The sequence below is a fragment of the Clupea harengus genome, chromosome 10 (assembly GCF_900700415.2).
Source record: "Clupea harengus chromosome 10, Ch_v2.0.2, whole genome shotgun sequence".
NCBI lineage: Eukaryota > Metazoa > Chordata > Actinopteri > Clupeiformes > Clupeidae > Clupea > Clupea harengus.
The window spans coordinates 5531583-5603671 of record NC_045161.1 but is presented as its reverse complement, the minus strand read 5'-3'; the positions used below and the strand labels follow the sequence as shown (position 1 = coordinate 5603671).

The window sequence follows — 72089 nt, the reverse complement described above, 5'->3', positions numbered from 1 at the left end:
CTTCTCTCCAACACAGATCATTGCTTGGAATGAGAGTAGCCTTGATTTAAGTCTAGGGTGAAAGTAGGATGTTGGCATTAAGGTACATACATAGCAATTAGTCTTATCAAGTCTGTTCGCTTGCAAAGATGCATATCTATACCATGAATTAGTAAAATACAGATGAGTAACGTTCCCCATGGTCTAATTTTCCCCATATGAAATCCACCTCTTATGGATTCTCTCAATTACACTTGTAGAGGACCATAGACCCAACATTACCCCTGAAGTAATCATTAATAGTAACAGTTTAAACATTGTTTTACCCAAGTTATATAATGTATACAGAAAAACAATAAACACAAATAAACAAGAAAAACAATAAACACAGATACACCTCTACTATGTTGACCAGAATCTCTAACCCTCAGGGCGCTCCCTGGAGGTTAGGTGACGTTAAGACGGAAAAGAGCTATATTTCTCAACCCCCTCAAGTAGGCACGAAACCCTACTCAACGCTAGTGGTGCATCCTAAAAAAAATGAACGAAGTTTACAGTGTGACAGATGAATCCAGGTGGAGCGTTCTGCAATTTTAACGGCAGTGGGGGTAGACAGTAGCACTTGATATGTTTCCTCCCCCCTGTCGTCAGACCAGCTCTTTCATTTGATGATTTTGATGAACACCCAGTCACCTTCACCTTCACCTGGCCTTGTATCTGTGGAGACACAAAAAAAACTCGAACAGTATTTGGTTCTTTACATTTCCTAGTTTGTAGTATAATTTGTGACACACCAAAAGTTGGTCTTATTGTTTTGCACAGTGCTTTTGCTACTGTGAAATTTAATTGAGTTATGCCGAATACATATCTCACATTTCATACAAAAAAAATTTTTTTAATAGGTTTTTAATCCATATGTTGTATAGTGCTCATGTACTATGCTAACCATTCCCCCAGTTGATACATAAGTATCACCATGACTCTTAATCGCTGCCCATTTATATAAAATCACACTAATATGTGTAAGTTGACAATTCTTCTCATCTCCTCTCCTTTTAAAATACAGCGTGTGTGTGTGTGTGAGTATGCCAGAGCCCTCTGTTCCCCCTGACAGCCCCCACCCGTGTGCTTCTCTGTCCGTCTGAACAGCCAACCACACAGGCTTGTTTAAAAAGTCGAAGTTGCCGTAAGCGATTTTACGTCTTAAAAAACAATCTACAATAATTCCGGGCTATCTTAGTCACTCAGTACTTTGGCACATACAATAGCTCACAACACATCACAATCTCGTATTTCCATTTTTCTCTTGTTATGCCCTCTGACGGCGCACTACTAAGGTAACGAGAGAAAGTTTAATATGATCTTTTTCGTTTTATGTGCGTCGCGCTCTCAGCAATTTTAAATGCTCTCTCTTCACAGATGTTACACAAAATACCTTCAAGTAAACTATGCCAACAACTGGTCACTTGCTTATTTTAGTTTTAAATATCAATTTAAAACGTTAGGTTCCGATCAATAATCTTGCTCCAATGACTGAATGCCCACATCAACGCAACTAAGTTCGTCATTTCATCTATCAGGTTCACACCCTGAATAAAAATACACGGACATTTGCGATTTACCCCACAGGACTTGACCTATCATCAAACCGTCAAATCTTCGTTTAGTCTCGCTTCGGAGCACCAAACAATCTCTTAATGAAACAAATGAACTCGTTTTTGCAAATACAATTCCTGCAACACTGGAATTATTTCCATTCATTACTATAATATCTATATATTTATAGCACTCTGAGATTCTTCTGAATCCCACTCCTTTATTCTTCATTATAGATGCTACACTGCATTTCGTTGTCTCAGTACTTGTACTCTGTGCAATGACTATACAGTTGAATCTAATCTAATCTTAACTCCGGGCCTCTACCCCTGCGGCTATTCATGCAATTCGATTATTTGGATAGAGATTTTTTAGTTGATCAGACCAAAATTCCTCATCCTCAAATCGATCTGCACTTGTATTATTTTATTTAAGCAGTATCGCCATCATTATCATATAATGATACAATGATAATTAGATGATACACAATGATGATCACAATTCCAATGTGTCCCTTCCCCACCTGTGCTGTTAAATCAAATTAGTACAATGTAAGGTCTTTTATATCCAATAAGACCTCTTCCCTCTGTTTTGATTATTGCCTTGTGTTGCTTGTCACGTGCTTAATTAATTAATTCAAACCACCGGTTATCTTGGGTTGTTGGAAAAACCACACCCCTGCCTTTTTGAGGGCCCGTAGGATTCAACCAATTGAAACAAGCACGTTCTGACTCACAAACAAGGTTAATGAAACACAATGAGTAAGTTCTGAATGAGCCACTTATCCGTTGAAACAAAGGGTCATAATCCTTCCGGAAGTATTAGCATTCAACCTCTTACAGTTGTGTTTATTTTCAGCCACAGTCACTGGTGGCTATTTCAATGAGACACATGGATTGCGCGCGTGCGCAGTGTCTGTCTATGCCAGTATCTCAATTTCTCATTCACAAATGCTCACTCTATTTATGTCTTTACATAATTTCTAGTAACTCCCCCTTCACGCACTTAAGACTAAAAAGTGCGTGCAAATGAACAAAGCAGATAAAATGTATAGAGTCTTCACGTGGCCACAGTAAAATCTCTATACAGTTTATCAAGCCTGCAGTTTTACCCCTCTTTCTCTTTATGTCTACTTTTATTACTGCTGGATTCTGGCTAGTCTTGAATTTTCGCTATTGGGACATTCTCTAGCCCAGTGTCCTCTTTCTCCGCAAGAATAACACTTATCCTTACTTTTTCCTTCTTTATTTCCTTCTTTATTTCCCCTACTTTGACTTTGTCCTCTGTTTTGTCTGCGCCCATTGCCTTGCCCTCTGTTTTTACCTCTTCTTCCCCTTCCTCTCTGTCCATCTCCCATTACCGTCTGTACTACTTGAACAAAAACTTCAGCTGTCCTTTGTTCCTCACGAATCTCTGTCTTTGCCTGCGTCACTTTCTCTACATGTCTTGCCTGAGTCTTAAAAGCTGGAAGGGCAGATGTAGGTAAATCAACAAAGTTCCTGTTCAGCAATTCTCTAACCTCCATTCTATTCATTAATTATGGTGAGTTTTTTTTTGAATTAAGCAAAATACTTCTCTTGAGTCTATGAAAAATATCCGGAGGCCGAGCTTCTAGATTGATAAATCAATCCGGACCTCCCCGGGAGTTTGTGCTCTCAGATAGTTTCCAAAGTTTTAATTTTGCTTAATTTCTTACTCCAGGCACTCTCTCATTCACTCAGGTGTACACCTATTCACACTCCCCAATCCCAGATTAGGGTAGAAATATTTCTGTGAGGTCCCAGACCTCAAGAGATCCCAGATCTCTGTATAGCTATTTGTCTGAATATTAAGTAACCCCCGGCTACTCACTTATTATTCTTGTTGTGCGTCTCATCTGGATCTGGATCTCGAGAAGGCAGATGTTCCCGGGGGCAGAAGTCCTTCAGCCGGCCCAACGACGAATTCAACGCGAAGGGACTTTACCTATCCAACTATTGGGCAGGGCGATGCATCGACGTACGGCTTCCGTGTTTCTGCTCCCGGTCGATCTTGTCCTTTCTTGAGATCCGGCTCGATGGACCAAACTGTCAGGGAATTATTTCACCCTTTGTATAAGGACTGTATTTAAACCTCAGTTATTAAGACACACACAACCAAGAATAAAATCAAGTAACAGACATTTACTCTGGCCCAGAGGAGAGTAGTGGTTTCAGAACGCTGTCCCCACATACACTGCCCCTTGAGTAACTTGCCTGACCATTTATTAAGAAAATCTCACAGAACAAAGACAATGACACACCCATGGCTCTGTCTTCCCATGCCTGGTTCCAAAACACAAGAATGTTTACCTAAGACCCCCAAAAACCCTGACTATGGGTCCTAGACCAATAAATCAGTCTTAACCTAAACATTTCATGACAGTCTGAATTCCAAGCTTCTCTTCCCACAGTTTCAAACTTCCTTTCACAGAACAATGGAAAGAGCTTAGTCCTCCATTTAACTAACTAACTAATATCAACTAAAACACATCATGATAATAATTAAAAAGAAACATTTCTTTCACAATTGTTGTGAGTGAGCACGACGTCCCATCTTAGCGTGCGGCATGTACGGCGTGTGCATAGGTAAAAACCTGCTGAATCATGAAGTCAGGACAATGTGGAAAAAAAGTTGGTGCTCAATCTCTATTTCTTTTTTCTTAGCCTGAAGTTTTCGTCAAAGGTCAAGTAAACAAAATAGAAAGACGCGACATGCAGGATGGTAAATATACCCCTGTCTGCATCACAAGATTGCAAGGTTGATATGCTAGTTATCGACAAGAGGGACGTGAGAGGAGTCCCATTGCTTTCATTTGGGACAGAGACTAGGAATGGTCATAAATGGAGCAAACAGATACGGTGGTAAGGAGGCCATTGATTTAGCAGATCAGTGTGTGAATCTATTACACTAAAGTGTTTTTTGAAGAGCTGTTCCTCATCTAATAAGTAACTAATTCTTCCTGTTTAGTGTTCCTGTCTCTGTCTCTGATTTGATGATTAGACTGCTAGTGTATTGCATGTCTATAGTCTAAACATGCTGCATGAATATTTGTGCTTGTCCATTTGTCACAGCCTCGTGAGAGATGTAACTCTCAGATGATAATGGCTACACCTCACACATTCCAGGAAGGACAATGGCAAGGCTTAAAATATGTGGATAAAAAATGTGTTTGCACAATCGCTCGTGAAAGCCCATTTGTGAAAACATAAAGTCACTTGAAAATACACCAGTCAAACCGAATCTCTTTGGAGGATTTTCAAGGCAACGCCAGCCTCAAGGTGACACCTTGACATCACCAAGTGAGGCAGGTAACCACAGGCAGCTCCCGTAAACTTTCATGGATGAATGCAATTAATCTTCTTGCTCAACTTGTCAGTGGATTTCACACAAACAGCTGCCTTGTCTGTGCCAAGTGGTCGCTGAACTCTCTTCACATTTGGATTCTCCCAGATGCTTTCACCCAGATGGTTGGTGTAGTTTTCTTTGAGAGTATTCTGCCAAAATATATCTTCAAAATCAATAAGCCAACAGGAAATGTATATTCAAACATGGTATTAATTGTGGAAAAATAACACAGCAGTCACAGTATCGTGTTGAGATATGCAAAACTGCCCTGCAAGATGCTTTGGACTAAACCATGAAATGTAAATTCCAACAGCATGTTCTCCATTAGGGAATCTAATTATTTCTCTGTTTAGCTGTTATTTGCTTTTGGTTAATGGAACTGCACTTGAAGGCAGCGCTGATTTAGAGGGCCATCTGATCCTGCCCCCCCCCCCCCTCCAGTCCCAGTAACATGGGGGGGGGGGGGGGGGCAAGCAATTAAACTTCATGTGAGAGCGAGGTTATCACACAGTCTATGACACAAGTGGAGAGCCGTAAGCCCTCTCAGTGGCACAGCCAGTATCAGTGGAATCATCAGTGGTTAGCACTGGCTAGCCTTCCGGGCCGCAAGGAGGAAATAAGAAGAGAGAAGGAATGAGGGGAAGAATGCAGGAACACAGATTAACCTCGGTGCTTATCAGCAACTTGATTAGTCGATTCCCAACACGATGCGACAAGTGTTAGGGTTTTTTTTTTATTGATGTCATGTGTTAGGGGGCAACGTTTTAAAGACTGCACTATGAAAGCTGAACCCCCTACGCCCTCTCATCACCGGCGGTGATCGCAGAGGCGCCGAAGCAGCCGGGCAGCATGTTGACGCTGTGTGTTTTCTGCTATCTAATGTTGAGATTTGAACAATTTAGATCCAATCTGTCCCAGAGAAGTCCGGCTCCTCTCCGAGATGAGATGGAAGATGCTCCCAGGACCCTGTGCTCTGCCTCCAGCGATGGACTCCTTCTATTTAAGATATCTTCACGGTTCTTCCCTGTTTATACCTCAGCCCCTAACACTTTCTCACAGGTTATGAAGAACAACTGAGGACACGTTGCTTAAAAACACATTTTATTGTAGGCCAATGTATCATACAAAACTATAATCAATTCTAAAGACTTCTGGACAAACTTGATCAAGGAATATAGACAAACTAAATACATTGTTTATTCACTAATATTGTATGTAATAGATTAAATGCATCCCACAATCAAAACCAGTTTTAGAATTTATGTGACTTTTATGGCTGGGCACACTTTTTATTTCATCATTAGTAAAGTTCAGCTTGCAGGTGTGCCAGACCGTGACTGTTACGGACTTAACAGATTCAATGTCAGAATGCTAGAGGCCTATATAGTCTTTTCAGAAGATCAATGATTTAAACTCAGCAGCCTGGTGTGAGAACCTGTGCCAAGATGCTTTTGGAGTAATTTCTGCTCAAAAGTTCATCTTGGTAGAAGTCGGACGTTTCCTTACCACTGTCCCCTTAGATTTAATATTGGGCTAGGCTTAGGGAATGCCCAGCGTTAATGGTGGTGTAATAACCACATTGAAATATATCAGTAATGATTCATATGCTATATATTTCTTTCTTTTTAAGGATTAGAAATGTTGAATATGGATATGCAGACACTCTAAATGTTTAGACTCACAACTAAATGTTTTGCATGAAATTGCACCTAAGGGATTCCATCTTTTTTTGACACGTGATGTATATTCCTGGCTTTGATATTGTTCAGCAGTCTGACATTTTTGGCCTCATTTACTGTTTGTGCTTCACTGCAACATACATGCGAGTCACTCTCAACACAGCCAAACTTTGCGCTGTTGTCGTAGGAAACCTCTCTGCACCCATCATGCATTGTAAGCAAGCAATAGTTAAGATGTGACAAATTAATGTACAAAAAAGTAATTTCAGTCTGCAATTATCTTTGAATAGTAGTCGCTTCATATCCACGCTCTAATTAGGTAATTCTGTGACTTTAATTACAGCTCTGCACCTGGTTCCTGTCGGATATTTTTCTCTCTTGCCGAGACTTAACAGTGTGGTTATTGGCATTATGCATATATGCGGCACTTCAGAATGGATCTCACAAACCTTCAGCCTCAGAAACCTTCAAGTCTTCAGCGTTGGTGCCACCATTGTAGCTAATGAGTGGTAATGGATTGACAATGATAGAGCCACAGAGAGAATCTATTGATGCAAAAGTACAACAGAAAAAGTTAGCAACAGAGTCGTTAGCTGTGGCACTTATAAGAATCAAGAGGTTTCTCCTTATTTGTGTTTAAAACTGCTCTACATAATTTCCCCTTCTCCAGACTTGCATTCAAGTCTTGCCATTGTGCCTTCCTTATAAAAACACTACAAATCCATGGCTGAGAGAGGATGTATACCCTGCATGTCACACAATATATTTATTTGAGTGAACATACATACTGTGAAATGTGTGTTGCCAAACAGGTTCCAAAGGAATATTGCATTAGGATGATTTATGAGTGCTATGGCATACATCACAGTGATATATACATTCTCTCCACCGTGTGCAGGGGCCACAACTTTGCCACAGTCTCAAATATATCTCCCTCTAGGATTTTGACATTTTGCTTAAGACATTGTCATCTCCAGCCGATGCGTAATTGTTTGAAAACTGAGGTTAGATGCTTACCCTGTCAACACAGAGCGTGTGCTATGCTCAAATGGTATCATTACACCAAAATCAACTCGGCAGGCCTGAGGGAATGTCTGCCTTTCCACTTTGCTGCATCGCATTCACATTTGTCTGTCGTGGAATGTCCAGGAGATCTTTTGCTTTTCGCAGGGCTCAATGTTAGACATCTTAACTCTGCGACTTTGCTATCAATTTGAGGTTAAAGAGGAGGCAGTGACATACCTAAGCTATGGCTCGTGCCACTTGAAGGGGGCACAACTGAGCAGTTTCTATTAAAGTCAATCCTCAAATAATGAAAAAACATATTCCTTAACACACTCATACTAAAAGGACTGAGGTCATATCCTTGAGAGCAAAGCCTTCATGTTTTGTAATTTCACTTATTGCTTGGCTGATGGGCATCATTAGACCTCGGCTGCTTGAATGCTTTATGAAAAGCCCTGGATCTCAATTTGTTTTTAATACAAAAATATTAATCATAAAAAAATCTGTCATTCCGATCATACATTAAAGCCCTCGACAATAATATGATATCATTGATCAAAAATACAGGGTACATTTTGGGTCACCTGTGTGGCATTCACACATGCATTTTGTGTGAGCACAAGAGAGAGTGAGCACACCGGTTGCAAGGCATGTAATTGTTGGCATCTGGTGGTGGCTAGCTAGCTAATTCTTGAAGGCAAGTCTTGAAGGCTGGATATAAAAAGCTTTTTCAAAAAGGAAAAGGATGACATTTGGGCAAGAGCAGGGTGGAAGGAAATGAAATGATGAAAACTTTAATATCTCTCAGTTTAAAGTATTCGACAGCACTCTTTATAGGCTTCAACCTTTAAACCTCAGTTTACCAAACAAAGGCTTACATTGTTTTCTGATATTCAAACAGTATGGTGTCCACATGAAATGTAATTTTTGTCCATAAAAACCTTGTAAATGCTTTCTAAGGGTAACCTATGGCGATGACCATATCCCATGTCAGTGTGACCTAGCATGAAAGTCTACAGGCCTAATGGATGGGGTAGTGTTCATATGAGTCACATATGAGATAGCTGGCCCTCATTGGTTGTCTTAAGGCTTTCTGTTTTTGTCTCAAACTGCGTGAAAATGGTGCATTTAGCTGCCAGAATAAAAAGAAATCCTGGGCACCCTCAGGCACCCCTACATGTCTGGGCTAATTTAATTCAATTTCAATTCAATTCATATTTATATAGGGCCAAAACAATACAATTGTCTCAAGGCACTTTACAGAGCCCAGGGCCTGGACCCTCTGGAGCAAGCACAAAGACGACAGGGGCGAGGAAAAACTCCCAGCTAACAGGAGGAAACCTTGAGCAGAACCTCAGCTCATAAGGGAGGGGCCCTTCTGCTTGGAGCCGGACAGGTAGAGAGGTAGAGATAGAATGGGGGGGGGAGGAGAAAGGGAGGGAAGAGAAACAGAAACATGGCAGATTAATTCATACATGTATCAGGACAAGCATGATAAGAATACATGTGGTAAATGTACATGATAAATATGATCCATACCAAATTGATAGTGGATGAGATGGGGAGAGAGCATTCAAGTATTGTAAAACAGCTTAATTGGTATACAGTGTGCTCGTAAGGTTACAATTACAAAGGTAAGTAGAGCAGGGTATTAAGCTTGCAAGCTGCTTGTAAGCAAGCTGCTAAGTCCCGAATGTTTTCAACTCCTAGCAACGCCCCTGCCAAAGATGCTCATCTATAGGGAGCATGAGCTCTTGCCAGCACTCGCTATTTGGGTCCTGTGTTTTTTAGCTGACATTATGGTAAAGTTATCTAAAAGATGTTCGGACAGGGGTGCAATTTCAGATCTTGCTAAGGCGCTTTTTTCCATAGATATGCCTGTGGGAGGAGACGCAGTAGACACACTACTCCACAGTATTGCCTCAGCTATTTTTGCAGTACATACTTTCTGCCTTACCAACAACAAGGTTGTAATTAGGTGACCAGGTACTAATGACCAACAGAACACTGAATTTTGAAGGTTGACTAATAAGCTGTTAAAAAAAACCATGTGGGAGTTACCATCCTGAGCCCAAAGTAGTCAGATGATATGAGAACCATTTAGAATCACTGTTCATTTCTCCTGGTTAAAAAGGCAGTCTTTGCACAGCACTAATCTTTACAGAGGCATACCTACGCCTCTGTAAATAAGAAAAAGACTGGTGGTGTGATTTTCTGACATCCAGACACTTTGATGTTCAAATGAAATCTAGGTTACTGTTAACCTCAGTTTTTTTTGTCGTACCTATTTGCCTACCATAAACTGGCTTTTTAGCCTAACATTAGTTCAGGATTTGTTCTACTAACTTAGCTCTACTAGTTCTACTAAGTCATCTTGTATCTGGCTTGGATTCAACATTGACAGAGACAACGCTTTAAGTCTACTGGAATCCAAGTGTTTTTCCCTTTGTACAACATGAAAGCACAGGAGAGAACCAAGGGCGTAATCGAACGTTTGAAATCCGACCAGTCATGAGTTGGCTTCTCATCGTAAGATCGTGTTCATTTTTATTTATTTTTTTACATCAAATAACTTCTAAAGCGTTCTTTGCCTTTATATGAAACACAGCATAACTGGTTCCATTACCTCGTAACTACATGTTTTTCTCCAACTGTGCTGAAAAGGATGTCACAAACCTGTGACATCCAGTCACACAGGAGAAAAGTAGCCCTACTGTTTGGATAAGAAGCTCTTGTGAGCCTTGTAGGTGGGCTAATTAAATAGAGATAGACTACCGTTTATGTAAGATCACACTTAGCCACAAACACAACTATTTCGAAAAAGAATGTTAGATTATTGTCAGGGAAGCAACGAGAATGGACTATTTTGTGATTTTTATCTTAAAGGTTTCTCCCTGGGAACAAACCACCAAATGATTGCACTCTCTCCACTGAATTACCAGTCATTTGGTGTCCCCTTGCTATAAGCCTCGTGCCGCCCCTGAATATTTGTTCAAGCGCCAACTCTGGTGTGAGGGTCCAATTTAGGGTGTAAGCTCTATACAATAGTCTTATGGGGGCTGGAGTACATGCGTAGACTGGAGGTTTAAGACTACACATTATTTGTGCCCATTTAAGCAGGTAGCCTACCCCATGATGTATCATAAGGCATTCCATATGGAGATCAGTTAATAGCTTAAACCTTTGTCGTGGATGCTAGCAGTCATGAGTGGTATGGTATAGTCTACGGATATCTTCATGTACTTGTCCCATTTAGATGAAAAGTAGACTAGTTGATTTCGTATAAACCAGCTGTTGCTTGTGTAGTTATGCTGCCCTTAACAAGTTCATCCCAAAAACCCCAAAGATGTCACATTTTACAGGAACAAGAACATTTGGTGCCTCTTATAAATAAACAGGAATATGTAATGTTACATAATGTTCAGTAATGTTAGGCAGATGGTTTCATAGGTTAGCTGAGTTCAGTGTGCAGTATATCAAATATTGAACATGTTGTTTTGCTTATTTACTGAATCTGGGTGAACACTCTTTCACACAATTTCTACATCCAGGCAAATATATGCACAAAATGTGATTCATTTCTCATAGATGTAGCTTTCTAAGTGTTCACTGTCGGCATAGTCTTAACCCTTCCTCTTTTGAATAAGTGTCTAAAACTTTGTCATGAAGGTTATCTTGTTCTTCTTAACCTTTAAAAGCAAGTTCACTTTTAAGCACTGAATCACCAAAATAAGAAAAGTAACAAGGCAGCATTTTCAATAGGATTTCTGAGAGCAAGAGATGCAAGGGCACAAAGATATATAAATAAGCCACGGGTGTCTAGGTTCACCGTTAATTAAAGGGAAATGATCCAAACGCTTAGTCAGAGGACTGTCAGTGTCAAATGATTTTTGCTCAGTGTCACCACCTGTGAGCGGCGGCCATGATTACTGTGCCTTCCAAACAAACACAAATACATTACTGGTGCTTGGCATGTCAGTCCCATTCTGTTACATCAGGCAAGCAATTTGAATACAAATTAGATTGTTTCGACTCATGTTGGAGTGTTAACACGAATGAGTTGCTGCTCAAACATCCGAAGTGAAATGACAAGAATGAGTGCTAAAAGTGCATTACAAATGTGTTTGGCCATGTTTATGGGTGCGCAAATGAAATGGGTTGAAATGTCAGCCGGTCGCGATCTTCGTGTTTACAACCTGTTCACTTCACGTAAACAAATGAAATGGAGGAACACTATAAACAAATCAATCAGGTAGACGTCAATTATTTGCTTCACTAGGGTCATAGAAAAGAGAAATGGAAAATATGGAAATATTTAAATGTTAGGTAGGATATTTATACATACTTATTCACTACAATTTATATGCTTATATTTACTTTTTATACCTATTATGCTTTAAATGTGTGCATGTAACGTTCTGCAAAGTTGTAAAAAGCCCAAAGTACGTGCCAGTACATGCCACACTGGGCTTACAAGAGTTTCAGACAGAGGGTGTTCAGTCTGAGTAACAATAATGTTTTTTTGGATCACTGAAGCATGTAAATCTATTCTAGTAGACCTCCAAAATAATACTATGAATATTGAAAATGAGCATAAGAGGCATAAGAGGTCCGTTTAAGCAGTATACTATGCACAACATCCAAGCTTTAAGTGATGTACATCGTATAATATTGAGGTGAAAGATCAAGAGCAGTAGATGTCCTCCCACATAGAGACCTGGATGATGAAGAGAGCTAGTGGCACTGCATGTGAACTTCCCCTTCTTGTTTTAAAAGATCTGAAAGGTTTGGAAGTAAGTTTGAATATACTTCACCCCACCCCCATCAAAAATCCTATTAAATACATTGCATTGCTTCCATGAATGTATAATATTTCCCACAGATTCATAATATTTGTTTACGTATTTATGCTTAATTATGCTGTCATCATGGCTTATCCATGAATATCTAATGTGAAAATCCAACATCGTACTACGGGTCGAAATAAGAGCTTAATTTTGAAAGAATATTATAAATGTACAAAGTGATTGTGATAAAGCTATTAAAGTTTGTGATAGAATCATTCTTTTAAATGAGATCCATAAAATAAATCATCTATTTCATTGAGTTTGACCTGTCAGTGTCAGTATGAAGTCTATGATATGAAGGGAGGCAAGGCATTTCTTGTTGAAATACTGTGGTTGTCAATTTGTCACTTTATTAGGAACTGATAAATATTTATTTGTACATAAATTGGTGTTATTGAAATGATTCAGATGCCAGTCATTCCATATACACGGATATTGAAAATCGAGCTCTTTGGATTTGATCTTAGTTTCCACAGGAAATTGAAAGTTGCTAAAAAGGTCTAAAGATCAGTCATGCGAGATATCTGGGCCAGATTTTCTGCACCAAAGCATAGTGCAGTGTTCATAGCTGTTTGTAGGTATATTAATGTGCAAGAACACATTTGTAGTGCATTACATATTCTCATTTATTCCATAAATTTTCCACTGAATTGAATGGAGACATTGAGCTCTTTTGTCAGTGGAATGTAGATTCAGCAACAGAGGAACTTGTATTGAGAGATTTTCAAAATAACCTCTATCTACAAACTATTATTTAGGTGATCGTCTGTGCACAATAGCGTGAATATAAGTAGTGGACAGGCATCTCATAGAAAATGTTTTTTCTATGTATTTTCATAAATGCATAATAATTCAAAGGTTTTCATATCAGCGTATCACATTAATAGTTGCAACTCCTGTGAATCATCCTGTAAGCTGATGGTCTAGTGTAGTGATCAAATATCCATTGTCCACACTCCTTCCTCCACAAGAATGTCACACATTTACATTCAATGATCTGAAGCCAGCATCCTCTGACTATTTCTGTTCTTCCTGCCGGAGAAGGAAGCTTATCGTTTTATTTCACACCCTGTATCCCCTAAACTGAATCCTGGATGGACTCCTGTGGATAATCTTTTATTTCATTAAATGTGTTTGTTATTACTTGAACTAGTTACAGAGTGCTGTTAGCTAGTGCTGTGTGTAGTAGAATTCCGTGAGCATTGTGTTGAGACATTGCTTCGGTTGAATGGAGTAGCCTACTGATACTTTGCTAAAGTTGTCATTTTGGAATAAACGGATTTTCTTCATCACATGGAGTGCAAGAAATACAGCGTGGGTATTTCCATCCGGAATTCAACACAAAAATACAAGAATCTTTTAAACAATCTTTCAAGCTGAAGTGAGGTACAGAATTAATATGGAACCGAAAGTGGCAAAGAGAGGATTAGCAGCTGCATCCAGGTAGATTATTATATGGATTTCTGCATTCATTTCCATTTATTTGAAAGTTTTCCAATGAAAAAAATGAAGGATGATAGTTTCTTAATCTAGGAATCAACCTGATAATAATCTAATAAACAGCCAGTGTTGTTCAGTATGGCAAAAGTAAACATCAACCATTAGAATCGGAATCTCTCAGAATCAAAACAGAAAATCTGGCAAGACCACCCTACCCCTCAGTGTGCAATGAATGTCTGTATATTTGCATTGAGTTGGTTTTGCAATAGGAGATCCAGAGATGGAGCCACTCTTGATCTATTAGTGGTTTGTTATCGACACTTCAGAATACTGTTACCTAGAGATAGTTAATCATGTTTCACTTCGGAAAGGATTGGAAATATTTTTACCATGTTGTATGATCTCACGGGCACCGATTTGAGAGAGGATCTTCGTGCCAGACACTGTGCAACCGAATTAAAATGGTTGTGTTAAAGGAGCATGAAATTGCATCTGTTTGGGACCAATTTTCCTGGGACACACATTTCTCTAGTCAATTCTCTTGTCATTGCACAAATGATTTCCTTGGAATGGAAAACAAAGTGCCGTTTTCTCAATTAGAATATGCAGCCAGGAAAATCAGCAGATCATTTGCAAACAGTGACTAGAACTCCAAAATCCCCTGCAAATATCTTCCATGTGTGATCAACACATTTGAAGACATATTGAGTGGAAGACTTTACCAATGACTACATTTGTGTTTGGGCATGACAAAACACAGACAACACATGCCTCCTGTGTAATGCCTCCAACTAACGTTTTGAAGAAGCTGTTCCAAATTAACACTGACCATCTGCCTTAAAAAAAAAAAAAAAAAAAACGAAACCCTTATGCATCTCGATGCTCTATTCTTCTCTTCATATTTCACTGCATCACTTCTTCTCCCCTTTAAAGGCTACTCCTCGTCCTCCGCACTCCTCTCTCTCTCCATAAGAGGTGTGGCGGTGGCTCAAGCACACATGCTCTGCAGAGCGAGCGAGTGCTGCCAGGACCAGACCCCAGACCAGAGACTGTGCCAAGTCAGCGAGCAGGTACACGGCGAGGCCAGCATTACTGAGAGAGGGGTGTGTATCTGATGTGCTACATGTACTGACTGCTTTGGCAGAGTGCCTCCCAGCACGATGGCAACTTAGCTGTGTTTGATTAAGTACTGCGGCACATATGCACAAGCTGATTATAACATTGTCATTTGGCCCGTATAGTCTAATTCCCACAAGTGATGTCTCACTTTTAAAGATATCATTTCTTTGAGGCGGATATTGAAAAGGATAATATTCATGATTGATGGTTCAAAACAAACAAACGAATAAACAAACAAACTACATTTTCTCTCCATGGTACAAAAAGTTTATAAAAAAAAAAACCATTTATATTAGTGGCTGCCACTCATCACTGACCCCAGTTATTTTAAAAACATTCTAGGCATGTGAAAAATAGGAGAGCCCAGAAGAACTCAGAATAGGAGAACTCAGTTCCTCAGTTTTGTCAAGCAAGTGTGTTGTGATAAAAGAACAGAAATGTGGCTTGTGTGCATGTTAAGTGTTTATGCTGCTAGGACTCTCACATCTAAGCAGCGGCATCTTCACCATTGTAAATGGCCCTAGCACGTCTCACACATAAAAGGTGGAGATTTCCGAGGAACTAGATTTCCCCCCTACAAAAACAACGGCCACTGCAGAGCCGAGCAGAGCAGCAGCAGCCGCTCAGCCTGGACTGCTCATTAGGGTGGCATAAAACAGCTTGACATACACAGGATGCCAATCCATCACAGACAAGCCACTTGCTACGGGGGTGAACCGCTGGGGAAACATGCGGCAGGGGCTGAGGAGAGAGAGCGAGAGAGAGAGAGAAATAAATAACTAAATAAAGTCCACAGCGCACTGAGCTGTCGTCTGGCGAGTGGAGATGCCAACACCCCTGAGGTAACGACGCCGGAAACCAGATCCAGTGGCTCGCTAACACTTCTCAGATAATCACGTGCAAGGCAATTAGCAGCAACTCACTAGGATAGCAGTCTGTTCTCCCACCTTCAACATCTCGCTTCTCCTCCTCCTCCTCCTCCTCCTCCTCCTCCTCCTCTCTCTCTCTGCCTCTGCCTCTGCTCTCCCTTTCCCCTCGTGCTGTCTTGTGTTCTCTTTCATTTAGTGCTCTTTATCCTAATCCATTCTCTCTCTCTCTCTCCCCTCTCATCCCACAGGTTAAGCAATCTTAATGTGCCCATTATTGTGTGCCTTGTTTATGCTGAATGGTGTGGCCCTAACTGTCCAGTGAGTTTTTCATTACTTGAATTACATCTCCAAAGATTGAAATATAATGTAATTAAAACAGCTAATTATCAAATTCTCAACTGGGGAAATTGTTATCACATTAATTAAACTGTCAAGAGAAGAGAAAATGATTTAGCCCATAGAAACATGGAGACATATGGACCATGGGCTTCTTATATACAATAATCTGAAGGATGCAATTAAGCATTGCACAAACATTGCATTTTCGAATATGCTTTAAAAACTGTACAAGCAACTATTTAGAAAGTGTGTGTGCGATGACTCACCAGTATAGGAGGCTCGAGGGCATTTTCCTATTCAGCACATCAAAGTGTAAACAAGAAAATAAAACGGAAGCCTCATATACAGTGATAGGTGGATTGCCTGCGGGTATGGATATGTGACTGATGACATTTGAAACATGCAGTATATGTTGATGGCTACCTGACATTTTGTTCTCACACAATCAATGAAGATTGAATTATAGTCAATGATAGAATAGCCTATCGTCAATATCCCAAATAAACTGATGCAGTGAGCATGCTATTGCATCGAGGTTTCAACAATCAGCCTTGAGGCAAATTCAAAAGCCAGGACATTTCCGACAGTTAAGCTACAAAATGATTTTATGTTTGCACTTTGTCAAGGTTCATGTCCATTTAGAGGAGTGGGGTAAGATGAGCCAGTGGGCATGTTGACGCACCACCTGTATCTGGGCAACCATACACAATTTTTGTCATGTGACCCTAAATTGAGTTTGCACTCTCAATTTTCTACATGCTGCGAAAGAAAGAAGCAACCATGTGGATAAAGTGGTAAGCATATGTTTTGCCAGTCAAAGGCATATCAGGTATAATCAGTCTCACAGCAAAAGTAATGTATTTCAGTTTGAAAAGGTATCTAAGATATGTTGATTAACTGGCAGTGTGTAAAACATATTTGAATGAATTAACAAAAGTGTTCCTAGACTAAGCACTTTTCCTAAAATGGTGACTGTGGGGAATTATGCCTTGGAGGTAAGGTCAATCAGTGGTATATCTTACCTCCTAATGTTTGCATGAAGTTAAGTCAAATATTTGATTAAATACGTGTTGCATCCTAACAATGAATAAGATTTAGATTTAGATTTAGATTTACAGCTGTCATACCACAGCTTTCATGTATTTACAGAAGGGCCTCCATAGCCATGTGCTTGTAGCCCTAGTTTTTGTTAACCTCCTTGTGGATGACGTAGAAGCAACACTCATGTTTTGCCATTTTGAAAATCATTTTACACTGTACATTTGACAACTGACAAGTCAGTCTTTATGTCATTGGATACAAAGTTTAGGTCTACTTAAGTTATATTTTATGTATATAAGTAATTATATATGTACAGTATATATTACTTATATATATATTTACAAATAAAGACTAATTCTTCCACTACTCTGACGGTCCTCCATTATCCACCATTGCAGAAACAAAACCAATTGCAGCATTCGCTTGCAGATTCTATACAATGGAGTAATACATCATACGAGTTCACACTGTAAGGCTCTGTACGAGTAGCTAACCAAAGGCAAAACCCCCGTCTGCAGCTTTTCAAGCAGACAGCAGTTTGGGTCCCTGGGCAAAGACGCCTTTACCAGAATCACAAGGGCTACTCTAGCTAACTTGTACCTTCCTCACATTCGTCTGAACTCTTGATTTGAAATGTGTCCATGTTAGAGGCTTCAGACAGTCACAAGGAGAGAAGCCAGACTGTGTCAAACACTTCCCCCTCTAATTTCACTGTCTGGAGTATATCCCACAAAAAAATAAAAAATAAAGAACATATCTTCTCACCCATGGCTGGCCATATTGCCATTGTTATAACATTCTTTCATTGCATTCCCCAGTGGTATCTTGTTAACCACTGACCAAAATAATGACTGCAATAGGAAGATAAACAGTGTCAGGAAAAGACATAATGTTTGTAGTGCACATATCACCATGAGCACAAACACAACCGTAGCCTTACATGTAGAGTGTATAACTGTAATTGACAAATGCTATGATGAGGTCATTTTATTCCAGACATGTATGCTTTGTGTTGAAGAGGTAATAATCCCAGGGAAATTCAGCCACAGCTACAACCAAGCAGTACACATCTGCCAAGGGTTTATCTTTAAAGAGGAGCACGTTTGATTCTTGCACTTTCAAGAAAAGCTGGAGGGTAATGAATCCAAAGTGATCCTTGTTTATTATCATGAAAGCCATGAATAAATTGTTCACTTACACTCCGCTATGAACCAGTGAGATCTCTTTTGGCTTGTCCTTTCATGAAAAAAATAGAAAACCATGCTTCAATCGACATCCCCTGTGTTGTTATTAAAATATTGTTTATGTTTTCAGTAATTTGTTACAGAGATTTTATTTTTGGTAACCCCTGATATTACATAACCACTGTTAAACTGTAACTAAACAGTTGATGCAGTGTTGCACAGTGACTGTCAATATGTCACAGCTCACTGACACTCCACTCCTGTCATGTTATAATTGTCAGTAATTGTCATGACAATTGATAATGGTAACATTATGGCAGGTGGGACTATGCTAGTTTTATGGTGTAATGCTGGACTTTATTAGTATTGATATATGCACCCCATCACGTAACTGTTGACAACAATCTGCTTCATCACAAGTGTACTTGAGTACACTTTGGATTGCATACTACTTAACATTCTGTACTGTACTGATTTAATCTCAGCTGTATTTAGTAATCAGTTCTGCAGTTCTAGCCTTATCATTGGTTCAGTTCCAATGGACTGAATACATGAATACACAAGCTTTAATGTTCAAGCAATCACAGCACTTCTTCATACTTATTCATGTCTGAAGAGTGGTGTTTGTTCAGAAACAGTATAGCGAGTGTTATTTGGAACTCCTTTTCGATTAAAGAATTGCAACACAAAAACGTAAACATGAGTGTGTTTATTGATCAAGCTAAAACTGTCACAGTTTGGTCAAACATTTATTGTTAAGAAACAGCTGAAAGAATCCATGCAATGTTACTGCTCACAATTTAAATAGACCATGTCACTTCATAGTCCATGTCCAGAAAATCCAGGGCAAGACCTTCGGCAAAAAAGGAATTATAAATGAATCAGTGCACTTGAAGTATAAAGTTCTGACATTGAAATCATCATATTACTCTGTTTCATAAGAGGCCCTTGTTAACGACTGTTAAGGACGACACAGAGTCCTTGTCCCAATAGAATCAGTCAAAGGAATATTGATCACTGCTTGATGGCAAAAAGAGAATCAGGCCCTTGGATTTGAGATAGGATTGCTCTGTGGAAGATGGTCTTTTGATATTTAAAAATAATGAACGTTTGATCCCTTTATGTCTATTCTCACCTCTGATTTCTGTATTATCAGACTCCTAGGAGCAGCGGAGGAGTTCAGGAGATAGTAGCACAGGATGTTCACTCCAAACCACCATTGATTGATGTACTCCATTGCCAGCTAATTAACACGAGCTAATGACTCAAAAATATCTTCAGACTTCCCTTCTGAGGGGGCAGCTTCCCCCGGCGAACGTGGAGCCTTGGGCAAGGATTCAGGTCTCTGTGGAGGATGAAAGCAAAAGGACAAATTGAAATTCAGAATTAGAAATTGGCGCTCGTGAGAAGTGCCCCCGTCTTCCCCCTCTCTTTCTCCCTCTCTCCCTCTCTCTCTTGTCTCAACCTCCACTGACTCTCTCACAGATGGAGGGTGATGACTGACGTGATCATTTCTGTAAGGACGGCAGAACCTAGAGGCTCCATGCAGGATGGGGGTCCTAAAGTGATGTTACCTCCTGTGGATATGGAAAAGGGTTTAAAAAAAAGGAAAGGTTCTCCTGTGTTACACTCACAGCACCTTGGCTTTTGTATACAGAGGAGACGTGGTTTTACCTGGGAGAGGACGGTACCTTCGCTGAGAGAAATGGAAATATTTGTGGCCAAACGTTTTAATGGCTTACAAAGCACAATCATGGCAACATTTCAATGGTCCATTAACCAGCTAAAAGAAAATTGGTTGCAAACCACTGTTGCTGCTCTGTGACATACACGTATTCCCTAAATGCAGTTATAACTTCAAATTGGCTGTTGCCTGGCTACTGAACATATTCTGGAAGGATTCACTAGAGTAGTAATCAGGATTACCATTAAAAACTCAACTATGCATTTAACAAAATGTACATTTTGTGGAAATCATACTGCTTTTCAAAACGGAGTGGGTGAAATCAACCATTTCATTCTGAAAGATTACACTTTGCTGTGGAATAATTTCGGATTTCAGCACTTTGCAGCACACCGCTCCATCTTGCTAGTTAAGGATGATATGACAAAGAATTGTTGCACCACACTGTCATACAAAATGAATAAAAAAAAAGTTGGACTCAAACTTTTGTTATAATGCACTTTTTATGACAGATCGGCGTCAATGCTGTCGGTCTTTATAGCTGCTGCCAAATGAATCTTGCCAATTCTGCAGACCACACATCACCATCTCCCACTCAAATGATGACTGTTCCGGCAGCTACTTGACACTTAAAGCATGGGGGAAAAAACCCTGACGGAGCCAATGCCGATATATAAAGTTGCACTGGTAATTATTTATTTTCTGCCTGGAAATCAAGGTCAACATCTGCTCATTACGACAATTAATTCCAATTTCCATTAATTAAAAACTCAATCAGATTTTTTTTCTCTCTTCCTGTTTTGATGAGTGCAATCTTTTAACACTGTGAGCGGGTTGTTTGGATGAGAGCGAAAGGGCACACGGCAAGTGAAATGGCTTAAATGAGACTTAGTGTAAGTCAACTGTTCACCGTTATTGATTTAGCCAAATGAATGCCAAATGTCCACATCGATAAACAATGTGTTCACAGTTAAATAGAGAGGGTGCATTAAGCCCCATCTCCCCGAAGGCAAACAAACACAGGCAGCACTCACGCTCATGTAGAATGCACACACGGGTGTAAAAGGTTAAGCTTGGGCTTTGCCACTCCAAGGTGGCACTACACAATTAAGTTTTTTATCGGCCTGTGAATCTGTCAGCAGTGGACATTACAGCCTGGGAGAGTGGATCAGCGGGGTGAGACATCTGCCCCGGGTGTTTAGCACTGGATGCACGAGCCACGCCACTGAGCTAAACGGGAGCGTAGGCAAGGAAGAGTCATGACCCTGCTGTTGCTGTTGTTATTTATTAATCTGGGGGACTGTGGTGGCTGCAGAGCCGGAGTGTCGGAGTGCCGGAGGAGGCAGAGACTCTCTCTCTCTGAGCGGTGCGGACGGCTCAGCCAGCCCTCTTTTGTAAGGCTGACTTCTGATGCAGTTGCAAACATTCCCCCATGAATATTTCATGCCACTCCGGTGGGAATATTTTAGTGACATTAATACACACAGGAACACCTTTCTGTTAATGGATGCTTGTTTTCCCTTTTTGGGTCCCCAAGTGGGATCAGGGTTGTACAGTGTGTGTGTGTGTGTGTGCGTGTGTGTGTGTGTGTGTGTGTGTGTGTGTGTGTGTGTGTGTGTGTGTGTGTGTGTGTGTGTGTGTGCGTGTGTGTGTGTGCGTGTGTGTGTGTGTTTATGTGTGTGTTTGTTGAGGAGAAGGGGGGGAGTAGCAGCAACCTTTTTTTGGATACTATATGAACTATTTTTGGCATCGCTTTTGTCTAGTCTGTCTGAATGTGACCCGTTGTTACTTTTGCCCCTTTTGGTAAACAAATTATTCACTGCTGGTGTTTTGATGTGGAGAGGTAGCGTGTTGTTGATCCCACCCAAGGTCACATGGTCCCTTGGAGCTCTCTCCTATAAACCCCTTTACTTTAAGAGCCTCAGCATGCACAACACAGTTCTGTGTTGCTGCGCAAAGGGCTTGATCATTTCTTTTCCACTGCAAAAGCAAACACCATCCTTACACAATTTCGACAAATAAAACATAGTAGTGAAAGTCCCAGTCATCATAAAAATGCAGTTCTTCCCGTCATCTTTATGGTGCTATCAGTTTCTTTTTTTCCCCAAGCCTCCGAATAAACCAAAAATTCATCCATTCTCTTTAATGGGACTGTGTGTGTTTCAGCTTGCAAATTAGTGATGGCTGTGGCCGGTTGATGGAGAGGTAAAAGGGAGATGTGGATTATTGGTATGCATAGCAACACTGAGTTGACTGATCACTGGTCTTTGCACAAGACTGTGGGACAGAGTCACTTTAAACAATTAAGTGAAGATAATGTGCAGAAGATGCATCTCCTCCAGTCGCATTCCAGACCTAGCATTAGTCCGGCAAGCCAAACCTGTGAGCAAACTCTTAAAAGGGGCCATCATTTCCACCCTCCCCTTCTCTCTCTCCTCCCTCTCTGTGGCCGCTGGCTGGGAGATGGTCACCCCGTAAGTTATGTGATATTGGAGTTACCGGTGTGATTGATCATGCCCCAGAGAAATCAATATCATGCATCCTACGGAACAGGAAAATGTCTACATATTTCACTTTCATTAGGCTCTTCGGGTGACGGGCATAGAAAGGGACACCTACCGTGCAGGAGTTGAGGGTGTTTCTCAATCTAGACTGCCACCTCCTCTGTGGCAATAAAAGACATGCATTCTTTAAAGATATCAAATATAGATGTGAAGGAGAGAACTGAGAAGGGTTGAAAGAGAGTACCACCTGACTGCCTGGACTCTGAAAGAGGTCATAGGCGACCATCCTCTCCCTAAAAAAGAGATATGCGTCCTATAATTGCTAGTGTTTACTGGATTGTAAATGATTGATGACCTTTTTCTCTCTGTGCTCCCTGTTCTCCATTGTAATTTGGAAGATATGGCATGCAAAGCAAAGTCAATTAAATGATTGGGTGACAGGAGCGGTTATCAGAGGCCGAGATTCCCAAAATGTCCCCGCTGTTTTGGTCACTCATTTGCCCTTTAATTATCTTTCTTAAAACAAGCCCTGATAAAGCCTAGAAACCAATGAACACATGCTGCTATCTATCATTTCAATTATCCCAATCACTTGATGAAGGAAAGGGAGAGTCAAGATATGGCAAAGCTCACTAATTACCAGCATTTTCCAAGGATATGTGTTGGTCAGGCAATGTGGGGTAAACAGTCACATCACAATCTTGCTTTGCTTTCATTAATCATTTGCTTTGTACAGCAAAGCATGTCCCCTACCTTGCCATTAAAAGGGAAATAAATAATGAACATCTATTAGTTTTGCTAAATGACAGTTCATACATTTTTCCTATGATGCAGTAGGGAGGGAAGATGCCCTCACAACAGGAACTGAATGATGCCCAAGAGAGCACACCCAAGGAATGATTAGGGATCATCTAAACAACATCTGAATGGGCTAATGACTAAATGTGTCAAGGTTAGCTGGGAACATCTAATGATGGCAAGCATGAATCATTTATTACTTACAAAGGTAGACCATTTCAGTCTGTTGTTGGTGGCTTACAGTTACTGGCTTGCGATTTACATAAATGGTAGGATTTCATAGGTATTTTGATACTGATGTTTTTTAGCTATTAATTAATATTCATATCTCATTAGAGGAAATGGAAATATTGAATGTGAATGGAGATGTTGTGGCTTTTTCACACATAAGAGCATGCTTACACCTCTCCATTGGTTTGCAGTTTTCATCACTCTTCGCTTTTCCAACGCCCACCAGCTCTCATAGAAATTTAATTGGGATTTGCACCTCCAAATGCCAGGATGTCAGAATTAATCACTGCATTTAGTGGAGACAATCGAGTAAACAGACAAAAAAAAAAAACAGCTGAAAACACCGGAGGAAACCTAACACTGCTTGTCCCAGTGACACAGAGGCATTAACGTCAACCCAAACATATCTGGAGCGCAATATTCCCTCTCTGAGTTCCATATAGTTTGGGATGCAGGAGCATCTGGAGCAGAGTTAATTAAATTGGCATTAGCCACATTTTGAATTGTTCAGCGCTGCGCTCCCTGGGATGGTTTAGAACTGTTAATTTAGGCGGTGGGAACATGGGAATGCTCCTGTTGGATTGGAGGAGAATTACAGATGATCCTCGGGAGGAAATGCAGGCTCTCCTGGAGTTTCCCCGTAATTTAGCACGGCTGTCAATCACCGTTTTTAACAATGTTCATCACTGCTTGAGCTGTAGCTCTTAAACAATGCTTTTGCAGATGGTAGGAGCTTTTTTTTATTATTATTATTAATTTCCCTCCATAAAATGTGGTAGTAAAACCCACTCAGTTTCTATCAGTAAAACACAATTTCTTTCCACATCGCACATAACATGCAGTATTATGAAGGGCTACACTGCTATTCAAATAAAGGTATATTGGTATAGGTATGTTTCCTCTTTTAGCTTCATGTGAGTCATTGACATGACAAACATTTGCTAAGCTCCTGAAAAGTGGGCTCAGGAGTTCTTGAAGAGGGGGTTGTGCATGTCTATTCACCACCGACTGAGCTCTGTTTCAACTGAGTGCTAATTATCAGCGTGGCTGGACAACACAGGAAATCAGTGTCTTTGCCAACAATAAATGGGATGAATAAATATAGAGGAAATGATTGTCACCCTCTGATCAGTTTCATTCGGAATGATCCAGGAAAATCAAACGGTGCTCTGCAGAATGTGTTTTTCTGCCACAGTAATCTCAATAACAAAATCAGACACCACCACCGCCATGGCTGTGATCACCCTCATCATGTCGTCATTGTCATCAGAGCTTGGGCTATTCAAGTGAAGATTAGCTTGTCACACTGTTGCATACTAGATCCATTTTAAAGATATGTATAATAATAATAATAACCCTAAATCTAAGATATTAATAATAATACAATAACAGAAACATGTATGAAGCCTATATCTAGGCGTATATCTATCTATAACTGTTTTGACACATTGGGCTAACTTATTTGTATTATTATTATTATATTTTGTTTGTTTGTTTTTAATGAAAAGGCATCACTATGTATGACCAAAGTTGTGGTTTGTTTGTGTTTATAAGGAACAACTTCATTATGTTGCATTGTTTTTGATAATAACATTGGCTTTATTAATTATCTTATTTGTATATTTACTTACAAAAACATTCCAAATTACAGCTAATTGCTAAATCCATTTCAAATCCTAAAAAAGGCGTAACATAATGAGCTTCGGGTTGGATCGTTGTCTTTCTACAGCTGATGTGTTTTCTTGGAGAATGTTAATTGTTTTGTCTTTATGGATGTGTCGTCTGCATATTCTCTCAATGGTATTTGTCTTGTGAAGTTGCCTTGTAGAATATGAATGAGATGGGTTATAACAAATCCTATTGAGGAAAACCTGAATAGGTTCATGAACTCTGATTGATTTTTGTCAACTTCTTTCGAAGTGGAGTTAAATACCAAAGAGAAAGAGCTACAGTAACTTTTTGGAGAGATGATAGCAGAGATTGTTTTCTGCTGCTGGTATGAGGAAAGATAGGGGAGGCCGAGGTTCTTTGTTCGCGGCATAGATAAGCCTTCAATTTCATCTGAGGTAGTAAAGGTGCTGTTAACAGACTTGGAGGCGAGGAAACAGGAATTGCAGGTGGAAGCTATGCATGGGCAAACATCTACAGAGATAACACATCCTAATACATCTGCATTCTCGGGTGTCCTTCTTAAGAACACGTTGATATGAATCAGCATAATGCACTGCTCACATAATCTGGGAAGTCTGGGGCGTAGACCCCTGTCATCACAGGTCATAGGTCATAGGTCATGCCCGTCATCATAGGTCCTGTACTCTGACCGTATGGGCATTTGCTGCGGTGCAAATGAGTGGAAAAGGGCGAAGTTGGAGGTTACCAAGGCATAAAATATCACTTACAGCAGCTTTAAAAACCAGCCACGAGAGCCTCATCCAGCACTCATTAAAGATGCAGTCCGCAATTCGATTTGAGCTCAACCGCCAATCAAAATGCACCCCTCCCTTCCGTGCACCTGAAGCACCATATTGATTGGTTGGAATTGTTCAAGGCTCGGTCCGAGCCACTATGTTCGTTTCCCATTTAACGTTTTTTTTTTTAACGGACAGCAAGAGGGCCGTGAGGAGCAAGTTGCTGAAGACAGGAAGCCACAGTGTACATTGTTACTGACCTTAAAGTTGATTGAGACATTCCAGCAATAGTAGTAAGATATTGTTGGAGTGACTCAGTCGTGAACCTTGACATAACTCTGGAGGGAAAGTGGACCTGTAGTATCCCATCCAGCCTGAGACAAACCACCTGCGATTCATCCTCTGTCATGGCAGGTTTAAGGTGTTGCGTAGCAATGCATTACTTGCTGACTTCAAGTTACAATGAATCACCATTACGAAAAGTGAACGGACTACTTGCAGAATTATATGAAAGTTATGAATTACAAGCACAAAACCCGCTGCCAATGGCAGCGAGTTTTTAGCAGCGGCCTACTCAAATACACTTTTTGCAACATTCTGAGGAGCCGTAATAATAACAGCAAGTTTTGGTCTGATATTTACGCCGTGTGGAGTTTTTAGCCAGGCAGACATTCACATTCAGACACACGCAGACATTCATACAGACCTTATTTCCCCTTTAACCTGTTTGTACATAAATTGACATTTACAACTGAACGTGACAATGTAATAACTAATAACAACAGTCAGTGATATAGAGCAAGTGTCATTCACGTACACATTCACAGGGACATTGAAAAGTAGAGGAAGTAATGCCCTATCATATTCTATCCAGTCTACAAGCAGGATGAAACAAATACAATGAACAAGAAACCCAATAGAATCTGATTCTTCGCCTTCCCTTGACTAGATTTTAAGTCCAGTGAGAATTGAATTTACAACCAGTTGATGCACCAGTATTAAATTTACACCCAGACAGCAACAACCAATTTTGGCTTATGATCAGCCATAGGCCCTATTGAAGGAGCTGGCACCTCTTGTCCAGCCTGAGGATTTATTCAATTTAATCTTAATCTTTACTATGTGAGATTTCATCATTTAAAAAAAGTCGTCTTCTTCTTTTTCAAAAAAACGTTTGGCATGCACCTGTCGCCTTCTTCTGATATGGTCTGAATGCAAATACAAATAATGTTGCCATCCCTGCAGATGCAGATACTGACACAAGTAGTTGCCTCGCTGCACACCCCTTCTATGCCCTCATGGTTTATCTCCCACCTGTGTCGGCGGCGGAGTGAAGTGGGCTTTTCAGGGGGAGCTTTGGCATGCAGCCCCACGCCGACCTGGGAGGAGCCGCAAAAGGACAGCTCAGGGAGTGATAAGGTTAATAAATGGCTCCACTGCACTGAAATGCCATGTCAATTTGCAATGTCCGCCACATCCTCCAATCCAGAGAACCTCGCAAGCCCTTAGATTGCTTCGAACTAAAGACATGTCTGAAGCGGGCTGTAAATTGAATTTTAATGGCGCAATATAATTTGCTGAGTCATGCGCTTTTTTCCGCCTGGCTCTTCCCAATGCTGTCACAAAGCAGTCAGTCTTGTGACCCTGAATTATTCTTGTCATCTTGCGCTCATGGATTTATCCAACGTGAGCTTGGTGAAATACAGAGAGCAGCAGGTCAAGACACAGCACTGTCTGCTACTTTGCCATACGTCTGTCTGAGTTCAGCTGTGCCTGTGTTTGAGTCTGCTCACACATGTATGACTGTGTGTGTGTGTGTGTGTGTGTGTTTATGTTTCAGCCCAGCTGTAGCTAAATGTTTGTGGAAATGCCAGCCTAATGCTACAAGAAGTTAGCCAGCTTGTCTCCCAGGAGAAAAGTACCTTTGTAAAACTCTAGAGAAGCAACTGTTTCTTCTGTTGTCAGGATGCCACAGGACGATCGATTACGTGGGACGCCTGGAGGGAGAGTGAGACTGAATGAGTGGGTCCTGTCCAAAAGCAGGACAGGTGGCCACCAACATGTTTTTCTCCCAACAAAATGTTGTTGAGCTGTTCAACAATGCCTGCAACAAAGGGGGCCATTTTGGAATCTATCCATCTCTCTACATGTCCATTATCTCCATATGTCCCCTCAACCGTCTTTTTGTCTGTTTGTGTGTCTTTGTGTGTCTTTTTGTGTCTGTTTGTGTCTTTTTGTGTCTGTTTGTGTGTCTTTTTGTGTCTGTTTGTGTTTTCTGGTGCCCCAGTGAAAAGACCTCAAGTATTTTCGCAATTGTTAGCAGGCAGTCCAAACATGTTTCACAAGAGGAAAATTATGCACTGTATGTGTGATGTGCTATTAAGGACGCCAGCAGCCCAGTGACACATTTAAGAACTATTTGATCTGTCAGTGTATTTTTTTGACCACCCACTGTGCATAGTTTCTTGTTTCCATTAAAATGACACAATAGAATAAATTGCATGTAAAAGCCTTTGATGGGGATTTACATGTAAAGAGAAAAGTGACATAGTAATTTAAATCTGGAGATGAAGGAAGATGAAACCAGACATGGTATGCTCACCATTGTTTGTTTGTTTGTTTGTTTGTTTTTCATATGAAGTTTGTTTGTTTGTTTTTCATATGATATGCACTGAAATACTTTCATTCAGTCCTCTGTGTAACATATACACAGACCATAACAATACTTTCAGCTACAAGACATACTCTGTGTTGACAGTCCATTTTATTCCTCCTATCTTTAACAAACGTCTCATGCAAATAATTAAAAAAAATCATACTGTTTTCACTTGAAAATTGTAGACCTATTTTTTCCAATTCTGGTTTTCATCTATGTGCCTTATTTGGTCAACATAAATGGGAAATTGTCAACTACAGCACACATATGTTCAGACATCTATTATCTTAATCATCTTTGATAACTTAACTGTACCGCACGGTGAAATCGTATTTTAGGGAGGGAAGCAGTTACTCCTATATGTTGTCTTGTGCTTCAAGCCATTCCTTACACTTCTCTCCTCCATGAGGGCATTCATCATGTATGCTCTCCGTCCCCATCCTACAGTGCTTTCTGTTTCTCTTGGTTGTCATGGCAAAAGATAAATGGTCTCTCTGCTGACTTAGCGGGTGTCACACCAACATCATTTCAGTGTAAGTCATAATGCATGGCTCTCTGTCAGATACATTGCTATGGTTGCATGGAGGTATGGTATTGTTTCGAGACTCACACACAGTACCCTCTCTTTCTAGACATGATGTTATTGCGTATCAATGCAGCTAAGCAGTCATGCTAGTTTCCACAGCGTTCTCAATCGATTATGTTCCAACAAATCAAATCACTGAAAAAAAGAGAAAAATTATAAATCAATTATATCTATATGTGATCATTCAGTGTTACAATTCTGAAATGAATGTAACTATATAATAACAGGTTAATGGCTGGATGGAACCCATTACTGTCCCAGATGTTCTATTTCTTTTACAAGAGCAGTGTCATATGGCACTGGTATGTGTCTTTCACAAGACTGCAACATCTAACAACAGTTTCATACTGATGACTCATTTAAAAAGGAACAGTTTCACAACCACTTGTCTATGTTCATGTTTTACCCCTACCCAGTCACCCCCCCCCCCCCCCACACACACACACACACACACACACAATAATCTCTCTCTCTCTGTCACACACACACACATTTAGCTCTTAAAAGGGACATAAAATGAATGAACAGTGAAGCATGAAAGCATTTGCTTCCACTTATAAATTGCTAATTCAACTCACAATATGCCATCGCATAATGGCCTCACCTGAACAGCCTCTTTTTCTCTCCGTGGCCAGTGGAAGGGAAAGAGCAGTAGCCAACCAAGAGATGAGATTTGCTACCTCCCATACTATGCAGCAGGGAAAGAGACCTACATCACATATTGATCTGTAGTGTTTTACACAAACCTATATAATCATTGACTGCATTGTTTAAGCTATGTAGATATTTGGGGTAAGGGTTTACCAGTGATAAATTACAAGTGTTGTAAATGTATAAAAAAAGTTCAGCATTGTTATGATAGGTTTGTGTGTTTGTGAGGGTGTGTGTGTGTTTGTAAAAGTGTGTGTGTGTGTGCGTGTGTGTGTGTGCGTGCGTGTGTGTGTGTGTGTGTGCGTGCATGTGTGTGGGTGTGTCTGCGTGTGTGCAGGTGCTTGTGTGTGTGTGTGTGTGTGTGTGTGTGTGTGTGCGTGCGTGCGTGCGTGCGTGCGTGCGTGCGTGTGTGTGTGTGTGTGTGCGTGCATGTGTGTGCGTGCATGTGTGTGCGTGTGTGTGGGTGCGTGTGTGTGTGTGCGTGCGTGCGTGTGTGTGTGTGTGTGTGTGCTAAACCACAAAAATTCACCTGAGTATCTATGGATTGTCTCAGAAGCCGGGACTTGATGTCAAAATCAATGAACGCATCTACCATCCACAGTAATGAAAGATGGGTGAGTGCATAAAACCCATCCCAGCAAACGGATCTGCTTCTTTCTCAGTATATCATAAAATAGCAATAGGAATCCCATTCCATAGCTTATCTATCTGTTGATACATTTACCATCCAGATACACTTTAACTAACACTACCACTACCTCTATCTATGACTTGATGAAAATTACATGAAATAAGATCGCTTGAAGTGTGTGTGTTTTCTTTTTCTTTTTTTTTTTCTCCTCTGAACCAAGCTTAGCTACAACATAATCCCACCTGATTTAAATGTAAAACAGATAACAGGCAACCTGATGGTCTTACGGAGCGAGATAACTACAGGAAAGGAGCCAATGGGAATGAGCAAAGACCCAAATTCATTTTGCCAGCTCACGGAATGGAGTTATCTGAATCAACTGTCCTCTATATTCTCTAAAGGGAGATAGAGGAAGGCCAAGGTCAAATTACATGGGATTTCGAAAAGCATTAAACTTCACTGCCATAAAAAAGTTTTTTCCCCAACTCTGGATGAGATTTTCACTGCAGTGTGCTCAGATGTGGACTGAAAAGCCTAATAACAGGGATCCCTTTTACCATGCAAGGCACAATGGTGCTTCTGAAGGGGGAAAATCACAGAGGCACAACTCATTCTCAGCTTGAGAAAACCCGTTTGAATCCGCAAATATTTTAACGATTGCTGTTCACCTAAACAGATGTTTATGCTCACTGTTACCACAAAACCTTGTATGTAATATTTCATTATATATTTTTCCCCTGAATCAACTGTAGCCTGTGAGAAAGGAAATGAATGAGTGGACTGAAAGCAAAGCTAAGCTAAGCAAAGCTGAAACCATGTCGCAGCTGAAATCTACGGGTGACATCTCTGTTATACTGGTCCCAGACACTATACTGCTGAAGCGCCCGTCACTTATGTGTCTGGACTTGAGACAACCATGCTGGAATTTGGCTGAAGTATGCATGGGAACAATTAGATGGGTTCGAAATTCCTGAACCAATCCAATTTGTCATGATGGCTGGGCTTAGAGTAGGGACGGTGAATCAACCGTGGCAGTGTAACTGAGCTCTTGTCCAGATTTGTCCTGGAGTGTAGCCTTGTCAGTGATGGATGTCATCACTGCCCACAACCAACATGTATTCCAGGCATGCACTCCAGTCTCATTGGTAAGTGTTCTGTACAGTAATGTTGTGATCTGGTGGGGGGCATTGCATTTGTGTTGATTTCATGGGGATAATGTCTCTCTAGTCTAGTCCAATAAGATTCAATCTTCAAACTTTGGAGAAAATGAAGACTGCATATTAAATGTTCATAACACTGACTTCAAATAGTTATGATGTTGCATCATTAGTGTGTTTAATCTTTTGATTGTCCTTTAATGCCTATTTCTATGCATCACAAAATAGTCCTTGATGGGGCATCTTCATTTTAGCAATTATTTTGCAATACAAATGCCTTACATTTTTGTGGAGTTGCATTTTAAAATGCTACATGTTTTTCCTAAATCAGTAATAAGGATTACCTTGGAGACTCTCTGCCATTTTATTCTCTTTGTTTTTTGTTGTTTCATTTCCACTTTACATTCTTGAGGAAGAGCAAAGACCTATTCCTCTGAATATGTGTTTGTGTTTGTGTGTCTGTGTGTGTGTGTGTATCTCATTATTTTGATGTGATCCTTATTACTGCCATAACATTAATACAACTTCACACAGATACATTACATGTAAAAAAAAAAAAAAAAAAAAAAAAAACATTTTAAAATGCCAAGAGAATTAGAGTGCTGGAGCATGACAGGGGGACCACTCTTAAGATTCCTCTCTAAACACAAATGCAACAGCAGAATGCAAATCAGCTGGGAGGGCCATTATGAGTTTCCCCCAGTGAGAGGGGACCAGAGGGCAGGGAGCTACTCTGGAATAACCCATATTGGCAGTTGAGGAAGATTTGAATTCAGTTGTTGTCAGTGGCTGTCAATCTTCAAACAGGGACTCAATTTTTTAAGACAGTGCGCTTAAAATGTGAGGTGTCGCAGAGGCAGAGTGAAGGATTAAGACTATTTCGTTCATTGTAAATGACCTTTTGAAAATCCACATCACATGTCACAAGGGGAGTCATTTTCATGCATGCAAGCCATGAGAGTCTAGCCTTGGGCGAGCATTTAATACACTGTGTGTACTCAGTAGCAAATTAAGATTCAGCACCTTGGATAGCAACCCACTGTGTGGGTGAAGGAAGTCTTCCCTTGCCTTCTGACTTCTTGTCCACAGACCACATCTATTCATATGTGGTAATGTACACACATACAGAGAGGACTGACTATACCAGAATGACAAATCTTGAGAAGATATACATTTGCTCTTTGACTGTTGCAAAAAGACAGACAATTGCGGTTTCTCTCCACATACACACCACATTCACATTCACAAATGAGAGTTGCCCATTTAGCATCTAGAATGACACCAGATTCCTGTCCACAGCTGTGAATCAGTGCTCAGGCGTCTCAGTGTTTTCTGCCCATTGGTGTCCATAATGAAAATGTGAACATTTATGCAATGATTCAAATACCAAGTATGGATTGGTTACATTCCTCTGCAGTGCTGTGACTCATGTGTCATTACGAGACATATGAAGACCTCCGGAGGGAAAATCTGAATTGAAGAGCAGACCAAGCTGTCTCACAGATAAGTGACCTAACTACATAAGATGCATCTGACATTGACAGGTGAGTTTCACCCTTCTATATTTGAAATATATAAATAAATAATAATAAAAAAACGTACATTCACTTAAATCCCCACGAGTGCTGCAAGAGTTTCGACAACTGAGGTTTTCTCTTGTAAGGAAATAAAAGGAGAGAAAAAAAAACTTCCACAACTTAGCAAAGCTTCAACAAACTGAATTTGTTATTGCCAGAGCTCAGAAAATGTCCACATGGAAAAATAATTCACACCGCTGACTCTTTTGAACTCTAGAATTATGCAGTTCAGTATCAGAATTGAAGCAAGTTCGTCCCTGAATTATAGATTGCTTGAATGTGGAGAATGACCTCACAAAGGAAGGGTGCCGTTGATACTGATTTAAAAAGAGGGCTCTGAGATAAAACAGCAGTTACTATTCCTTCCTCATCAGCGGTCCTGAGTGTATCCTCCAAAAAAACACCACAGAGGACTACTTGTCTTCTAAACATGTGACTGAGTGAGAGGGGGGCAGCAAAGAAGCATAGCGTCTGCGACTGCTGCCGCCTATGCATTGAGATTGGTCTCTCACACACTCTAACACGACGATGCCGAGTAGGAGGGTCAAGCAGAGCTATGTGGTGACACTGACTTTATCAAGGAATATTTAACCGATGTTCGCTGGCGCTGATTCATACGAAGGGCTGTTATTCAGTCGCATTCCGCCGCAGCTATCCTCTTGTGAGTTCGTTGCTCTTTTGTTCGTGGAAGGCATACATCTCCCATCTTAATTGTTAAAGCTGTATTCCCAGTTGCCTTCTTCTCTTCGCGGATGGTCTCATTCTGTAAAGTCTACATATCCTCAAAGGTCACCGGTTTCAAGAACATTAATTCTTTCAGGATAAACGTACTTTCCGCGTTATTATAATGAAAACATTCTATCACCGAAGTTCATCAGAGGACGAGAGCGCTGGAGAGGATGCCTCATAATGCTTCGGTAACAGACTTTGACTGCTGAATGTAATTTCAATTAATCTATTCACAGTTGTGTGCGTTTATTTGGGGTTCTCCTTTCACTATCTTCACGCCACGAAGTTGTCACAGTTCCATGTTTACACAAACAGTTGGCTGTAGGATTTTACCGAAGAATGGGAAAGGAACTGACGAACTTTGCCTTATGCTCTGTACTGCGGTGAGTTGTCTTGTGGCGATTACCTTTTAATTGTGATTTATAATGCATAGTGTTATCTAAGGTAGATAAATGTGCAGTCACTTTTCTTTATATCAATACATTCTACACTTTCTTATAACACTATAATGTTATAATGTCGGCATGTTCCTTTTTCGCACTGGTGTTGGTTGGTGTGAGATTTGTAAGATCTGCTCTCTCTCTCTCTCTCTCTCTCTCTCTCTCTATGGCTTTCTCTATCTCAGACTCTCCCTCTCTCTCAGTCTCTCTCTTTATCTCCCTTTTGCTCTTTTTCTTTCTCTCTCTCTCAGCACCCCCCTTCTGTTCCACACACACACACACACACACACACACACACACACACACACACACACACACACACATAAACATCCAACCACAAACAAACAAACAAACATCCAAGGATCCCTAAAGGCCTGTTGGTATTTCTGCAGGGGATCGAATCTCTTAACACTGATGAACACTGAATAGGATTGCAGAGTGCCATTGAAGCATAAAGCACCAGCTTGAAGCTATTCAGAAACTATTTTTACAGTGATTTACTAATTAAAATCTGTTGCCCTTAGCCCTTCCAAGGCATCACAGACAAGTCATTTTGATGGCTGGGTAAGCTTGTAACCCTCTTGATTAATGGCAACCACTTTCTGGCAAATCAACTGTAAAGGTTTATGCAAAGCGAGTTTTCTAGACCAAATATGCTAAAGGCTGTTTTGTCTGACTGCAATACTCAGCCTGCGAAGAGAGCAAGTTTATCCTGTTCCATTTGCAAGGGCTATGAACCACATTCGATGTACCCATATACATTGATCCCCACACTAGCACATTTGATTTCACTATCATTTATGGCAACCCATGACTGTGCATCAGGAAACACCCGGCCCTCATGTCACGTGTTCCCAGATATGGCAGGAGCGCATTGCGCGGTGCTAGGATCTTAATCTGCAACGAAGTTCTGTGTGGATTGAGCCACAAAGGGGGCTGCTACACACCAGGCTGAGGAGCTTTGGGGAGGGAAGTGTGCGTTAAGGTTTTGTCACAGTAATAGGAGACACACTGTGCTGCAGTAGGCTGTCTCCGAGGCTTTCTCGCCAGCCCGGGCGCACCACAGCCAAAACCCTGAGAGGATTTTAGTGACAAGCTGTTATGTTGCTGTTTATTACCCCACAACAGGGTCACCGTCCTGCATCCTCCAGATCCGTTCAGCCAGACTTCGGGAGGTAGACACAGGAGGCTCAGAAACACGCCTGGTTTCCCTAGTTTCAAGCAAAACAAATAAAATGTTTTATGTTTTTTAGCATACAAAACCACCTCCACGCGTGGGAATTACTACATTTTCAAAGAGGTATTGATGTCGCATTGCATCAGAAACAACTTAGACTACGTCTCAGATGGTAGCAAAGATGATAATGAGTGTAATTATCTGTATTCATAAAGAAATTCCCATCAGACTTGACCCCTGACCACACAGCGACTACACTCAACTCAAGAGAGATTACCTCAGCTGTTGGAACACAACACAAGAGGTGCTTGTTGCAGTGGCAATGCCTTCTCTGTCTGACAGGTCTGTGTACTCAGGAAGTCAGTCTTCTGCACCTTCACTCGACTATTTGCAGTTTCTTGAGCGCGGGTCCTTTGTGTGAGGCAATGGGAGCCAGTGTCTGTGTTCACGGCTGAGTCTGAGGGCTGAAGGCAGCTACACCTTCTGCGGTGGATTGTGTGATTGTGTGTGCGGTGGCCCAGCTGTCTCGCATCTCTGGAAACCCTGGCACAGTTCGGACATTTCTAAACCACCATTTAGAGGTCCTGGCGCCCGCATAAAGGCGAGTTTGAAAAAGAAAAAAAAATGCACAGTGAAGGCACACACGCGCACGCTCATGCTCATGCGCACACACACGCACACACACACACACACACACACACACACACACACACACACACACACACACACACACGCACACACACACACACACACAAACATCACAGTCAAATGCTGCCACCTCAATGGTCCATTCATCCTGTCCAAATGAGTGATTTAGTCATAGATCAGAGCCCGTGAGAGCCCTCTTATTCAAACAAATGTGCTCCCATCCTCAATGGGGGCCTTTGCCTACAAATCCCTGTCTCCTGCTAAAGTGGCCCCTAACAACTCCTCAAATCAATGAATGGGCGACGTGTAAAGGAGTGAGTGCGTGCAGCAGCAATTTAAAAGCATCAAAAATGCAGGAACAAGAGGAGGAGAGATTGCTTGGGCTCACGACAGCCAGGCAGCGAGGCAAACGGGCCGTTGGCACGAGAACGCCTTTGTGCTGAGCAGCTATTGCCCATTATTTTATGATAATGAGCAAAAGAGCATATCCCTCAAATCTGCCCCTGACTCGGGCGCTTTTGTGTGACACAGATGAGAGGAAACACAGTGTGTGCACACAGAGATTGGCAAGCTGATTAGGGCTTAAAAACAAAGATGCCCCGAAGAAGGTGGCATAATTGAGATATACATGTGCATATTACGTATGTATGCAAAGCCAGATGAAGCCGACGCACATCCCTTGCCAATCCTCATGAAATACAACTATGCAGTGGAAAACAAAAGCCATCAAAATGCAAAAAAAGAAACAAAAGGAAACGGAAGCCCCTTTTTGTATTCTGCGTATGTGATGCCATTACTGGAAGGCAGCCATCATAAATCATCAAACATAAAGTTCAACAGTGTTCACACTTGAAGAAAGAGAGAAATTCGACTCATCATAAATGCACAAACACATAGTGAATGACTGAAGTACCTCTGAACTGTGGATGAAAAAAATAATAAAACAAGGGCAGCCGAATTGAAATACGGCTTTTTTAGCAAATATATGCCCAATATGGCACGCTGCAGCCCTAATAACCTTTTTTTTTTAAGTGGAACCTCTGGGCCTGGTCGCTTTTAAAAGGCCTGTGTGTGTTTTAGTGAGATTTATGGATGCTTTCCCCCCACTGTCTTGCTCTCAGCTACCCTGCTGTGATATGCAGCCAAATAAAAATGTACAAGTGAGAACTTTACGAGCTGGATGGCAATAATTAAAGGCACATCTTTGATTACTTCCTCTGCATTGATTATGCCAGCAGCTTTTATGCTGTTCTAAATCCTTCCCTTTGTCCTGTTTAAACATCCCCTGCTAATTGATTAAATCCAATTTAGATGGAAAAAGCATACAAGTCTACAAAACCACAATTAGCCATGCCATGCTGCATCCCAGTCTTACCACTGCACGTCAGCGGCTGGTGTGTCCATGACTCAACTTTGATATGGCATGAAATCAATCCCACAGTATTTACATAGAAAAGACATGGAATAATTCATATGACATTTTTAATGACGTATCATCACAGAGGCAAAGCTCTCTCCCCCCCCCTTTCTCACACACACACACACACACACACACACACACACACACACACACACACACACACACACACACACACACACACATACACACACACACAGTCTTGAGGTTTTGTCTGTGTACACCTGACATCAGACAGATTGCAGACAGGCTCATGTTGTGCTTAAGATTTCAACAGCATCCAGAGTAATATTTTGTGCCTCATATGCTCTCAACTCTTCATCTCTCAAATTGACAGCAAGATGAGACAAGATATTCGATTTTTGAACCCTTCACCTGACACAGTGGCAGTGTGCCTGATTTCATATTTGTTTTATTGCTTTTTTTTTAGTAGATGCATTCGCTTTGATATTTCCACACACGTGTCTTCGCACACACGCTCTTCTTATACTTCCTGATAGGTAATTATGACTCGCAGACATAACTTTGTACAAAAGAAACGTGTTACCTCTGGCGTCCAATGAAAGGTATTGTTGACTGTCGTAGCATGAGAGATAAGTGGGTTAATTAGGGGCAAAATTTCCATTCGTCAGCACTGAAGGGGAGGATGTAGAGTTTATCAGTTCCTGTTTTAGACTCGGAGGATGGTTTTTGGGCTAGCTCGGAGATACGCTCCAAAGCGCCAGACGTACCGATTGAATCCTGTTGAAGACATTTTATGAAACCTTTTAATCAAATCCCCTGCCATGCACAACATCCACCCCCTCCACCTACTCCCCATAATCAGCCCGAGCAGCCCCCCACCTCCATTTCAAATCCACTCAAATGTTGAGGTATCACGAACTGATGTATTTGTACTCCTACTGGAGGCTCAGGCAGCGTCCTGTTCGGTGCCAGAGTTGTCTCTGACAGTGTTGAGCAGAAGCCCCGAGCCAGAGGAGAGTTCATGCAACGCAGTGCACTGCACTCTAAACAGGCTTAGATAAACACCTTGGAGAGATCGGCTTTGGGGAAGTGCTCAAATCTCATCAGCCTGATCATTTCTCGATCATTTAAAGGCATTTAGAGAGAGAGAGAGTTTGTTTGCTCCCCGTTTGTACTGTAGTGACTGGGGAAAGCATGGCATCCGAGGAGTGGGCAAACAAAGTGGCAAATGGTGGTTATTTCCGTATACGATATGATCTCGTGTGGAGTGCAATGTGAACACAGTGGGAACTGTCTGAGGTCAGTGGTTCTTGATGAGTCGAAAGAACAGAGTGGCTGAATCTTAAATCTCTTGTTTTCTCCTCCTTATGAAGGCACTTCTCTGGGTGTCACTAGATAACAGGAAGGCTGACTGGCACACAGGACAATACCAGCCTCTGTTACTGTAAAGAAAGGGGCCAGAGAATGCTTCATAAAGCTATGACCTATTTACTGATACCGGAATTGCCCTAATTCCATGATAAATTGTATCATTGATCATTAATTAGAATGTGTTGCTAGGGTCCCTTGGGCTTAATGGGATTCTCTGGTGTTTACTAGGCCGAGTTCAGGCCTGGTTTTTGTCACACAGTCACTCAAAATATGTTTGCAAGGGTACCAGTTACTGTGGTGATATAAAAAAAAATTGAAATTAGATGCCATCTCAGATGAAGATTAAAAGGAAAAAAAGGAACTACTGGCTTGAAATATTTGTGGCTGGGTATTACATATGAAATGGACAAAACTTGATGAGGTCTTATTGAATATGAACAATCATTACGCCCACTGTAGGATGCAAAACACCACAGTTGAAAGATCGTTGCCTGGTTGTTCTCATGAATGAAAATTTGTGCAAAATAGTAGCTTCTACCAGAATGGTATCATGATAGCTTCCTCCAGGGGTATATACACAACCATGTGTTTGCAGACATTTAACAGCCAAATTATAATAAGGATGTTTTCCTAGGGTGATGAAAACATTCTGGTACAAATGTTCCTACGCAAAGGGCTTGTAATATTTTTTTTCAAAGAACAAGGCTACAAAGACGTGTACTACTAATGCATCACAAATGTGGCATAAATGATACATTTACGGAGGGCTCACCTTTGTACATGTAATGATTTTTTTAATGTGTGTGATTGTTATGTATAATGTAAAAGTTACGACTGACTGCTTTACATTTGTCAGTCATTTGATATTCTGAGGAAATACATTTGAAATGCATAGGGCATTTGCATAGCCTTGTAAGGACCCAAATGAACAGTGTATTGTAGATTGGTTAGCCTCAGTCATAGCTCTGATCTAAAAGCCTTTGCATGCTGAGCTCTGCCACGGCTGTTCAAGCTTATATATACGGCAATACAAATGAGTGTTCCTGCGCTAATTAGAACAGTGTGCAACACAGGTAATCACATCAAGGACCAGACTACTCAACAATGTTACTCTCAACTATCCATCACCATCTATCATCTATCACCTCTCTCTCTCCCTCTCTCTCTCTCTCTCTCTCTCTCTCTCTCTCTCTCTCTCTCTCTCTCTCTTTCTCTCTCTCTCTCTCTGTCATTCTCTGCTCTTCTCTGCTCTTCTCTGTCTTCTTTCATAATTTTCTTTGTCTAATGCCCTGTTTTGCAATGACTTGACATCTGGTAGTTATTTTGCTTCAATAATGATTTGTTGAGAACAATTTTCTTTTTGTCCATCCACTTTTGCATCATCAACACAATCCACATATTTTTTGAGTCACACGAATAGCATACAAACATAAGCGAGAGAGAGAGAGAGATAAAGAGAGAGGAGAAGATTGTGCTATTGACACGGTAATACACGATCTATGGCCTGTTCTATGACTTTGTATTGTTTGGAAAGCAGATATTGTCCACACGCATAATCTTTTCAACCTCTCTCACTGAGGTTATCAAATGGTCTTTCAGAGACACAGAGCAGTAGCCTGCCACCAATACCAAATATCTGAAATGCTTCAGGTTATCTCATCCCAGGTTTGTATGCAATTATATTTCAGAAGGCCTGTCGAAGAGCTGGAGCCTCACACAGCAGATAATAAAAATGTGTTTCACTTCCAGGCCAGATATTTCATTTGTTTTTAAAAGGATTACAGTATGCCACACAATTCAAGGTGGACCATTTTTACTGTAGTTTATGAAACACATTGTTTGTATAAGCATAAATGTTATCCAATCATGTCCTCACATAAGGGAATGAGACACACTTGATATTAATTCAGTAGAACCTAACAAAAATCCCTGCGCCTGTTGTTTTAGAGGTAATATGCCTACTGATCCCACAGTAGCTGACTCAGAAGGTAGCAATCTATGAAAGTTTGCATACTTGTGGAAGACATTCCCAAAGTAGGAGGTTAGAGTCCTTTCATCTTCGCTGCTATTTGCTTCTCTGCATAAACTTACAGAAATGCACATTTGGAGTATTTTGCTCCATGTACTCAACAGACAGCAGACACTGAGAAATCACTTTTAACATCGCACCTGCTGAGCCGGTATCATGGGATTAGCATCAGCATTCAACGCTAACCACTGCATTCACAATATTTACTCTCACAGTGTTTACTCAAGCCCCTTATACAGCAGGGGAAAGTCATTTGGCATAACAGTTTAATTGTATCAACACTGAAATAAAGAAACAAATAAACAAACAGGCAAGCAATACCACAGAAGGTGAGGGGGGAAAATGCTCTCTGTTTAGGAGCCTCTGTTCAGTGTGGCGTATCACTGAGGGGGGGAACTGTGATGCATTGTGGGTCCCCCACTGAGCACTTTTACTCTGATCCAGCAGGGTCTGCTCATCAATATGCATGGCTGTGTGTGTGGATCTCGACACTGAAGAATTAGATGTCATGCCGCAAACACCCTGGCTTTTAAATCTGGTGTAATCACAGCTTTAAAAAAAAAGAAAAAAAAGAGAGAAAACCTTGTAGCTAAGATCAGCGCTGTGTTCGCACTGGTAGCGATCTACTTATCTGTGAATTACATGCAGGCTGTTCTCCAGTACGGACGCCGGCACTCAGTGCACACCTCAAGGTTGGACAGTGTTCTGAGGACGAAGACAGGACACCGATGACACAAATTACCCCTAGGTGCATTTCAAAGTGAACTGCAAAATGATGTCATATAAAGCTTGGAAAGCGATTTCTTTTATTATGTTTCAATTTCTCCATTTTTCCAAGGGGTGGAGGGCTTCTGATGTAGATTTGATATGTTAACCTTCCTGGTGACCTATCACACCTCTCCTTTGCTTCCCATTGAACACATACTGAGCGAAAATGATAACTTTTTTTTTTTCTTTCTAAACCCGGCTACTCAAACGGGCATATGGCAGGCATGACTTGACAGACTGTCATCAGGCTACAGTAATGAGACCTTTTCTTCTCCAACATCTGGTTTCGACACGGTTGCAGGCGGCGTTGATTGACAACCTGCACAAGAAATATAGGAAGCGATAGGAGTCCAGAACAAAGCGAAGGAAACAGCAGGACATGAGCTGAAAAGAGCTTCGGTGCAAAATATAACCCTGCCATGGCAGCTGCGTTCTCATGACAAGGGACGAGAAGGGAGGAGATGAACCGGAGCTAGCTGTGATATCTGAGCTGCAATGGTGTGCAGATAGTGGGGAATGATCAAATATGGTGGCGGGGAACTTGGAAAGTTCTGGTAGTTAGAGTTTGTGAGTTCGAGACTCAGTTCTGTTGGTGTTCATCGGAATGGTCTATAGAGATAAACTATACCACTTACTGAGGAAAATATAAATAATGCGTACTCTCGATTCAACGGGGTTCTAATTGCAAAGCTATCTTAATATTTCTCAAGCACCGAAAAAATGCAAGTTATTATGCGAACCACATTTTAGGGGAATACATTATGCTTCTCACTTACAGACAATTAGTAGACCATTGCCTTAATGCATTATCTTTTGTCTCCATTCACTGACAAGATCTCTCTGTAGTCCTAAGGAAGACTTCAAGGCTTAAAAGAAGGAGACCGTTATAATTCTCTAATTGCCTCCTTTGTGTCTGTGTGTGTGTGTGTGTGTGTGTGTGTGTGTGTGTGCGCGCTTCGGTCTCTAGTGAGTCTGGAATCTGAATGTGTGTGTGTATATGTCTGTGAAGATGTGTGTATGTGGGTTTCTGTCTATGTAAAATGTGTGTGTGTGTGTGTGTGTACTCACATTATGCTACGTGTGAGCCCTTCTTGGCTGCGCCTTTGTGTGCAACTGTACATCTCTTTTTTTCTCTCCCTCTCTCTCCCTCTCTCTTTCTCTCTCTCTCTCTCTCTCTCCACGCTCAGGTGCGGTTGGGGAACAGAGGGAATGCAGAACTCCCACAATTCCCAAAGGTGGAGTGAGCTAGCGTCCCTGTGCTGCTGCTGCTGAGCCCCCGGACGCTCCCATCCTCTCTGATGGCTCTATGGGAGTTTGTGACTGTCAGCCTCCACTGCTGGGCTGTGGCCATCGCCAGTCTTTCTGAGGAGAGGCCGGGCGGGCCTCTAGACTGGCTCCTCTCAGACAAGGGGCCCTTTCACCATTCCCAGGAGTACACTGAGTTTGTGGAAAGGAACCGCCAAGGCTTCTCGACCCGCTACAAGATATACAGGTCAGGTGGTAGCTGATGTTCAACTCCTGAAAAGATTTATCTAAATAGTAGAGGAAGCAAAAGCAATTTTAAGTGGGTTTGTATTTATGGATAGTATGTTCTTGTTGACATATGGCCAATAGGAAAGCTCTTAATATAAGCTAAATCAAACACTTAATGGTACTTTAAAAGGGTATAAAATTGAAATATTTAGCTGTTTTCTGGTCTATATGGTGATGAAAAAAACGTGTTACTTGAATCCCTGACAGAAAGTTTTAGTCGCTATTATTTTGAGCTTTTGTTTCCCCCTCATGGTTGTGTCATTGCAGCAGCCCTTCCCCCCACTACAATGTGAGAGATGCAAGGTGTCAAGGCACATACACATAACATAATAATGGAGAATTCTTAGGCGCAGTGTTTTGATAAGTGATCATTTAGTTCCATTACGGCATTTCACATTTTGAAAAATATCTCCAGGTCTTAAAGGAACATTCTGACAAGTCAGATATGGCAATATATGAGGAGGGCAAGAGAACAAATCATTATCTGTCAAACACCCAACATGCTGTTGTGAGTCTGGCAAATGATTGCAATAAGTGAGAATATGTCATAAATCACATTGTTCATATCCATGGTTTCTATTGGATAAACCTCCTTAATGGCGGTCGCTGGCATATATGGATTTGAGAGAGGACATTTTATGGCTTTACAGATTTGCTCTGTATTGAAATGGCATTTTTATATATTTATTTATGTATGCATTTCCCCCCAGCCTCACGTTACTGGGGAACATTAGTGCATGTAGCCACCAAGATTAATAGCCTTCTGATCCGTCAAAGTAATTAGTGAGGTCTTAATGCATATTACCCTGCATTATGACAGTTATCTCCGGGGAGGGTACTGTCAGCAGCTTCCTTGAGCTTGAAGCTCAGAAGATTGCAGCCACCTTTGATAAGTCATTATCTGAGTCTATGTATGGCATTGATTATGGATATGAGTCAAACACGCTTGGAAGTACGTGAAGATAGAAATATGTAAATCTTTCAACAGCTAAAACATACCCACAATGTCAAGACCACCCTAATGAGATGAAATGTGTTATGTTTAGAAACTGAATGTACAGCAAAGACAAAAGGACAGCACAGATCCCCGGCAGGTTCAGTGGACACCCACATCAATGGGCCAATAGGAGATCTCAACATAGCATCGACAACCAGAAACAGGAAACATGAAACGAGAACAAAAAGACAGAGCAAAAAGAGGACAGGAGATTCTGCCAAGTGGGGCTTTAATGCCATTAGCGGTCTATTCACTGGGCTCTCTTGGTGGCGGTAAACAGCGTGCACATTCGCCTGCAGTACCAGAACACGGCATGCGCGTGTTAAATGTGTGCTCGTCACTGAGGCTTGTAACTGGTGTTCATTTCACAGAGGCAAATCATTATGTCATGGATCCATGCTGATGAATTCAGGCCACGCACCTCTTCAAATCGTCCACTGTGGACTTTTCACAGTAATGATTTTTTTTTTTTCTCTCTTGGCGTCAAATGGACATCTTATCAGCAAACAATCCGCCTCCGTAATTATTCTGATCTCCTTTTGTTGTTGGTTTTTGTTTGTTTGATTTCTGCAACAAGTGACGCTAAGGCTACATAATAATTGCCTTACAGGTTTGCCCCTCAGGCAAGTCTTCATCTCAAGCTGTGTCAATGACAAGCGCAGATCTAATCCCTCCATGCCACTGTTAATTCCCCCAAATTGCCGTAAGCCCTGAAATACGGCCAGGACGGTGCATTTTTTGGTCAAATTGCACCCACTCCTGTCAGTCCGGTCCCCCACCAATAAAAAATCATTCCAGAGCTAAACAGACCCGGAGAGATTAAAAGTGACAATATTATTTTCGGGACGGGTTCCCCCCTCCTCCTGTGCAGTTTGTGGCTTTGGTGCTCTGCTGAATTCTAATAATCGGTAATGACACAAAGAAGATGAATCACTGTACCAGAAGTGGTCCTTCTAGTTACTGTGGTGTGTAGCAGCAGTCTTTGTAATGAAAGTGTACCACCTCACTCCTTCTTTCAATTTTCCACCTTTCTCCTTTATTGAATTTGAAAGAATTTTTTAATGAGTTCTCAGAAGGAAATGGGTTCACTCTTCTTGTGTGTGAGATGGCGTCTGCATGAATCCGTGTGTGTGTGTGTGTGTGTGTGTTGCTGGCCACACCATGAAGAACATTGGTGACACAGTGGCTTTGGTCCCAGTAAACACGAGGATCAGCTCCACAGCACCACCTGCTCAAGCTAACTATTGCCAAGGACAGTTGCCCTAGACACCGGCTCAATAGATAATATCAGGGTTCTTTCCAGGATTTCTTTTTTAATTTGAGTCTTCTTTTCTCAGTTTCTTTTTTTTCTTTTGGTCTTTCTTTCTTTCTTTCTTGTTTTCTTTTTTTTCTTTCTTTCAGGTACGGTCTGCCTTTTAAATTTGTACAGAATTCTGTATTAGTTTGCCCACCAAAGATTAGAATGAGACATTCCCTCACCTGACAATAAACATCCATACCGTAAATTCTTTTATCTCTTTTTTCATTTCAAATTGATCTTTTTGATCTCAGAAAAGTCTCTTTCATCCCACAAATTACGGATGTAAATTGTGTTATGATGTAAGCTTACTGTTGCTTGCGTATGGGTAGCTGTTCTTGTACATGAACCAAAAGATGTTTTGCAAATAAATAAGTAAATAAATGAATGAATGAACAAATGAATGAACGAACGAATGAAATCAAACCAGCTGCTTCTCTAGTCGCATGCCAAGGCTATTATAATCCCCTGAGAGCAGAGAGGCCAGATTTCACATGCACATCTTGAACATGACACTGAATCATAACGGTCATCATGTTTAATGGCAAAATAAAGCCCTCCACAATCAAACTCACCGAACAGCCATCAAACACAGCTCTCTCCCTGTCACAGAGAAAGCCACTAGGCCTTACCAGGACTTAAGATAAGACAAGGGAGGCTTATCACTCTCAACGGTGACTGGAGGGGAGAATGACAAAGGGGGATTTGCTCTCTCTGCCACGTGGCACCATCAGCGCCTTTGATCTAGGAAGTCCTCACACGGCAGCAGGGCGTGAAAGAGAAGAAAGATATAGAGGGCCTTGGCCCGGTTTAGAGAAGTCCCTCATTCCTCTGTCGTCTGACGAGATTGAGATTGATCATCAGATTTCATTGTGAGCGCCACCTTTTCCAGGAGTCCCACGGTTACGCCAAAAAACGCCAAAACATTAGTTCGATTCCAATGGATTGAGTTAAATGTATTTTCCCAATTTACATCCAATAGCAGCTGAGACCTTTTTGCATAATTTCTCTTAATTGTATCACTTTGCCTCCCCCCCCCCCCCCCAGCGGACTGTTGAACTCCAGATGGAATTAAGGGGGCTTTTTTTTCCCCTGGAATGAATCAATCAAACATCTGGGTCGAGAGGCCTCCCTCATTACTCCTGATTTAATGTGATATATATCCTTTCAAAAGGCCAACCTAATGCCATCCATCACCACTGCAGAAGGTTGCCCAACCTACTTTGATTACTCGAGACAAGCTTCTATTTCAGTGTGCGGTGTATCATTTGGGAGTGATCGGGATCGTGGTTCAGATTTCAGTGCCTGAACATCTCAGCGGTTAATAGTTTTGCACCTGTGACTCTCCCTGTCACTGTGTTTGTGTGTGTGTGTGTGTGTGTGTGTGTTTGTATTTGTATGTGTCAGTGTGACTGTGTGTGTATGTGTAGGTGTAGGTGGAAGGGAGACAGAAAGAAGGATAGTTGTGTGTTGACACTAAATAGAGGTGCACAGACGCAAAGGTAGAGAATAAATGCAGACCCCACACAGAGACATTATCCTAATCTGTAGTGGCTAATTAAAACAGAACAAACACTTATTTATTCCAATTATTTTTTGCATGTCCATCCTCCAGGAAAAGTGTTTGTTCTTTGCCAAAGGCACAGCAAATTGCCATCATTTCACAAAAACATTAGCACAGCATGAAGGGGTTTTACAGCACTTCTTTCGTTGCTGTCCTGGTGGGGAAAAAAGCAGGGGGATATAGGGCCGACTTGTGTGGGTTTTCTTGACATTGCATATTTTGGTTGTGATGTGTTTATTAGAGGGAGAACCTGTCAGAGGCTTACTTTGAGTCAGCCTTCATCCTCTGAAATGGTTACCTGGTCTCAGATGGTAGTTAAAGCTAATGATCTGGTGAGGCGGTGCGTGTGTTACCCCCTAAAGACCCCGGCTCTCCGCTGCCTGCTGCTGCAGACGCTTGTGCATTAATAGAAACAGATCATTAGTGACGGCCTTGTTTACTGCTGTACTGTACCCCCCACCCTTCAAAAAAAATAATAATAAGCCCTCCTCTTCTGTCTCACAGAGAGTTCGGGCGCTGGAAAGTGAACAACTTGGCGGTAGAACGCAGAGACTTCCTGGACTCTCCTCTGCCCCTCACCCCAGAGTTCATGCGGAACATTCGGCTCCTGGGGCGCCGACCAACCACCCAGCTAATTACGGACAATCTTATTAAGAAGTATGGAACTCACTTCCTCCTGTCGGCTACGCTTGGAGGTAGTCAGCCCTTTTTTATGCACACACTCACTCATGCACTGCATTTTAAAGAAAGCAGAATTTAAATTAGTGTACTTATGATCAGCCTGCAAAAAGTAGGAACAGTACTTATGAGTATTTACGTATAAAATACATCATATTATCCTTCAAATGAGGTTGGTAACATAATGAAATACTGTTTGTGCTACAGAAATGATTCTAGGCTAGAGTTAAATGTATTCCATTCAATATTTTCAATATTTCATTTCAGTATTTTCAATTAGTTTCTGCCTCTGCTAAGCCCTGCTTGTTTCCTTGTTTTTGAGAGCACAGATTTTAGTTTACAGCATTGTTGGAAGCGGGAGGCTGCATGGTCTCTGTTCGAAAGGGGATGGGATTATTTCAGGAACAAAGCCTGGATCATGTCTGGCATGGCGACAGAATGGGCTGCCTTTCCAAAAGCCACACTTGTCGCTTACTTGACACGGCTCGCCATCGCTGAAAGGTCACAACTTAGATAATGTGAAAGTCCACCCGACTTATTCGACCTCCGCTCCGCTCTGGATCCCATCCAGTATTTTGCAGTATGAGACCATGAAAATGAAGAGCCAGTGGGCCTGGACTGGGGCCAGCTGTGGCCCTGTGTCTGAAGTTGATTGTCTATCTGCGTCGAGCAGAACATATGGACCTCATGAAATAAATAATTGTACCATAAAGGGTGTAGGCCATGGATGCCTCTTGGCTATTGGTGAAGGTGGCATGGCAGAAAAAAATGGCATGTTACATGAAAACAACAACCGAGCCAAACCTCCCAGGTCTTAGCCTCTGAAACATACCCTTCTGCTCAGTAAGACGACTCCCACACTGCTTTATATTATTGATACAGATGAATAAACATGCGTTGGATATTAGTTCTGTTGCTGTATAAACTAAATGAAATGCGTTTCCAAACCCTGTAGGCGGTGTACTGATAGATGCCATACATTACCTCTAACCCACTGCATTGATCTACATATCTGAAAACAGTAAGGGTACACATAGGAAGCTATGCTTACTGTATACTGCAGGCTTACCTGGGTTCTCAAAAGTGAGTTCTAGTGGTCCAGAACTTCATGCTGTGTGCCACTGCTTGATTCACCTTGCCCCAATTTGGAAGGCACAGTTCTGCAGCACACCGGTACAAGCTGAAGTCATAGGCAAATGCACTACAATGCTTGAGCACTCTTCTTTTTTTTTTCTTCTTCCATGAAATGACATACACTACCAGAGTTTCAGCCTTTTCTCTTTTTTTTCTTTCGCGCGCTGTCCGTGTTCGCAGGAGAGGAGGCCTTAACAATATTCGTGGACAAGAGGAAGCTGAGCAAGAAAGCCGAGCTGAGCGACTACTCCAGCAATGGCACGGCCGTCACTCTGGAGACCCTGCACCAGCTGGCTGCCTCCTACTTCATCGACAGAGAGAGCACGCTGCGCAAGCTGCACCACATCCAGATCGCCTCCACTGCCATCAAGGTACACAATGCGTGGATAAAAAAAGCAGTGGAAATGAATAGCCAGCCGACCTGATATGGTTTTAATCACAGTAAATTCTGTCAAGGCAACTTAACTAACGCTGGGCATGTAAAAACAAGAGCACGGGCTGACGTGTTAAACATTAGCCATATGTTGTGTTTTTGTCAATACTCATAGTCCTTTCAGGTCAGTGGTATGAGTTTTCGAGGTAGTAACAATATGCTTGTTAGGGTACACAATGTGGTCAGAGCAAATGCACTCTGATACATTAATTAAATTTGTTTTTAAGTATGTACACATGCATGCCAGTACATTGCAGACAAGAGCTCTGATTGCTCCCGCTCTCTTGATTTTGATTCACCATTTAATTGCACAGAAGCACATACAGGCACACACACACATCCACACACAGTGCAGTTCACTTCCATTAATAGTAAATGAACATTATGCTCAAAGCTTGTAGACCTGCTAATAGAAGAATGCAAATTCAAAAGGTTTTCACAGTAGAGGCAGTTGAATAGCACATTTCCTTAATGGAATTTCACATATTCCTTTGAATGCTTCCTACACCAGATGAGGGCAAAACCTAAATGGTGTGTTTTATGACTGCCCTGATTAATGTGCTTGTATGGAGCGGATTTAATGCCACCTTGACATGCAAACACGACTTTGGGATGAAAGCGTATTGTTTAATAGTGCACCGCACGCAGGAGCCGTGCCGTGTGGAAATGCGGTGCACAAAAGGCATTGCTTCACGCTGTGTGACGAGAAGAGAACGTGCCACAATGAAAAGTAAAATCATTTCATTGTTTTGCATCTTGTTCAACTACCATCCAGAAAAATAATAAGAGGGGATAACATTACACACAAATTGAATTATGAAATCGAGGTGCTGGAAGTGTGTGTGTGTGTGTGTGTGTTTGGGGGGGCACTTTTGGCTCTCAGAAAATGTTAATCAACAAGACTGTCCACGCTACGTAAAAAACGGAGAAAGAAGTACTGTGCAGATAGATAACTTTCCATGTATGTGTGTGTGTGTGTGGGGTGGGGTACGTTCATTCTCCGTAGAACATGAGTGCAAGCTTCGCCCTTCAAAGCTTCAGTGTCAGTGTCAATGGAATTAATCTAAGTCTGTTTTTTTCTTTTTGGATAAAATTGATTATAAAGCACAATTTCTTTGTAAGTCGATCTGAAGCAGATGCTGAAAAGCCTACCGTCTCCCTGGTCCTTTGAAGCCTCCAGCTCCAGCTGACAGTCTGGGTGGTAGCTCTGTTAGGAGACTTCAAACTGTGCTAACTGAAGGCTGTTGCTTGAATAGCCTTTAGGGTATTGGTGATGCAAGAAATATGGCTTCAACAGTAAATCTAGCAGCAGTAAATCATGTATGTGTGTGGTCGTATAATCTGAAATGCTTAACAGTGTGCATTAAAAACACTGTAATGGTAGATTACAATGGTACAATACATGCTAGCAAGGCGCATGAGGCGTAGGTATAGGGAGAGGGTGGCCAGGTGGCGCCGCTGGACCTCACAGGACAGGACTGCCGGAGATATTTCCACTTACCTGCAGAGGCTGTTCTAACTCCCATCTAACTGGTCCCGACCTGGAGAAACACCACAGGCTGAAAGTGACAGAAGCATTGGCCTTTTACGCCACTGGATCCTTCCAGCATTCCCTGGCCTCCATGGTCGAGGTATCCCAGTCGGCTTTAGGCTCAGCAAATATGCAGTCACCACCTCCCTACTTCGCAGAGCCCCACAGTTTATTGTTTTTCCATCACCTGATACCCAGCACGTAACAGAGTAATGTTTTAGATGCCCATGGGTTCCCGGGGGTCTTGGGTGTACTAGACTGTCCACACATTTTGTTGTACGTGCCCACGGTCCATGGGCATATCTACATGAAACACAAAGGGTTTCATTCCATCAAGTTCAAGTTCAAGTGATCTGTGCTGCGAATTGTGGGGTTCCTCATATGTTTGCTAACTATCCTGGCTCTACCGATGACTCTTTCATTTTGGCAAATTCAGGTGTTCCAGCAGCCTTCAGGGCATTGCATTTTGGATGGTCGGTTGTTAGAAAACAATGGCTGTCCATTACACACCTGGCTTTTCACGCCATACATTATGCCAATGCTGTTGTCAAGCGCCAGGTCTGTGATTGAGGGAACATTTGGCCCGTTAAAAAAGCATTTCAGATTTTTAAACAAGCCTATCCTCGCTTTGTGGTTACTGAGGTGCCAAGCCTGTTCATGGTGCTTGTTGCGCAACGAAATTAGGACCCATTAACTTTAATGAGGTAAAGAAAAAAAAAAATCATTCAGTGAAGACATTTGGATTATTGTGTCAAAACATATTCCAAAAATAAATTCTATTGAAGAATAAATGCTTCTTCAAAGCATTTTACTCTATCCTCCAGAAGACAGCATAATGTTCTCTTACTTTGTTGTGTGCTGTCCTCATTTGCACTGGTTCTTTGTTCCTTTTCTTTGCCCATTCTCTGAGAACGTGGTTCCCTCTGTTGCACAACTGTTCTGGAGGTTAGACATTTTTATTACCACTTAGAGGGCACTTCTCAGGTAGTGCGCGGTGTTTGTCTGAGACTCGGCCGAGGTTATTCTTTTGTGGAGGCTTTCATGTGCGACGGCTCTTTTTTGAGTGGCAGGAGCAGGCACCGAGGCAAAGAGGTTCAGCTCTATCAGCAGAGGAGAATGATTCGGAGGGGGGAAGACGGGCGAAGGATTCTTCAACACATGCATCATTTCCACGGGGCGTTGACCCACACTCGCGGGACAGACAGGACTAAGCGCTCTGCCGTGTGGATTTCAAATTGAATGGGGTCGCAGTGAGGGAGGGCGGGAGGGGGAGATAGGAGGGGGAGACTGAGGCGACACTCTCCTACAGGGTTCTGTGGAGGGGAAATTTAGCAACTCATTTTGGGGAGGAAAAGCCTGTTAGCGTGCTGGTGTGCTGGGACTAGGCTGTGGAAAATCAGAGCCTGCTAAGAGTCCGCGCGGTGTCCCGCTAGCTCGGCTATGCTTAGGTTGTTTATCTAACGCATAATAGCTCAAGCTGTGTCTGAGCGGCAGGGATGATTCTTGTTTTGATTTGACAATTTCCAGACTAAATCATTGATAGCGGCAAACATTCAGGCTCACAACTACCACCCACTGAAACATGTTGTGACAGTGTTAGTGGCAGGAAAGAAAGTGTGATGAAAACTTCTTAACAGCTTGTCCCCATCTCCACCATGTGTACCTTTGCTCATGTTTGTTGTACCTTTCCGTGCCAGATTTCATCTTCACCCAGCAAATGGCAATAGTTTATTTCATCCCCTGAGTGAATCTGAATGAATAAAATATATATGTATGGGGTGCCAGTACAGAAGCCAGCAAAGCAGTTGGCCACATGAATGAAGGAGAGCCATAATCTGCCATTTGTCCGTATTTATCTAAGGATAAACAGATGGGGTTTTTGTTTTTTACGAAGTAATGTAATTCTGATCTCCACTTGTTCCTCAGTCTTCTTCCTGTTGCCATATGGCCCATCACATGGCATATCTGATCATGATGCTTATAGATTTTAGAATGCAAATGTTAGAGGAGGCACCGCTCTGCAATGTCAGCTTTCCATGGCCTGGTTTGGTCCAGTCCACAGGGTCAGGGTTGGTCCAGTCCACAGGGTTGGTCCAGTCCACAGGGTTGGGGTTGGTCCAGTCCACAGGGTCAGGGTTGGTCCAGTCCACAGGGTTGGTCCAGTCCACAGGGTTGGGGTTGGTCCAGTCCACAGGGTCAGGGTTGGTCCAGTCCATAGGGTTGGTCCAGTCCACAGGGTTGGGGTTGGTCCAGTCCACAGGGTCAGGGTTGGTCCAGTCCGCAGGGTTAGGGTTGGTCCAGTCCACAGGGTTAGCGCTTCACTCAAAGTGTGCCAGCTGGCTCAGGTGTGCGATTGTCTTTGAGGCTTTGTATGTCGCCGTCTCCCCCTCAGGCAACCCCCAATCAGTCAGTCGAGTGCCTACGATGGCTGGATGTCAAACAGCAGAAATATTGCTTTCCCTTGGCTTCCTCATGCATCACAAGGATTCATTTGCAAACGGTGTAATGTGAAGTGAATCAACTACTAAGCATTTTCACATCTGCTTAAGGAGATGAGCATGAGTGAGTGTAGTTGTGTGCGTGTGTTTGTACATTTGTGTGTGTGTGTGTGTGTGTGTGTGTGTGTGTGTGTGTTGAAGGTAGCATGTGAAAGCAAGGAGTATTGCTTTGAGCCAGTGCTATAATGGATTTGCTTTTGCCGTCACTAGGGGCCAGAGCATATAGCAAGGCTTGTAAGTTCCATATGTTCTTAGCTACGGCCATTGCAGGGTTAATATCATGTTCTTCATAGCATGTTTCCCAAAAGAGAGCACATTTCTTGAACCTGATAGTGGATTGTTCCCACACTGCATACACGTTCACCTCGTCCAGTAAAGGTCAAATATAGATGTTCCAACAAATCTCGGTCTCAAGTCCCCCAGTGTATGCACAGACCCACAGTGGGATGGGAGAAGAGGAACGTGTGCAGGGAAGTGTGTCCCTCTCCTATTACTGCACTGTTGGATAGACAGGTGATGGACTGGCAGCAGCCAATGCTGTCTCGCCTTATCTGCCCCCGCTGATAAAAAAATGTGTTCTGACAGACCGAATCTGAGAATATCTCTAAACTGATGAAGGTGTTCCAGCAGGCATGAGAAAATGGGAGAATGGGAATCAATTAGACGCGTTCTACCATTCTCGCGGAGGAAAGACACAGTGTCTCGTGTTTCAGATGCATGGGGGAAAGGGTAGAGTGGGGAGGGGGGGGGGGGGTAAAAAGGAGAAGTCTCACTGAAATGGTTTTCAGGAAAGGTCAATAGAGATGTTTCCGTCAATATGGCAGTGAAGAAATCCGGCCATTATTAAATTCCAAAGCGTCAGCCGCAGTGTGTCTGAGAGGGAGGGAAATGAAGAGCAGAAGCGTCTCCTTTCTCTCACTGGGTAGAACGGAATTTCTCTAACAAGAAATCTAATCAATTAAGTGGCTGTGGTGGGAGGAACAAAGCTACAATTAATTTAAACGCACAGCGCATGAAGATCTCCACTTACCTCCACTAGTCTAGCCGTGATTCAGAGACTATTCAGACATCTTGGTGATTAACTGCAGAGGAACTGCTCTGCTACACTGTACAACTAGACAAAAGGGTGACTCAAAGAGAGAGAGAGAGAGAGAGAGAGATGGTTCTGTTTAGAGAAAGGGAGCGTGTTTGTGTAGGAAGAACTTAAGGAGAAAGGAAGAGGCGTAGTACAGTGGGAAGAACTCTGACAGAATGAAAGAGTCGGGAGAAAAGTAGGAAAATCCCTGAGAGTGATGACAAGGAAGGGGAACTCCACATATATACCATGTATCCACACACTAAAACTACACTATGTTTGAAGTATTGCATATATTAGGAGTGTTAGACCTGCTTTATGAAAGCTGTCATAATAAATGAATCTGTTTTAAAAATTCATTGTATGATGCACACAAATCTGTTTGCAGTGCCCCTGTCTTTCGGCTTTTGAATATATTGGAAAAAAATCAACGCACGGTCTGTCTGTTGTTGCCTAGGTAACTGAGACCAGAACCGGTCCTCTTGGTTGCAGTAACTATGACAACCTTGATTCAGTGAGCTCTGTGTTGGTTCAAAGTCCTGAAAACAAAGTCCACTTACAAGGTATGTTGACATTTTTTTTTTCTTCATTGCAAATGTTGGGGGACATTGGTATATCCACAGCAGTATAGTGGCCCAAGCTTGTACCTCCCAGCTGTCAGGCTGTTATAGCACACATGCCGTGGCTGGCGCGAGCAGGCTCATGTCCAGCAGATGGTTGCATTCCTGGATGGCCAAGAGTTCTGGCTGTAAGCACAGTGAATGAGAGGAGAGCAGGGGAGGAACAATGCCAAATCCAATAAATGGAAATTAACAAATGCTTCGAAGGATGTAATGTGATGAGATGACGGAGGGTGACCGTGTCCACGGTGGCAACACATAACTCTGATAGGTGTGTTAACTACCACTGTTCAGTTAATTGGATATTAAACTATTGGCCATTGTCCTGATTTAAACACTAAAGGGACCTTGTTTTACTTCCTTCAATTCTCATTCCATAGCTATTTCTACATTCTGCCTGGCATCTGCGGGCACTAAACATGAAAAAAATCTAAAAGTGCAGACAAGTGATAATTTTGCACAGCTCTCAGAGTAGTCCAATGCTTGTAAACCATGAAGTCTAATAGTAGTCTAATGCTTGTAAACCATGCTTTATGTCTAAATTACAGGACTGCAGGTCATTTTACCAGACTACCTGAGGGACGTATTTGTCCAGGCTGCGCTGAGTTACATCGCCTGCAATGGTGAAGGAGGGTTTGTCTGCAAAGAGAGCGACTGCTGGTGTGAGTGTGAAGCAAAGTTCCCAGAGTGCAACTGCCCATACATGGACATCCAAGCCATGGAGGACAGCCTGCAGCGAGTGTCTGAGTCCTGGGCGACCTTGTACAAAGAATTTGAGGACTCAGGTAATGGCAGAATATGAAAGGAGTTAAAAAAAATTGGTTGTATGTAGATTGGACCATTTTCTCGTCTAATTGATGTGATAAATGACATAAACATTGAATATTGAACTTTTAGCAATCTCCAATTGCTTGGCACACTGTCTGCTCTCAGCAAATCAAGGCCTTGACAGGACTGAACAAAAAAAAATCAACACAGGTAGTTTACAGTATGCCCAGCAAGATTAATTACCCATAAAATGACTTTATTGCCACTAGCATTTCTCATCATCATAGTTACCGTAGTAATGGAATATGAACGAGGGCTTTTAATACAACATTTAGGTATTATTGCCAGTTAAGGTCACCCTGTGTGACAAAAATATTGCTGAATTGAAATGAGTATAGCTGGCATTTCTGCCATTCGGGTTCTAAAAGAGGAAAGAGGTTTATGTTGTGAAAGCACTAAAGTGTGCCGCGTGAGAGGTAGAAATGTGTCCTTCTGAGAGGGGTATAAAGGCATTCAGTGTCCTGCTTAGTCAGCAGAAGAGAAGCACCAGACCTGAGAAAACATAACAAATATCTCACAGAAAACAGTCCTTTTCTTGGGTTCTTAGGTGTTCTTAGGTAGTATGAAGTACAGCTAAAAAGAAAACGTTCCTCTTTTTAGATGTCTTGTCATGTTTGCTTGTTATATACTAAAGCGTATGTCTCTGTTTGAAAAAAAAAAAAAAAAAGACGAATTCAAGACATTTCTGACGAGGCTGCCACAGAACTTCTTCCTGAACACGTCAACAATACAGCACTTGTGGTCGCTGGATTCCGGGTTTCAGCGTCGCTACGAGCAGTTGGAGAACAGCATGAGAGGCCTCTTCAAAAGAGCGCAGAGGGTTGTGTACAAGCTCTTCAGCCTGAGCAAAAGGTGTCAAAAGCAGCCCCATATCTACTTACCACGCGAGAGGTACAGTTAATAAAAACATGTCTCTCCACACTCCAGCCCCAGAATCTCTGCCTGATCATTAATTCACCCATGAGATAATAACCATAGTTTGTTCCCCTTGACTTATTCATGAGGTGATTATCAGGCTTTTTGGGCGATGCTCAAATGCAGCAGTCTATCCTTCAGACATTTTCCCAGCGAGCTGGATGGAGTGTTTTTGTCAGATTGCCTTCAAGTAACACAGAGCACTTGAAAGGCCACTCGTTATCCAGCTTGTAGAACTTCACATAAATGAACAGTGTGCTATGTGACTGATTTTAGCTCTTTTTATTTCATGTGTTTATTTATTTATTATTTGCTGCAAAACAGTTAGAGTGAAAAAAAATGCTCAGGCAATGAATGCCTTGCTTGAACCCAGAAAACAAAAAAAAGGAACACCTCCCAGTCTGTCAGCTTTGCTCGAAAGATCCATATTTACTCCTAATTACGTTGGCTTGTGGTTTGGGAGTTTAAGAATAGCAGAAGTGAAAATCAAGGCCCACACCAATCTAATAAGATAAACGAGGAGTTGTTGCCGCTGTGTACTCTCCAATTAACATGCAAGTTATGTCTTTGTAATACACGCAGATAACCATAACATTTATCAAACCTTTTGGCAAATGTATGATTGCAATCACCTTCCTGCTGGCAAGAACTGAGAATATGTAGTGAGCAAATGAGCAGGCGGTAATAGATGCATGTCCCCCTCATTTTCTGCAGGCCACAAGCGTACTGGTTCAACTATTTCCAGTCCCTTCTCTACTGCTCCGAGAACAACCAGCTGGGGTCCTTCTCCGAGGAGCTCCACACGTGCATCTGTGCCTACGAGCACACCTCCTGCCAGGTGCCCACCCCGTGCTCCATCGGCGAAGGAGGCGCCTGTGCCTCCTGCGCCAGCGACAACCATACCCGCTGCGGCAGCTGCAACACCGGCTACATGCTCGGCCAGGGCGCCTGCCGGCCCATGGTGGCCGACTCCACGGAGAACTACCTGGGCTTCGAGACGGACCTCCAGGACCTGGAGCTGCGCTACCTCCTGCAGAGGTCGGACCGGAGGCTGGAGGTGCACGCCATCTTCATCAGCAACGACATGCGCCTCAACAACTGGTTCGACCCGTCGTGGAGGAAGAGGATGCTGCTGACGCTGAAGAGCAACAAGTACAAGTCCAACATGGTCCACATGCTGTTGGGCATATCCCTGCAGATCTGCCTGACCAAGAACAGCACCCTGGAGCCCTCTCTCACCCTTTACATCAACCCGTTTGGTGGCAGCCACTCAGAGAGCTGGTACATACCTGTGAGTGAGAACAGCTTTCCAGACTGGCAGTCGACAAAGCTAGACTTGCCCTTGGAGTGCTTTAACTGGACCTTAACACTGGGGAACAAGTGGAAGACCTTTTTTGAAACGATCCACATATACCTGCGGAGCCGCGTGAAGGCGGCCGGTCCCGGGGTCAATGACAGCACGTATTACGAGCCACTGGAGATGGTGGACCCGTCCAGAAACCTGGGCTACATGAAGATCAATAGCATCCAGGTGTTCGGCTACAGCATGCACTTTGACCCCGAAGCCATTCGTGACCTCATCCTGCAGCTGGACTACCCGTACACTCAGGGCTCTCAGGACTCGGCCCTGCTGCAGCTCCTGGAGATCCGGGACCGGGTGAACCGGCTCTCCCCACCGGGCCAGCAGCGCCTGGACCTGTTCTCCTGCCTGCTGCGCCACCGGCTCAAACTGACAGCCAGTGAAGTGGTGCGGATCCATGCCTCGCTCCAGGGCTTCAGTGCCCGGCTGCCCAACTCTCTGGATTACGAGACAACAAAACTTTGCAGTTAAGCGACAGCACTGGTTCCAGAGGAGTTTAAAAATGAAAGTACCGCTGAGAAACAAGAGAGAACAAGAGTCAAACTCGAGACAGAATTGAAAAATATCTTTTACTGTCGGCTTTAAGAGAAGCCCTGATCACATGTGGCAAGTGAAAATTGTACCCTAGCCAATAAATAGTACATTTACAAATCAAATTCTGACATACATCATGTCATATTCTTAAATCATCCTGTTGAACAGTAACAACTCATTTATACTATGTACAATTCTGGGGCTTACCTCTTGAGAGGAGCTTTTAAAATGTGCTGTATGTTTGTTTGTAACTTTTATATGCATTCCTTTGCTTCAGTGACAGTGCACTTTCCATTGAGAGATTAAGTAGTGTAAGTATGTTTTGTACATATGTTGTTATTAAAACATCATGGAATAACACAATAGCACAAAGAATTTAACATCTTTCCTGTGTATAACTAAAACAATTGCAATCCTGTGTTTTTACTGGTTACACACATTCAGTCAAGACAAATGCAACACATAACCATATGATTAAATAGTGTGACTGTCTGATACCTCTTCAAGGTAAGTCAAACTGATATATACTATCTTGTAGGATTTCAAACAAAGCACTGAATCTATTATTGGATTGATTGTCAATTTTCCATAATATGTATAGGGAAATGTTCAAACTGACATCATATAGATTTTTTATTGAGTATGGTAAAATGTATTGCCAAATAAGTTATATAAAGAAAGTGTAACTCTGAAGGTTGCTCAAGTATTATGAAAGTGGTTCAACATTCTATGAAATTGCTCTGTCTTGAATGCTATTTGAAGAAAAAGAACAACAAGAAATAATTATAACGAAGTGTCCATCATAACAAAATTTCACTGTGGTGCCTTTACAAAAAGTTGTCAACTCTGCAACACAATGGTTAGCACAAATCCACAGCTCAGTATTCACATAATCCAGAGATGTGGACATTTTTACAGTGTTCATTTCTATGCTTTACTGCTCAGTAATGGAAAGGATCAACTTAAAATCGGAATCGAAATAGAAACATATTGACTTTGCTGAAAAAGCGGAAGGAAATGTCCCCTAGAAAATGTGTACTGCAGAAATTCATCAGGGTCTCATCAAGAAGAATGAGAAGTAGAATCCCAGGTAGAGGCCCATAATTACAGTGTTTAACAGCCGTCCACTCATCGTGCTCTTCTGGAGATGCGGTTTCTCACACTGTGGCACAGTAATGGTTTGCTGTGTGTGTGTGTGTGTGTGTGGGTCAATAAATTGTTTGATTTCATTTCACATTTTTCTTCCTTAACTGATTGGAACAGAACCCAGCAGTGACTGTAGGCAGCCGAGAGGTTCTGACCTTTTCTTTGTTTGCAGGTTCCTGGAATTTTTTTTACCTTTGTGTGAAGCCTGAACCATTTATTTTTTTCATCTGCATCTGTGGTTGTTTTTTTTGTGTAGAAAATGCATCCCTTTGAAGAAATTATATATTCATCTGAACACAAATATCAGGATATACGTACATCCTCATGTGGTGGCCATGTACCATACTCACCATATTGTGTGTAAACATGCCTGAGAACTGAATGGAAAATACACTTGTTTGTTTAAATAAGTGACGCCCTCCATTGGAGTCTTAGGTAAATTACAATCCTCCGTTTATTAACATTATTTAGTAATGTTAATTAACATGAATGAATCTCATAGGCAAAATTTGCAAATTTGCAAGGCACCAATGACCAGGGGAACTGTTGTGGCTGAAGTAAGTCAACAAATCACCTGAATGAGATCATAACAGGCCAATATCCACCCAGCACCAAATGATGTGCAGAGCCTGAGAAATGAGCTCATTAATTCCCCCAAAGTACCGCACTGCATTGTTGTTGTGATGACACCTACTGTAGCAATAGGAGATGGCGAATCATTACCAGAACGATTAGTCTCCTGCATGGCTTAAAAAACGTGCTGTATCGCTCACCAACAAACGAGGTCCGAAGAGGCAGAGTAAATGCCTCGTGCTGCAGTTGTTCCATAACAATTTCACGCGAGATAAGAAGTCAGTGGAGTGAAATCCAGAAATCGACAGAAAAAAAATTCATGTACACAAGCCAAATGATTTAGAGTTTCCTTTCCTTCTTGACCAACAATACTCACGGGCCCCCCGGGCTGGATCAATGCGCCCTGTGTTTAATGAATCTAAAGTCTGTCAAGAAAGGAGCGGTGCAGACTGACCTCACATGAAGATCCCCAAGAAGTCCTCTGACACTCATGGAGACTGAAGCGCAGAGAGAGACCGGGAGAAAGCAGCAGTGAGCATTAGCACAGGCAAAAGGTACGTCACTCTTTAGCCAATAAATCAATGAGCAGCTTTATTACCTGTAAGAACAGAAAGGGTCTTCAGATGGGGTCGATACTATCCTCCAAAGAGTCACCCTCCCAACCCACGGTGACATTTGGCTCTGAGTCTGCATTCAGGCATTACTGATCTAATGAGTGCCACTTGATATGCCTTGAAAGGGCAGAAATCACCTCCGACTTTTCCATCAAATAATGACGCAGTGTTAAAGAATATCACTATATTTATTCTGTCTGTGGGCGCTGTAAAAAACAATAGCTAATCCTGCTGCTCACAGTGCCAGAGATGATAAACCCCACACATATGTCATGAAGGCAGCGTGCCTTTCCATGTTTACAGTATATATACATTTTCTTTTCTTGGATGAAAACAAGTTAGAGATAACAGAATTTGCTCTTTTGTTTTCAAAAATAGATATGAAAAGCAAGTGTATAGATGTAAGCTGTTACATACACCATGCCCAATGTCTTTATTTCAAAACAATACGAAAAAAATATACCTTATCAAATGGTGAAGTGACAATGAATGATGTTGACAGTAATACACCAAATGTATAAATGTAACCTTAGCCTTAACCTCTAAAATGTTCTTTATACTTCAAGGCCATATTCATGGAGGGAAGAACTCTGTGGTGTAAATCTCTCTTTAAACAAGGAAATCAAGGAAGTGTCTTACTAAAAGAGCTGAGTGACTGAAACACTGTTAGGGTGTTGAAAGTTTTCAGGACATATGTCTGAAAAGCAATCGATGCAAAGAATCATTTTTACGAGTTTGTCACGGGTGTGAATGAAAGATCTCTGTAATAACCAAGATGGAAGTGTCTAGACTGTATCCATTTATGCACGGGCCCACATGCTTCATCCACAGGTCTCGTCTCTCACAGTGACTAACCTTTCTAAGCAGATGCACTCCGCTTCCCCCTCTCTCCAATGTGCCTGATCCGTTCCCACCTCTCCACTACTCTAGATGAGCTGACAACCAAACAATACACCGCCATTTGATGGAAAGACATGTGCGATAGCAGCATCATATTGATTTCCACTACTCCACCACTTGAAATGCTCATTTCTTGTCATGCATGTTGCACACCTGCAGAGAATGTCAAGGTGACAGTATGCTATGGTATTAATGCTCTTCCGCTTGAGGAGGCACATACATGTGCATGGTATTCAATGGGACAGAATGGAGGAGGCACATACATGTGCATGGTATTCAATGGGACAGAATGGAAGAGGCACATACATGTGCATGGTATTCAATGGGACCGAATTTGGCAAAGAGAGCAGCACGTGATGGTGGGTCGGAGGACAGAGCTGGTGGGTGATGGATCTGCAGCGGAGGTGTGTGAGTCTGAGCCCATAGCTCCCATGTGTGTGCTGGAGACACAACAACAGCTCAGGTGCCTTTGTAAGGTAAGGTCTGAGTGCACAGGATGATTTAGCATTCTAATCCTGCAACACATGAAGAAAATGCGTTCATAGGAAACGAGAGTGAGTGTTTGCGTGTGAGAAACAGACTGAGTAAGAATGAAAGAAAGTGAGAGAGAGAGAGAGAAAGAGAGAGAGAAAAAAGAGAGAGAGAGAGAGAGATGTGTGTATGACCACACATATGGTGTACCTAGTTTTATCACTTGTTCACCCAAAGTAAACAATCCTTATGAAATGGAAATTCTCATCTCGCCCCAGTGGTTCTCATACAGAGTCATGGCATACAGCAAGGAAGGGCTCGGTAAGAAAAGTCTTGTAGAGACAACCTTTCTCTAGTTTAGGAAGCTTTAGATGTTAAAACATATTCTCTCATCTAATCTGTTTACTTTCAGAATCAAAGTAATTCAGAAGAATCACAACGCATATTGAATTGGCTACGAAATATCATTGTAATGTTGTGACGTGTCTCTGCAAATTTGTACCCCGATGTTCTACGGCATGTGGCCTTTACAGTCACTATAGTAACCATGCCACAAACCCACTCCAATAAAGTATGAGAAAAAATGGCACAAAGGATTGGTTCGAGTCCAATCTCCAGTAGTCTATTCTGACATTTGCCTCCCATTTTAGCTTACTTGTGCAGCACAAAGGGAGGTCTGGACCTGAACTTTGGGCTTGTCACAGGAACATTTACATAATATTTGACTAAATGTGGACACATACACACACATGTGTGGATATTTGTTTTCATGTCTGTTATAATTCTATTGATTTGGGAAACACGACACGAGTGGGAGTGTGCCATCGTGATCAACCTCTTGGCTTATTATCAAAGAAAGCACCAGGGCTGCTACAAATGACCTTCATGTGCTTCATGGAACTTTGGATTCAAAGCACTTCAGAAACCTGGCTTGAACTTACTCATCCACTCAATCACACACTCATCCACTCAATCATACACTCATTCACTCAATCATACACTCATTCACTCAATCATACACTCAATCACACACTCATTCACTCAATCATACACTCATTCACTCAATCACACACTCATTCACTCAATCATACACTCAATCATACACTCATCCACTCAATCATACACTCATTCACTCAATCATACACTCATCCACTCATTCACTCAATCATACACTCATTCACTCAATCATACACTCATTCACTCAATCATACACTCATTCACTCAATCATACACTCATCCACTCATTCACTCAATCATACACTCATACACTCATTCACTCAATCATACACTCATCCACTCATTCACTCAATCATACACTCATTCACTCAATCACTCAATCACTCAATCATACACTCATTCACTCAATCATCCACTCATTCCTTTGCTCTTTGAGCTGCATTGTTTTGCACGAAAGGTGCTATACAAATAAAGTTATTATTATTATTCACTCACTACGGGCTACTTCATCACTAAGGATATGAACTGCTGATGTCACCACCAATCCATAGATATACAGGCCCTTGTAGATATCTATGCAATAAGTACATTTGTATATGTAGGATGGCCGGTATAGAAACACTGGTGATTGGCAAAAATGCTAGTTAAAATAGAAAACAAAATTCAAAGCTGAAGTAAATGACCCAAAATTGTGGGTTTAATGTGTATATAATACAAGACATTACTTCCAAATTGAATAATAAATGCCCAAATCATTTGCATAGGTAAGTACCATCTGGTATCATAGAGTGGTGATTGACATCAAACGTGTATCCTTGTTTATATATAGTTTCTTGGCCGGCTCATTCACCAACAGATGTCACACAAGAGTCATGAGACTCGGTCACTTATATTTATTTATTTACCACTTTCATACACACACCGGGTCTTATATTCATGTTAGTTCATAATATACAGAGTAATTCTAATGACTAGACAAGGATTGAAGTGAGATAAAGAGGTAAAGACTCTCTATAATTTGCTCAGATAGGCTTTCATCCCACCTGTTGAATGAGTTCCTGTGTGTTAGGACTGGCCAGACAGGAACAAATCCCACCTAATCAGCCGAGGCCTTCAGAGAGCCATTTTATGCTGCCATACAAATTACCACCGAATTGCTTCTGGGATCCTCTGGCTTGGCCTTCATTGCATCTCTTATTAGACAATCCTTTGATACAGCATGTACTCATCAGCGAATTCAGCAGGCGGAGCAGGACAAGTCATTTATGAACTATCTGGATTCATGGCACATTTTAGAATTGTCTTCTGCCACAATCTCATTCTATGCAGCATAGTGTGTGTGTGTGTGTGTGTGTGTGTGTGTGTGTGTGTGTGTGTGTGTGTGTGTGTGTGTGTGTGTGTGTGTGTGTGTGTATGTGTGTGTGTGTGTGTGTGTGTATGTGTGTGTGTGTGTGTGTGTGTGTGTGTGTGTGTGTGTGTGAGTGTGTGTGTTTTTGTACATACTTGTCTACATGTGTACAAAAAACCTGCCATCAGGTCAAATAAAATAGCGGGTGATGGTCATTGCATTAAGCCAATAATAGAGGGGAGCCCCTACGCTCCAGATGACACTGTTAGAAAGCTATCTCTCTGATGATGTCTGAGCCGTTTGAGCCGTCCCAAGAGCAGTGAGCCCAAGCATAATGTTCAGACGCGCTCTGATGTGGAAGGATCAAAAATCAATAATTTATTCCGAGGCCAAATGAGACAATCACAGAGACACCGCAGCCTATCTGACATGCATAAAATGTGTTATTGCCAATTTAGCTCAAATAGTTTTGTTAATTTGGCCAGCCCGGTGATACATTAAAAAAAGAATGGACCTTAATTCTCAAGTCTCTGAATGTCGCCTGCTGGCCAGGGGAGGACAGTGGTTAATTGGCACGCGCTCGGGAATCAGCTGCCCTTAGTCAAGTTAGTAATCATCACTTTGCTTCGTAATGAGCCGATGAGCAGAAAGATGGAGAGATTGCTAATACCTTGGGCAGCATGTGGGCTGGCTTCACATGTCTTCTTCTCATCTCATTTTTTTCATTTTTCTCTCGCCTCTCCAACATTCCCAGAAGATAGTTGTTCACAACCGGGCCAACAATTTGGGATGGGAGGTTGCAGGGAGTGGGACCATTTCAGGAGGTAGCGTACTATTATTCACATCCCTGTTGTCTTAAGAGTAGATTTAAACTTCACACAAAAATCACACTCATTCTCTGTTTAACATCATATGAGGTCTTTGTTAGACCATCCTTGATAGGTTTAATGTTGGTGTGATAGTCTAAGATAGTCCGGAATAGTCTAGCAAGCCCAATTAAAAATTGGAATGTGAGGATAATCAAAAATGACTAACTACATATGCTTAAAGAATATTATGCAATGTAATGTGCAATGTGTAAGTGTACACAAATGATCTCCATTTCAATCCAATCAAGGGCCATCGCCAGATAACATAGGGCAACAATATTAGTACATCCATGTATGAGGAATTTTAAAATGGTCATTTTAGTCAATTAACTATTTGAAAATGGTTATCTCCCTGCAAGATCCATTTGTCTTGTCCCAAGCTCCCAATTGAGGTAATTAGGTTTATAAGAAGAGGATTATAATTTTCCGTGAAGAGAGCTGAACACATATTAAGTCTATATTATATTACATAAGCCTACATTGCACAGATTGTACAGTGACATTACAGAGTTGTTTAAAACTAATCAGCTAACTAGCAATCTTCCCTTGGAACATAAACAACAACATGGCACTGAGAAAAGCTAGCTAGCTCGCTAAGCGGTATATTTTGGTGATACATTTGCCCTCTGCTTCAGCTTCACATGGCCAAAGTGAGTTTGAGGATACAAACTATCTACCCACAAAAACATAGCCTACCTTACAATCTATACAAAGCCTTTCTGTCAAAATCACAGATATCCGATTAATCTAAGAATCGAGGAAATGCTGTAGACATGTAAGACATTTAGGTAAAAGAGAGCGATCCAGTTCTTTGTAGGCACACTCAATAATGGTATCTGTTAATGGATGGAACGGAATGCAATATGGATATACTATAGTAAAGTATAGTAAAAAAAGAACTTCTGTTAGCACTACAGGTATAGTGAGTTGACTGAGTGAGTGAACCTCTCTGAGTTTTAGCTCCTTAGGAGTGATTTCTCTTTCCTCCTACTAGGCTATCCATTAGGTGTCATGAGACTGGTGCTGGGTTATTTAAGGATAAGACACTTTCAAAACTCTTGCTTTGTCGTCAATAATGAGAGCAAATACTGCAGCTGCAGCTATTTGAGATTCTATCTCATTTTACAATGAATTGCCATGAATCTTTAAAACTCTTAACAAAGAAATTCTTTGTTCTTGTTTTAGTAAGTGGGCCTGCAATGTTTAACAGAATCACATATTGATTTATTTTAGATTTAGAAATTCCATTATATTTTTTTATCTTGTAATCACCTTATTTATCACATTCTGTACTGTGTGAAAACATTGATGGGGTGTGGATTTACCTGTCAATGGGAAAGTAGGACATTTCAGCAAGTGAACCCAACGAGCCAATTTGTCCCTGAAAGCATTTTGCCACCATTCATCATACGGTTCTGATGTCTCCAGCCAATGAATAGGACTCTGTGTGCATGTGTATCTGTGAGTGTATGTTTGAACCCAGAGGTGAAGAGTGAAATACGTCTTCTTATGGTGCTTTAATTGGCATATTACATTGAAATTATATGTGAGGGGGTGACGGCACATTTCAATCGGTACATCTCAATAGCCGTGGGGATTTAGTATAAAGTACTTTACCATGAAAGGTCAATGTTACTACGCAATCTGAATCAAAACGAGTGAAATGTGTGTATACTTCAAATGCTGACGGAAGAAAAAAAAACATAAATTACAACATTTATGAGTTTTGAATGGGACTGCATTATTGATTCAATATGCATGTAAAATATGTAATTCCGTGTAATACACAAGGTTTTGATCAAAGAGGAAATCTGAGTTGAAAACAAGACAAAATGATGCCATACATCATAGTTAACATGCAATGACATTTGCCTTGCGATTTGTATTTGGCCTTATTGTTAACAGTATGACTAGCAGAATGACCTCACCTTTAAAATCCATAGAAAACTGACTACGTAATATCCTGCAATAAGCTAGGAATAATAATAATAATAATAATAATAATAAAAATAGAGATTATGTTGGCAGGTAAATGGCTTCCAAATAGCTTATGTGCCTTAAAATGACGAGTGAACTGCTCTAAAGTCATCCAATAGGAACACTAAATGTCCAACTCTAAATGATCGAGCAGAGAACCATGTAGTAGTGACGAACTGGTTGAACTTGGCTGTCCTCTCCCTGTGATATGCACACTATTGTCTTTTTTTATGTCAAGTGCCTTAGACCCGTCAGATAAACGATGCTCTCTACTAGGGATGGGAGAGTGAGAGCTGGGATTTACTGTATGCTGTACCACTAGAATCCAAATAGACTTTTTCACCATCATTACTTCAACTGTGCCTGATTTTAAATGATCTGAAATGATCTGGCGGTTATGGAACATTATCTTTCATGAGAGACCGATGCCATCAGCAACTCTCAAGTATTAATTATAAATCCATTAAAAGACCAAATTCATCAGGAATGTGGTCATTATAAAATGACATGCCATCATTTCTTTCTCATCATTTTGGATGGTACAAGAGATTCCTTGTCCATTTATGTATAGAGACGGGAGAAAAGTCATCTGTTTATGGCTCCTCATGATTCACAAAGAATTTTTATGAGCCTATGCTTTCATCACACAGAAATATTTCATGGAATATTATTTCAGTTACACTTCAAATTGATTAACTTAAATGATGTGCACTGGTTATCACATAAATAAAGTATTAACTACAGCACTTCATTACTAAATGTTTGTTAATGCTGGAGTTAATGTTCATGGCAACTAATGGATTAAATAATGTTAGTTAGAGATCCTTCCTGCAAATTGATTTCATTTGTTACATGACTTCAAGCATATAAAATCACCAACAGTTATAATAATACACCGATGCTGAGACTGTATGCCACAAAAACCTATATGAAGATTGCATCTCCCTGCAACAACAGCAAAGGCAACAATGAACCATCACTCCCACATCCCAATCCTCAGGGAACCTTTCTAAATTGCACTTCACCAGGGTCATCAAGTGGGCATCCTCCTCTATCTTTGTTTGTTGAATTACACCCATGACACGTTCAGAGTGCTTGATAGTGGTGTGTGGCATCCCAGACCCACTTTTCTGTATACCCATGATGATTTAAGGCACACTCCCCCAAGTAGTCTGTGATCAACCGCAACCTCTTAGCTACCTCTCTTGTTGCCCCTGATTACTCGCTTAATGCTTCTCAAAGCAAACAGCCATGATGGTGAAAGTCTAGAAGCAGCAGCGTTGTATGGATTTCGCTACAAAACCTCTAACACCTCTTTCGATCAGACTTATACAAACCTGGCAGCCTAGTTCCTGTTCCTCAGCCAATGTTAGTTTTTCTTTTTTTTTAAAGGGCATCATAAATCATGCCATCATATGGAATTGTTCAGTAGTAGGTAACGACTTGTTCTCCATTGAGAGTAAACCCCATTGGGTCTTAAAGTGGTTGCTAGTTTGAACTCCTCTTCAAATATGAGCCAACAATTTCCAACCCCCTTTGACTTCCCTTCCCTTTGTTCGCACTGGGCAGCAGCTGGCACCCCACTGCCCCTTCTTCAGTGGGTTTGCTCTCAAAGAATCTCCAGGAGTAGTGCCCTTGTGCCAACCTAAGGCTACGGTCTATCACAATATGTCTTTACATGGCACTGCATGCTGCACTGAGGTTCTGGGACGTTATGAAAGCATGTTAGGAGATCAACAATGAATGTAGTATGGCCTATGAATCTGAATCTTAGATTTGAGGCACAACTTGCAAAGGTTATGCAGGTGAATTTTCTTGACATCTCCCTTTTTAGTGCCCTTAACATTCAGTGGATAATATTCCTTCAATCTACACCATTGCAATTGAACAGTGGACTAGATCAAATGCTGTGCAATGAATGAAAATCAAATAAATTAAAACATTGCACCTACTCCAGTAGCAGCCCATAGGTTGAGTATGAAGTATGAGCGGTATGACTTTTCTCAACGGTTTCTGGCTAATTTGACCATGAGGAACAAAACTAGGGTTCTGTCATTTACTGTAACCCGAGCGAACATCGAGATTTTGCCACGCCCTTTTAGGTAATATCTCGAAAAGTAACGGTTTTAGAGCTTAGACACCTTCATAGTGCATATATAAACCTGCATTTTCTGGTCATTTTGAGACCAAATTCAAGTGTCTATGACCTTCAAAGGCTGAGATACAGATGCGCTGGACTTGCCCTAAAAGGGCGTGGCAAAATCTCGATGTTCGCTCGGGTTACAGTAAATGACAGCACCCTAGTTTTGTTCCTCATGGTCAAATTAGCCAGAAACCGTTGAGAAATGTCATGCTGCTCATACTTCATACTCAACCTATGGACTGCTACTGGAGTAACCAGTATTTGGTTAAAACATTGCATTAGGATTTGGTTAAAACATTGCATTAGGATTTGATTAAAACATTGCATTAGGATTTGATTAAAACATTGAATTAGGATTTGTCAGTCAGTCTTTTCAAATGTTGAAAATGTTTTCTGTCAACTGTTTATCTGAACAGTGCATGTTTGTCATATGGCTACCTTGATGAAAGCTGGATCCATAAACCCACTTTAACTTACAAAGTGTATGAAGAAACTTTTTACAACTTGTCAACGTAGGAAAAATCGTCTCTCAGAGATAGGGCTTCTATCTATTGATCCAAGATTGGTTTATATTCATGCTGTGCAAAATACATCATTCTAATGTATAAATCACTGTTCTTGTTATGCTATCAGTCTTTACAAGCTCAAGGTGGTCATTGTCTGAGCTTGATTTTCTTTATTCAAGGACATCATTTAACAATCATCTTTGAAGAGGAGGTCAAAAGTGATCAGGGTCAGGTTTAATGTGATTTAAACCTTAAAAGATGACTTCATTTTCATGTCATTATGGACACACCTTTGAATAACTGAAAGGTCAGTCCTAAATAAACTTACATTATATGTAAAACACTCTACAGTTGCTTTTATTACCATTTTATTAGATAATCATCTACTCCAATTTTTCTGAAATCCCAAACATTAAAGGGAAGAGTCTACAGAGAATCATCAGGTGAACTCTAGTATTGGAATGACAGTTAACCAAAAAATGATTTACAGATTGTGGCATTACTTATGGCAAAAATAGACCCAGTTTGACTGTAGAATACACATAATGCACACATACACTAATAGATACATATCACACTTACAAGAATGTGCAAATCATATAACAGAGAAAACTATAACTTCCACTTTATCTTGATAGGCCTTTTTTGGTTTTCTGGTGACAATGGGGAATACAAATATGGTGAGAGAGAGCTAAGAGACAGATATGTGACAGAAGAAACACTGTTTTGAGGCTTGTAGGTTTCTAGAGTCATAGTGTTTGTGGAATATCTAACCAGACTATCTGAAGAAGGTCTCACACCAGGGGCTTCACAACAGGGGAGGCTAAGAGGGCAATTGCCTGGGGCCCCGACCTGGAAGGGGGCCCCCGAGGACAGCTGATTACGTTAGTCCACAGCAACGACGATTCTGTGAGAACCCCACTGAAATCTATGATTTCGCGCAGGAGACTACAATGACATGTCCAGAAAATACCTACGAGGGTTCCCATACCATTAGCTTACAACACAGTGAAACACAACTACCTGTCATACTACTTGGAACAAAACCGCAGCCGAAAGGGAAAAGGGGAAGAAGATAAACAAAACAGTTGTTAGTGAGAATCCGATACGTTGACTGAAACAGGTAAGGCAACAGTTTAAGTTGTCCTTGCAGATAAATGGGTTGTCAATTCTAACAACAACAAACTAACTTAATAATAATGAGTGAATGGCTTCTACGATTATTTCCTACCCTGCCATCTGTTTTTAATAACCAGTTTTTAATTTCTAAATGGCAGATATTGTATGTAATATACAGGTCTGGCAGTGCACAAAGCTTTAGCATAACCTTGGATCTAGCCAAGGCTTTAGATTAAAATAAAAAATTGGCCTGTTGATGAATATGAATTGTGCTGGCATTGATCTCTCCAAACTCATAGAAATCAAATCAAAGGTAGCAGACCAAATATAACTATGCTGTTTTTTTCCGAAGGAGATATTGCTTAAGTTACTTAATGCATTTCAATAAGTAGGCCTACATATCTCTACAGATGAGCCTACTAAAGAAGGCAGGATCAGTTTATCCCAATATGAAGATGACCGTGACTTGCCTTCCAAAATATAATTTGACATTATTCTGTATAAAGTGTCCACACAAACACATTTAAAGAATTGCAATTAATATATAATTCTTTATTTATTCCTAGCAGGCCCTTACTT

General features: G+C 41.5%; 1 protein-coding gene across 1 annotated transcript; it reads left to right on the top strand.

The window, feature by feature from the left end:
• The first annotated feature begins 32910 nt into the window (after positions 1 to 32910).
• brinp3a.2 (bone morphogenetic protein/retinoic acid inducible neural-specific 3a, tandem duplicate 2) lies at positions 32911 to 59252 on the top strand. The gene is made up of 8 exons (XM_012834156.3): positions 32911 to 34459; positions 43078 to 43382; positions 47786 to 47976; positions 49274 to 49464; positions 55088 to 55193; positions 55799 to 56035; positions 56747 to 56969; positions 57708 to 59252. The coding sequence occupies exons 2-8, from the start codon at positions 43189 to 43191 to the stop codon at positions 58822 to 58824; spliced, it is 2259 nt and encodes a 752-aa protein (XP_012689610.1). The 5' UTR covers positions 32911 to 34459; positions 43078 to 43188; the 3' UTR covers positions 58825 to 59252.
• The last annotated feature ends 12837 nt before the right edge of the window (positions 59253 to 72089 follow it).

Bases quoted from the DNA above. Each gene is read 5' to 3' on its own strand.
- brinp3a.2 (XM_012834156.3), top strand. From the start codon at position 43,189: ATGGCTCTATGGGAGTTTGTGACTGTCAGCCTCCACTGCTGGGCTGTG. The intron at 49,465-55,087 runs GTACACAATGCG...GTTGTTGCCTAG, and splicing joins TCGCCTCCACTGCCATCAAG to GTAACTGAGACCAGAACCGG. The intron at 56,970-57,707 runs GTACAGTTAATA...CATTTTCTGCAG, and splicing joins ATCTACTTACCACGCGAGAG to GCCACAAGCGTACTGGTTCA.